Here is a 70,166-nt window from a genome sequence, read left to right on the forward strand (position 1 = left end):
CTATGGAAACTAAGAAAATGGCATCAAGCGATAATAACACTGTAATTTATATAACTGTATAGCTATGCGCCTACTTGAGAGTCTGATACAAAGTTTATATAGAGCACACAACACTCTATGCTCAAACAATACACGAGCAGTACTAGATGTTCCTGACGCACATGGTCATGTCATTCAGCTCTTTTTGACCTGCTTACATTCAATCTGAGGCTTAGGCTTCTGGCATGCTAAACTAAATGTGCCACAGAGCTTTTTTTTTTCCCCCCCGTCTTCTTTTGCAGTGTGATAAAAACTATGAACTAATACGTCATAGCAGCTGATTAACTGAAAAAGCACCACAAGCATATCAAACTCTTGGAATGTAAGTTGGCTCTAAACAAAATGTCTGTACTGGAAAGAAACACCATCGTAACTAAAAACCCTTTCCAATATAGTAACATTGTATTCAATCCAACCCCAGATTCACATTTATAAGCAGTATATAAAACAAGTAATGAATGGTTTATAAGACATTATAATAGTTGTGGCAGATAAGGACTTTTTCAGTGTTTATTTATGTCTTTGTTAAAAATTGTTCCTGTTACGCATTAATAATTGGTTTAAAAAAAAAGTTAATGAATGTCTTGATAGCACAGTGTAACCTAGTTGTAATCATACATAATAATATAAAGAATTATATACAATAAATGCTTTAAATACTATTTTAAACTTGTTATACTGCAAGTCTAATTTGACTAATTATAATTAACTATTGAAGATATTTGGTTATATATTATTACAACTTTGCTATACTGTTATCAATCATTCATTAATACAAGTTTAGAGTGCATAATGGAGATGTCATTGTAACAATAGTAAACACTTACATGTGCGACAACCCATAATGTTATACCATCTGTATACTGCTTAGAAATGCTAATGGTGCGCTAATGATGACGGATGAGGCAATGACTGTTTTGTCAAAATGGTGGATGTCAAAGCTTTGCATTCATGAACATTTTCCTGTCATCTCTCAACATAAACAACACACCTGCACCACCATACAGTACCTACACACACCTACAGACAGACAAATAGGCAAGGGCATCTTCAAGAATTGCCAAACATCACATACTTGAACAGCTTCCATATCTCAATGAGATATATTTACTTACACTGTTTTAACAGGCTAAGAAAAAGTGTGTTAGTCTGAGGAGAGAGGCGAGTCGAACGATATGAACCAGCATGAATATTGACTTTACACGCTGAGACGGATACTGTAAATAGTGACAGCATCACCTTTGAAACAATCAGTGTAATAAGTGATTTATTGATCAACAGAAGATTAACCTGCAGAATTGTTGACAGATGCCTAATCGTTTAAGCCACTTTTTTAAGCAATAATACCAAAATGATCTGGTTTCAGCTTCTGAAATAAAACCCTACGTGATTGTTTTCTTCCATAAAAGCGAAATTATTTTTTTTAATTGTATTTCCCAAGGAAATTCACACAAAAAAATGTATTTAAAATGTTCACTTTTGGTTTCCTGTTATTGGGATTTTCAACTACTTCTTGTTATTCAAGATCATGGAAAATTAGCTGCGCATTAATACATTTTATAAAAAAGAATAATAGTTATTTGCAGCCTATAGGCTTTTAGGTCTCATTATGAGAGACATGATAAAAGTAACAGAACGTCCTTCCACCATATCTGCTTCTTCGTTTCAAGCTCTTTTTTTTTAAATGACTGAAAGTCAGACCTTGATGAGCAGCAGGATGACGTACTGATGTATAGACCTTCTTTTAACAAAAAAAACATTGTGTTTGTTCCCTCTGGAGATAAACTATTCCTTCTATTGAAGTGACCTTGAGCGAAACACAGGCTGAATCTCAGTGTAAAGGCTCTCAGCCCACTCACTCCTCCCTGTGTCACTCTACGTGCGTCAAGTGGAGGGACAGACATAATCGAAGCTAACACAGTATTGAAACGTCATCTCCAGTTACCATGGAGACCAGACACACTAACACACACACACACACGATTTGATTGACGAATTCAGCCGCAAGTTGACTAAAACATACGATATAATATAATATTATATTAAATGATATTGAGTAAAGACTAATTGAAATCTTTCCATACATATTCACATACATACTGTATTCACAATGAGGCACATTAATCCTTCACTTCAAAGGCCAGTGTATACTTTTAAAAAGCAATGAATGGGGAATACAAATCAAGATGTTGCCTGGAGACTGCACTGCTAAATGATATTCCCTCACTGAATCTTTACCAGATGAGCACTGCTATGTATTGGACCCTGACCTCCCTGTGAATCTATACATACATTGCCCCTATTCGGCAAACCTAACAGGCATCACAAACATGGTTGCGGGGTGGGGGTGGGGGGGGGGGAGTCTCCAGGGTTCTGAAAAGTAAATAAGAAATTCACCATAAACCTTTTCTTCCGACGGTCATGTCTGCAGCTAAATTCATCAAAAGGTTGAGACTAGTCATCCTTGACAAAGACGTACATGCATAGCAAACACACACACACACACACACACACACACACACACACATCTCAGCTGTAGTTGTAGGTGAAGTTATATGAGCTGGGCTCTTTGGGCACGGGAGGCGGGGCTTCTGGGATTGTGATGTTTTCAAGGTCCAGAAGGCGGAGCTTCATCTCCATGCTGATGAGAGTGTCCAGGTCACTGCGGGTCAGGTCGCTGCCCATCTCTCTGCCCAGCAGAGCACACAGCCCGTCAGTCCAGATGCAGTACTGTTTCCAAAACACACACACACATAAAGACACACACACACACACACACACACACACACACACACACACACACACACGTATATTAGAACTTTGAAAAAAATACGATATCATAAATATCTAACACATCCCTCACAGACTCCTCTTCTGTAGCTCTCCTTGAGGTTTCTTACATTTTTTTAGATCTGTTTGGGTTAAATCTGCTGACTGCTGCAGATTGAGGCATAGTTATGAACCGTCCAGAGCCCTTAGGTCGTCTGGGACAGGTCTACTTACAGTCCCTAGAGTTAGGACTAAACGAGGAGAAGCAGCTTTTAGTTTTTATGCACTAACAATCTGGAACAAACTCCCAGAGAACTTGAGGTCTGCTGCAACTCTCAGTTCTTTTAAATCGAGTCTGAAGACTTTTTTGTTTCCATTTTAACCTGCAATTTTCATTTTATTTGCTTCTTTTATTATGTTTTTAAATCGAGTTTTCATTTTCTTTTTTATTTGCTTCTTTTATTCGCTTTTAAATGTTTTATAATGTGTTTATGTATTCTAATCTTGCCCCTGTAAAGCACTTTGAGTGGCCTTGTGTCTGAATTGTGCTATATAAATAAACTTGCCTTGCCTTGCCTTGCCTTGCCTTGCCTTGCCTTGCCTTGCCTTGCCTTGCCTTGCCTTGCCTTGCCTTGCCTTGCCTTGCCTTGCCTTGCCTTGCCTTGCCTTAAGATAACCAAAACAATGAGCTGGCAGACGCTAAGATCGTCCTAGGAGGGCAATGAGAGAACATTTTGCCCACTGTCCATATTGCAATACTGAATAATGCTGCTTTATGCAGCACTTGTTGCGCTTGAGCTTACCTCATACTTGTTGGGTGCAACAAAATTGAGAGTCTCGTCTGGATCATAGAGGACTGAGAAGGCTAACTCCAGCACCTCCTGAGGAAAAGCAAATGGGACAAACAACGCACTGAAACACTGAAAGGACAGCCACGTGAACATACTGACAATAAGAAACTAAAGAACATCACATCACCTTGTTTTGTTTCAGAGCACTTTTTTCTTTCATATGAGGACAGTCCTTCCCGGTCACCACAGACTTGATATCAGAGACGGGGACTAGGAGGAATAAAAATAAATAAAAAAACTCATTATTAAGAGAAATGTATTAAGGTCAGCCTAGTGACAGATACAGTGTGTTCTGCTAAAGAATATGTCATCCTTTGTGACAAATTAATGGAATAAAAAATGCAACAGGAGAAGGAGCCATTTGGAGGAATAAAGGTCTGAGAATATCTTACTCTTGTCACTGAGTAGCTCGAAAGGCACTTCACCCTGAGGTGACTCATCCAGGTCCCCATAGTGCAGCACTTTGTGATTCAGTGAGAGTCTGCAGAACCAAAACTTCTCTACAAAAGAGGGGGAAGAACACAATGCTTAGCTGACAATCAACAGCAGCAGAAGCAGCGCTCCTTCAGTTAAAAAAAAAAAGGGGAAAGTGATTTTGTTGACAGGGCATGTACCTTGCCTTCGGCGGTTCCCCAGTTTACGGAAACAGCTTCCCTCACACAGCCGGTTGAGTCGCTGTTGCTTGATGAGCTCTAGGATCTCAGGCTGAATTCTCTCCCGCAGCTCACTGTAGCACACAACACACGTGCACACAAATCGTTCAATACTGTGCTGCTTACTATTATAGGGACACAGCAGGGTTTGGATATAAGAGGGATTAAACAGTGACATACATAATCCAACATTGCCAAGACAAGGGTAAATAGATCCTTAATAGCAACCTGAGGTTATACAATGCTCAAGACTGTTGGGAGAGTCTAGATATATGACCCTAAACGACCCTCTTAACTATAATAGCAGCGATCACTTACATGATGGGTGGAGACTGGAAGTCGTCCTGGCTCATTCTCTCCGATTGCCGCAGACGTAGAATCTCAGAATAGTTGAGGCCTCGCAGTTTATTCTTCAGCTGGTCTAAAGACGACGGCTTCATTGCCAGAGCCCTGGTGATCTGCTCACGGACCACCTGCATCACCTGGTGAGAGTTCACACACACACACACACACACACACACACACACACACACACACACACACACACACACACACACACACACACACACACACACACACACACACACACACACACACACACACACACACACACACACACACACACACACACACACACACACACACACACACACACACACACACACACACACACACACACACACACACACAGGGGTGAATGAGGAAAATGTAATAAAAACATACAAGACTTATTCAATATAAAGAGGAGATGTATATATATGTTGACAGAAATATTGCCGTCACTTTTCTCTCCTGCATTGGTATTTAGTCAACCGTGAATAGTGTTAAAGAACCATTCAAAAATTCTGCTGACAGACATATCTCCCCATCGAAAAACTCATGAATATTTGAAATATATATTTGATGGTCCTGGGTGTTCTGTAGCGTCCTTGTTCATTCGACTAAATCAGTCTATATGTGTAGTAATGGATTCCAATGTGATTATCTGGACAAAGTGCTCTGTACTGAGAACATAACCCTTGTGACTTCTTTAATAAACCATAAAACCTCTGGGCTGTCTGCTTCAGTGGGCTGCTCAGGCGCACACAGCGGAAGAAAGCACCAGATTCAACTGCCTGTGAATGGGTTCCAGCATGACGCCAGACATTACTCACATTCATACTGAGCTAACTTGGTCTGAAAGGTTATGATGCTACTCAGGGTCACTCTCAACATTTAAACAGTTATTATTATTTCAACTATTTAGAAAAGCTTAAGGTTTCTTCATCTTCAGTCACCTCTTAAGCGTGTTAGCATGCTAACTTTGGCTAATTAGCACTAAACACAGAGTATAGCTGAGAGTGTCATTCAGTTTGCCTAGTATTATTAAAATATTTAAATGATGATGGTGCTGGATTAAAAAGTGAGGGGATCACAAAAGCTATTACAATTCATCTCAACAGGAACATGAGTGAGTGACAAATCCATGACGGTTGTCAAGACATTTTACTAAAAAAACACTAATGTCAACTTCATAGTGGAGCTACAGGAGAAGTGAGGGGATCCCCTCCACAATGAAAGAGTAGAGGAGAAATTGTGCATCATGTAACAGATCATTTAATAACTAAATAATAATTCATCTCAGCCTGTTTTTTTTTTATCATAGCACACAAATGGCCAATTGTCTTCCCTCATCGTTACTGTTTTGAATCTGGTAATGTGTGGTTACATTTAAATGAAGGATTTCAAATCATTGTAAGGCAGCATAGTTAAGATATTTCGCTGTTTTAATGCATTTCAATAGGATTCTTGGTTAAGCAGTTCATTCACAGAATAGAGTAAAGGTTTTCTGCAGTGTCAAATGTAGCAAATCCATTTCCAAGAAGATTTTATTTTGAAATAACAAGATAACTTTTATACTGTAAAAGTTGTCAATTTAATTATTGCCAAATATGTATCTCTGAATACTGAATCGGGAGGAAAGTACATGATGAGTGTGTTAAAGTCGAACATAAGAGAGCGCCTTAATGTCTGACCTTATTGAAGTCCTCGGCTGTGGCCCGCATCTCTTTCCAGGTTTTATTAAGAAGCTGGATGCAGACACAGAAGAACTCCTCCCATGCCCGGTCATGAGTGAAGAACATGGGGTGATAGTCGTTGCAGCCCTCATTAGCTACAAAAAAAAAATATATATTTCAAAAACATAAGAGTAGAAAATAAGTATTTTTCCTCTTTTAGATTGTGGGTTAATAAAAGTAGCTGCACTTCTAGTTAAAGACGGTTCTACTTACGCAGTTCTCCAACCTGGAGTATCTCGCACAACATTCGGGTGAGTTCGATGGCACAGCGGCCAAAGGGACATTCATGCTTGTCCTCGCGGCTGCTGTTCTCCAGGACAATCTGTCATTAAAGTGGGAGGACATGTAAGAACTGGCTGACTCATTACGGTGATAAACCCAAGTCATGCCTGATGCCAAAAAACACAACAGACCCTGATGTAGGTGTCCTGGTGAACCTTGGCCAGGTACAGCATGTTGTCCAAAGCCAGCATCCCAGGAGGAGTCTGGGTAAAATCCATGGCTGGGTTCACATGGTTCTGGATTTTTGAAAATGGGAAGCCAGGAGACAAGGAAGCGGTTTTTAAAAAACTGTAACTGTTTCTAGTTGAATATATCTGTACAGCAGGTTTAAGAAGCATTGCAGAGTGAATGGTGATCTGTAGTGGAGAGACTCACTGTGAACCCCAGCATCTTGTAGTCCTTGGTGTACATGGCCTTTCTCTTTTCTGTACCAGACGGGTCATTTTCTCCATCGAAAGCAATCCTACGCAGCTCAAAAATGATGTCTCTCTGAGCCTGAAACAAAAGCAAGCCAACAGGTTAGCAGCATATACAGTATGCATTACTAGAAACACACTGATAGCAGCAAAGTGATAAAGTCAGCTCAGGAAAAACTGAACAGAAACGATTTCCCTGAGAGTGGAACTTTGACACTTTTATATCGTGAGATACAGTTAGTGCATGTACTGATGAAAACAACAAAGGACCCTTTAAACTTCCTAGTCCACTTAAACCTAACTGAAGAAGGTTGTCTCTGATATTTGAACTTGTAAAGGCTAGAGAGTCTCCTATTGTTCATATGAACATCCTGTAGATGATTTATTATATTAAAAACACATGTGTAGTATTATTTTAACAAATTACAAGGCATCATGGAAATTGACCAGCCCATGACCTGCCAAAGACAACATTCATTATCTTAAGGTGCTTACCTGGTCGTTGGGATCCATTTTGGTCATCATTCGTTCTTCCAAAAGGTTGAAGGTCAAAACCTGCAGCACATACAGCTGATGTGCCATCTCTGCTTTGATTGGTCGGTTTCCTCTGATAACATGCTGGGGAAAAAAGAAGAGCGCTTAGTTGAAAGCTTCATATGAATCATACAGTTAAAAAAAAATTAAAAAATCTACTTGTGAATCAAACAAAAAAAGAAAAGAATAAAAAAAGTTTTCCTTCTCCACTGAAAGGAAAGATTGTCTGTAGTGTTTGGAAAATCAACTTAAGACAGAAAAGCCGGAGATGCAAATGGAATGGCAGATTGTGTTCCACTTCATTGGGCTTTATGCCATATCAAGTTTGCTGCTCCTTTGTCACAGCTCTCCCACTGAGCAAATCTTTACAACTTCCTGAACTGCCCTCTACAGGTTTGAAAAGAAACATTTTGCATGGAGAAAGTTCTCAGTGGTTTTAATAGCAACTAGATTCAAACAGAATCTCTAGGAACGGCTAAGAGAGCTGCTCAGTGTGTTCACATCAGGATATTTCACGGAAGTCTGAAAGCCGAGGTTGAGCAAGTAAATATTGTCAGAATTTTTTTTCTCTCTTTTCTATTTTTTTTTCTTTTCCCACGGTGCTATCTTTTTTTTCGTTCCTATTGCACCGTGGGTCAGAGATAAACGCCATTTTGATTCTTATGTACTGTATATGTCTTGCATATTTTTTCAAATTGACAATAAAAAAAAAACTTTGACTGCATTTCACGAAACTGATACTCACATTGAGGATGATGGAACGCAGGTGCTTCTGAGCCAGAGTGCTAGCCATTTCCTGAGGGGGAAATAAAGATATACAAGACGTACTGTGTGTCAGATGAGGGGAGAGGCTTTTACCACACAGAAAAAAAGAGGTGCACAGAGGTTACTTTACTCGGCTCAACCTACAGTAAACAGAAACATTCTGAAATGCAACAACACTCTCAAGCTACATTTCCCCAGCACTGTTTTGTACTATTTGCCCTTCACACGTGCTGAAAAAAAAACACGATAAAGTAATCTCAATTCATTATATATGTCAACACAACAGGTCTGTCTGCTGGTGCAAACAGGCTACGGTTTTACATCTGAATTTGAATGGGTTATATGCAGTGGCTTTCCACGACACAGAAAGAGCGAGAGGGCAAAGGAGGAGGGGGAGGAAGGGGTGGAGAGGATGGCATGAGGTGCGGAGGGATGTGTGTACTCACAGTGAGGTGCTGCTCCAGCGGGTTAGTACACTCCTCCTACAGGTTGAAGGGAGGTAGGAGGGAACGTGGGTGCAACAGTGATGGAAAACAAAGAGCGCAACACACAGACAATGAGATACAGGGATACATCACCGGCACAGCATGCAACGGAATAAGAACATGAAACAGCATAGCGACAAATAAATAAATAAAACAGTAAAAAAGTCACGACGTGTAGCTGTTTGGAAATACTTGTCATGCCGTTACATTCAGTATCATCACACGACCACGCATTGACTGGCTCATCCAACTGGTTTGGAAAAGGATTTTGCCAAAACGGAAGAGCTGTGAAATTTGATCAACCCACGGAGGGGAAAAATAAGGTGACCTTTAAAGCACCTTTGCAGCAGTAGAACCACTGTGGTGTGGTAGCTCCCTTAGCGAAAGAGGATGATTTTCATACAACCTTGATCTGTAGAGGATTTTCTTTACTGTAAAAATCTAAAATAACCCTGTGTCCAATCTTGAAAAAGACCCTAAAACTAGGTTGAAAAAAACCTGCAGTGATTTCATGATGCAATGGCACTGTTGCCAGGAAGAATGCATTTTAAGGAGTATAAGGTCACCTCTTTGAAAACTGTAAAAAGTGAAATATCCATCAATCTAAACATTTTTAAAGGAATTCCACTCAAATGCACTTAATGAGTTTTTTTAATGGTATTAGGTACAGTTAGGGATTCTTTCCAACAGCACAGTATGTAGTGAATGTGCCTCACATTTTAAAAGAACTGACTCAGTTCGCCCTCCAGTGGTGGACAATAGCAGCAGTAGTGAATGCACGTTCAAGGACAAATGGTTGAACATGCTGGATACAACCCACAATAAAGTGGAGGCAAACACTCCCACCTCATCTTCTCACAGTGCCATCTAACCCTTCGCCTTCATACTCACTCTCTTGCATTCTTTATTTGCACATTCAGTACTGAGGGACGACTCTTTGGTAATAGAAATATTGAACAATATAAATCATTTGAGTCTTAATTTGCCCTAAATGGTGATTTGAACTGATGCTATTGCACTAAACACAACTTTATCTGTCCATCAAAGGTGTTTCCGTCCAGCACAAACCAGGTACATGTTACAACCGGTTCCTGCCTTGCTGTTGACACTTTGTGCGTAGGGGCAGATTTAAGTGATTTGATCAAAAACATCTAATAAAAAAAAAGGAAATTGTCCATTAACTTGACTATTTGTTAAACATTTAACTTGGAAGCATTTCTCATCTCTGTATTTCAGATCTCTGTCTTTCTTTTCCTTCAGCCCTTATTTAACGAGCTGTTGTTTCTTATTGATACACAAACTAAAATCTACTGTCAAGATTTATTTTATAATACTGACATTACTGGTACACAAAAGGCAGTTTCTTTAGGATGGATAAATGCAGATGCAGATTCAAAAGATCGAAGCATATAGTTAGTTGTACATTTTTTACAACATAAATTCTATGCAAGACTCCCACTATGTTTTAATTGTATTGCCAGTTCTATGTAAATGAGACTGATGTGATGAGCGAGTTTCTACTTTTCAATTTCCATTCTCTGTATTTTCTTTCGAATTTAAGTTCCTAAGATATTGTTTTCTAGTCTTTAAAAATGTGCTGTTGCATACAAACAATTTAACTTGTGGCATAAGCTGACAAATCAAAATTCAACATGGAGAGCTGTAATCATAAAGGAGAGACACACACACAGGACAGAAGACGGTGTTATGAAACAGGATGAAATGCTGCAGTATGCCGGTGCACTATGTGAGCCGATAGAAGTTATCATTTACGGGCGAGCAGAGCACAGACAAATGAGACATCATGACAGTGGTGAGTAACATAGCGGACAGACATCCAAAGTAGCACTTCACTCCTTTAGGTTTGGTTCATTTGGCCACGCTGCAGAGATATTTCAGAATCAGAAAGCATCCGTTTGAGATGTTTCTGTGTCACTGAGTCGCCAAAGTGGTTTGATTCCTTTCACACTCTACTCTCCATCCTAAGGAGGACATTGTATAATATGTGCTATACTGTGAGACTGTCAGGCACCGAGTCCCATCCTTTCCTTACAAATTAAATCCTTAATTATCAAGTCATCCTCAGATACAGCTGCTCCAACTAGCGAGGCGATTCTGAAATACCTGCAGCAGAACAAATGTGCAACCTTCAAAAGAAAGCGAGCACTAGATTTACCGAGCCGGTCATCACAGAGATGACCGTCACACAGAATCAAACAACACGACAGCTGGCAGACAGACATCGTCTATTCATGAGATTAGCTTTAGTAACTAGACTACAGCTGCAAACTACAGCAGCCAAGGGGAGGCAAATATCTGCATATCTGACACCAATAGATTAGTATGAAAAGATCAGTCTGTTATGTACGTATAAGTGTGTGTAATGTTAGGATGGAACGTTATTAGTATTATGGTCATCTATTGTATGTATTAGGTCCTGGACTAATTCAACATTGTGCACTGGGTGCTGGTGGCTGACCTGCCGTCTGTCCTCTGGTGCCTTCAGGAAGAGCGCGTTGATGAGGGCGATGGCGTAGGTTTGGATTTCCTGGTTTGACCTGAAGCAATATCAAGCAACGCAACAACCAGTTAGAAGCCTGTGCTCCACACACTCTCCATACAGAAGGTTAATCTATTGGCTTACAGCAATGCTACATACAGTAGCACCTGATCTTACTTTTAGCGCTATCACTGTTAATACTTGGGGTGAGTGCAGGATCTTTAGAAGCTTCTCTTTTACTGACTTAAACTGAATATGGCTTGTTCCATTGCTGTACAAAAAATACAAATACAAAATAAGACACAAATAAGAGCTACACTGTTGCACTGGGTAACATATACCATCATTATGATTAATATGGGTATTTTTTTTATTATCGTAATTTTTTTCCGCAATGTAAATACTCAATAGACCACTAAATGTGTATACGTCCGCTGGTAAAATGAGTCCCTATAAAGCCCACTGTTTGCTACAATGGGATTCATGTTTGATAAATTAAATATTCAAATGTATGTTAAATGTAAGTATGTCCTGGAGTAGGGGCTGACAATCAGGACAAGCATTGTGAGAGTTATTTCATGGGATTTATTGACAATAAAAAAACAAATATATAGAATGCAAAACAGCCTGGGTGTTTGAATGGGGCCATCAAAGTATCCTGCACTCACCCTTTTAATAGTGCCACAAGCCAAATATTGTGGCAAACTTTCTTATTACTTAAGTTACCCCACACTGCTACTTTAACTCTTAAGCCCCCCCATATCAGAGTGCGTTGAGCCCCTGTGCATGTGTGTGTGCTCACACTTGCAGGTGCCCGATGAGCTGTCCCACGGTGATCTCCTGGGCCACTCGGTGGTACAGGCTGTGGCTGTTGAGGACCATGCTCTCCAGAATGGCCAGGGAGCGCTGCAGGATAGACACATCCACCATGGGCTGGTTCACGTAGCCCGCTATCTGAGGACAGAGCACAAGAGATGTGGAGATGACGCTGTGCCTTTAACCTGTCAGCTGTGTGTTTCTGAGTCAATTCAAGTAAGGTGTGAATGTTTCTGTGACAGCCCAATAAGAGCTTGTAATCCATAAAAGATTAAAGTCACCAAATGCAGCGTTCGCTTTCCTCATGTAAATCTAAATCTAAATCAAGAGTTCAGAAAGGTTTTTACCCTGAGTGAGGGGCAAGGCCGAGCTAAAGTTTCCAGGACACAACTAGTCTCATACACAATGGGAGCTCTGAATAATGTGAGGGGTTGCTAGGCAACCTCCCCCACACATGTCACAGCATATAAGGAAGTAATTAAATAAAAGCGTCTAAATAAACAGAACGACCTTGATGTGTAAAGTGGAACTAAAATGTGTCGGATGAATGACTGTTTAGTTAGAGGAGGTACCTGTTTGATGAAAGAGAGGGAGATAAGGTCCCAGGACACAATGCCATGATCCATCAGCTCCAGGAAGGCAGTGAGAGTGAAGGCCAGCATTTCACCAAAGCTGAGGGAAGTAAAGAACAGTTTGTGCAGGCCTTTTCACATCATCTGACCTCATCTGAGTAAAAGTACATGTATAATGAAGCAGAATCTGGTTCAACCTAGCCTAAGCATTTAGCAGTAGCATTTCCAGCTTTAAATGTAGTAAGGGCCTGGCTTATAAATTGTACGCAGACAAGCATCACATGTCATAAATGTGCAAAACATGATCAACATCAGAAAAAAAAGTAAATTTCTGCTCACTGGGTGCCACTCTCGACCAGGCGTGCCAGTGTCCCGATGCCCTCCATATTGATGAACTCTGTGGCGAAGGTGGGGTCAGCAGACAGCTTGGCCAGCTCTTTGAGAGCCTCCAGCCGAGCGTCGATGCCTTGGGATTGGATCCTCTCCAGGAGCTGACGGGCAGCACGAGCCTGTCAGCCACAGGAGATATCACTTTAGCCATGAGGTTACCTCACCGATCTGTTCCCTGAATTATGACTTTAAGGCTGGGCCCTAGATCGTTCTTTATAAGACCTTTGTTCGATATACTATTCTTTGTGTTTGGATAACAATAAAAGGCTTGCAGAAGATAAAACTAAAACAGAAGAGGGAATCTGCTGGGAATCTTATTACAGAGTATAAAGAAAATCTATATTGTGTGATATATGTTTACAGAAGAGAGTTTGGGTCATCATTTAACTACTCATCCATTTGGTGCACATTGTATCTGCTGGTGATTTGGTGGTGGAGGCGTGAGGTGCAACCCACAGTGCACTTGGCGGTAGCGTGGGATTAGGAAGAATATATTATCATACATTATTATTGGGCGTATGAGAGGCCAATATCAACCGTGGCCAATCACATCAACTCCTTTCATCCTTTTAAAAAGCAGCGTTCTCCCTCCACCATGTACTGACAGTCAGGTTATGGAGTACAGACAAGCGTGTCTTATAGAGAGAACTTGCAAAGCGTGTGACATGGGCATCCACAAAAGTAGAATCTGGAGATGTTTACGTGTTAAAACCTTTACCACAATAGAAGTAGTACCCATTGTACAGATTGCTCATTTAACTTGTTTTAAGGAAATCACCATTTCAAAACATCTTAATAACGACACAACTGGGTTTAAAAACAAAGCCGACTCACTGGAGAAATGGCTAATCGAAGGATGGTCCCGTTCTTGATATCGGCGCGGCTCTGAAATATTACAAAGAAGGAATGTTTGGACAGATTCAACACTTAATAGTTACCAAAACACAAGCTCAGGAAGGAAACTGCGACACTCACCGGCTCAGTGATGTAATGCTGAGGGCCATCAGCATAACGCAGGGCAAACTGCTCCGAGCCAGACAAAGACCAGCTGAGGATGAGGACAGAGAGGAAAAAGATTATTAAGAAGTAACAAATAATTTTCAGTGTTAAATACCCATCTAGTATACTCTAGTGTGCTGAAACAAAATGCTGCTGAAAGTCTGATCGCTCCCTCCAGCAATGACTACGAGTGGCAAAACTGTGGGATAGGGGAGGATGAGTATCATTGAGTAGGTGGTAACAGTAAAGAGCAAAGAGGTTTTTTTTTCAAATGGAAAAGGGATGCAGTGGCTAGATACAGCCAAAAGGTGGATGCATGAGATAAAAAAAAAATGAAGTTGCAATATTCCGAATCCTTCCTAAAGTACAAGACAAAAGAGCAGGTAGAAGAAAAAACCCACAAGATAACAATGAAGCCCAAATTCAACAGGTTTAAACAAAAGAAGTAAATAGTGACAGGAAAACTTTAAAAAATCAATACAATGACCAAACTTAACCTAAATCAAACCTCACATCCTTAAGGGAAAAAAACAAAGAACAAAAAGTCAATAGACATTTAAAGAAATTCATAAGGAAAAAAGTGCTTACCCATCACATACTTCCCGTATTATTGAAGACAAAGGTCTTTTCTGCAACCAGAAAAATTAAGACATTTATTTAATGTATTATATTTTCAGTTATATAGTTATATGTTATATACTATCTATGTGTATTTTTTTTTTTTTTTTTTACTTTAACCTTTATTTATACAGGTAAATCCCATTGAGACCGAAGACTCTTTTACAAGGGAGACCTGTTTTCCTTTCCCACGTTACCTTTCACACACACATTCATACACCGATAGCAGGCTAACTATCGACATTCACACGAGGCAAGGTGGGTGAAGTGTCTTGCCCAAGGACACAACAACCATGACACAGGTGGCAGTGCGGGGATCGAACCTCCAACCCTTTGATCATCAGCCGACCCTCTCTACCAACTGAGCCACAGTCGTGTATTACCTTTTATATACTATGTGTATGACTCATAAAGGTTATTCATTATGGAAACCACAAAGACACTCTACCTGTATTCCGCGTAACTAAAAACATTGTCAGATATACCAGTGCCCCTCACATATAAAACAATTCAAAGCTAGGCATTATGTCCACCTCAACATTATTAAAGAGTAACTGGAGATGTATTTGGCATGAGATTTTTACATTCACACAGACCTGATCCATCTCTATCAGTTGAGCGTTGGCACCGGGCCATTCAATAGCCACCTTCACAATGTCAGCTGGCGGAGGCATGGCTCTCTTATCCTAGCACCCTGCCAAGGAAAAATAAAATGAGCCTCAAATCTAGGACAGCCCCACCAATCATTCTTCAACACTTCTCTGATTTTTCATTTAAATTGAACTCTGAAAACACATAACATTAAAATGAGAAAATATGGGTGATAGAGCATGTTGGATAACTCACATATTCGGGGTGTAATTTAAGTTTTATTTCATTATCCAGGCACTCCTAGAGTACGTCCAAATGTTTGGACCCATTTGATAAGTGCAAAACCCTTTTGAGTTTGTGGTTTTTCAGTCAGGTGATTGATTAACTTTTGATTTTTATGAAGCAAAAGGTTGTACATCACCTAGTGTTGAGAGGGTCAGTCACTGTCTCGGCTCTGCTTTGGAAACCACTGCCTCTGTGAACACAGAAACGCACAGAGAGAAGTCATGTCACTGCAAAACCTTGTTTGTCTCGATGCCCAACAGTTGAGTTAGCTCCATCTTTTCTTTCCTCTGAACTGAACCTGTCAGTGAATGGAACAGATCAATACAAATAACTGCTTCACAAAACCATACCCGCACACACAACAAATGAAGGTGCAGCTTGAATTGGTCGAACTTCGTTTCTGTAGTGGAGCAATAGAAAGACAGGACTCTTTGAATGGTTTCTAACGGACGAAGAATTTAACCTCAATATTGGCAATATGGAAATGTTTGAGGTCATTGAGAAACAAATGTGTCGTTACATACCTTACCAGAGGGGACTAAATAATTTTTTTACTTTAAATAATCAAACTATCTACATAAGCTACATATCATGCTCAATTATTTTAACCACCAAATGAATACGGCAACACACTACATCGACTGTCAAAATTTGTTTTTCTTTAAACTCTCATACTGTGTTATGATATGGTTTGCTGATTGTTTGAGTTCATGGATTTACGACAGGGTCACCTTACTTTCCACTCTAGGTCCCTTCTGTTTCTGACTAGATCAAAATTGAATATAACTCTCTGTCCACCTGCTCTCAAAGGGCACTGTATTGCCAACTGTCATGTTTTATTATAATTATCAGGTATTACATAATTGCAAAAGCACTCAACCTGTAAAACATTTCCTGCTCCATTAAGTAATCATTATCTTTTATGTGCCGCATGACGTCGCCTTTAATAATAAATTCTCGGAATATGCACGAGCACTCACCTATTGAACTATTTTATTATTTGCAAAGACAAACAGGAGCAGGAGGAACACAGCAGTAACAGAAGAAGATATTTCGCTCTCTCCTCTGAAATGAACTGAGCATGGCAAAGCTATCAGAGATGTACCAGCATTAGAGTCAATGTCTTGCACTGCGGAACAGTCTTTGTGAGGAGTTTGAATGTTCTATTTGAATATGTTCTCCTGTTATCAGCAGCGGCTCTGACGTCTGACACTTAGGTCCTTTGATCACTCGTAAAAATCAAGGACATTTCGTTGCCAGACATACCGTATCTCTATTGCTTTGAGATAAACTGAGTCAGTGGTGGTCGGTGCAAATAGCACGGCGGCTGCTGGAAGTGAATCTCTTCAATCTGATTTTGAAATGAAAAGCCATTGACTTTACTAAATATTTATGCATCGAAATGAAGTATCTGAATTTTTTTTCCATCTGATTTGAATTATCACAATTTTCAACCACTCATGTTTGCCTTTATTTTTCAAAGTTCCCAAATTTAAAAATAAATAAATAAATATATTCAAGGTGCTCAAATTCGTTAAACAAAATTCAGATGCCCAAATACGAGTTATAAAATTCATCTCATATATTTTGAAGTTGCTCACATTTTAAAGGCAATTTCAAAAATATATAGATTAATAATCTGGGAAACCAAGATCAATTCTAGATAAAATCAAAACAACTATGAAACGGACGGCTAGATGCTTCAATGGAACTGCTGCTGGATTCTCACAATGAAAAAGTTGGACAAACTATGTTCAGTATGCTGTGGTAGGCCTACAGTCAATATTGCATATACTCTTGATTCCTCTGATCTCAACAACTTTAAATTCTCCACATAATTTCTCGATAAAGAGAGAGAGATTAACAGACTGCGATAGGATATGGTGTGTGTGTGTGTGTGTGTGTGTGTGTGTGTGTGTGTGTGTGTGTGTGTGTGTGTGTGTGTGTGTGTGTGTGTGTCAAAATCAAATCCAGATTTCAACCAGCCATCTGATGGAGAGACTGCACCGCCTCCGCATCCTCCAGCCAACTGTTATTCACATCACATAATGTGCGAGCTCTGAGCCTGCACTGCTGAAAGTTTGTTCTTGAAAAAAAATAAAAAACAGAACTATCGCCTGGCTGTTATATGCCTCCGCGAGGACAATAGGCTAGATTTGTACAGCCTAAGGCAGTGTTATATTGTTCTCTATGCAACACAGTTGTTTTCCTTTGAGACAGAGCAGTGTGTCCATATAATTGTGCAGCATATAGCTATTGATATGATTTATCAGTAGAATCATATATCATTCCTTTAGAATAAGATAAATAAGTGTCTTAACCCATTGATGACGGCTGCTGCGCGATGCCACATTGGCTCTCCTGCCTGATGCTGCGTCGCGCAGCATTATTACTTTATCTAATTTTCATGGCATTCCCAGCATAGAATGCACTGTCATTGGTTCAAATACACATGAGGTGGGTTTTGTTTATTTTTTTAAGACCACGTGACCACCCAAAAGTTGTGTGGTTTGCCGAAAATCCTGTCAATCAAAAAAATTAAAAATTAAAAATTAAAAAATAAAACAAAATAATAAAAAAAATACGCCAGCTATGTCGGCGACAGAACAGTTAGTGGCGTTTGGTGCGCAGAATCAAGGTTTACTATAGACTACTGACGAAAATCACACAACACATTGCATCTATTTATTAACAATATTTAATAATTTTCTAATTCATCTAATTTTGACGATTTTTAGAAATATTTGTTGGTTTGTAAGCGCTAAGGGAGCATGTTTAAATAAAACCTGTGAACCTTAACTTTTAAATGTATTTTATTTCATGTTTCTATGTGCTACACAGGCTTAGATATTAAGGTTTTGGTAGACTTGACAATTGGTACTATTTTTTCAGAAAACCCTCAGGCATTAAGGACATGCATCCTAGATTGTCATAGTCATCAATGGGTTAAACACTTACAAAAGTAATGCACAACTGTATATATATATATAGGCTACAGGGGGGGATATGAGGTAAATTAAAAATGTATACCCAGTAATTTTACTTTTTTTTTTCAATCTCTATCTCAATAACCAATAAGAAACAATGATAGGCCTACTGGTAGTTCACTGGTAGCCTTCATCTTACAGATCTGATTCTTAACACAGTCTGGATATGTTCAGTTAATGTGAAACATGGCTGAAAACCTAATGTTGTTGTCTTACCATGAAATGAAGCTCGCTTTACCTGAGTCCTGAATCCTTTCACTTTAAAGCCAGGTGATCATGTCCACATTTTTTTGATGACTCAATTAATAAGGAAATCCCACCAAATTCCACTTGTTTTAGCTCTTCTTTCCCTTTATTACTTTACTTTGTCCTGTCTTTTCACTCGGGCTTCTCTGTGCTGGACCATTGGCCTTCCAATCCTTGGTCCTCTCTCCCTCTCTTTCTCTCTCCCTCAGCTGTCTGTAGCCTACCTCATTCCAGATGTTTTGGATCCTGCAGGATATTCAGCCTCTCTCTCTCTCTCTCTCTCTCCATTGTGTCCATGTGGTCCTTGCTTCTCTTTCTTTCTCTCTCTCCCTCTGTGTGTGTTTGTTTCTTTTCTCCTACCCGTGTGAATGGAGAGCCTGAGCTTTGCCTCGTGTGTTTGTGTAGTCGGCCCTCTGTCCGGGGCTCCATGATGTATGACTGGAGGTCGTGTTCAGGTCTTCTCTGTTTGGCAGCACCATGGGCAGCACCTGGAAGTTGCTTGACAACCTCCCTTTTATAGCCTATGTCTAAATATAATTTTGGAATTAGGCCTATTGTCCATATTGTTATTTCCCTATGTTGGCCTAATAGGATCACTCACTCACTCTTGATGGACAGACTAGAATATGTTTGTCCATCCTGGACATCCTGTTGCTATTCCTGAAGTTTCTTCAGTTTTCTTTCTTTTTTTTTGGGGGGGGGGGGGCGTTTTCTTTATCCAGATCAAAGGTCGAAGCATAGAGGAGGGTGGTAGGCTAGGCCTATATGCTAGTTGCAAATCCCCTGGTAAAGAATGTTGGTGACATTGGTCTAGCCTACATGAATAAAATAAAGTTGACCCGGTGCAAGACTGACAAGACCTTGCAATTATCCTTAAGAGTAGGCCTACCTATGCATCTCCTAGGCTATATGTCAGATATCCCCTGGCCTAGCTAGCCTACTGAATTAAAAAGTTTTGTTTTTATTTATTTTTGCAGAATGGGGGAGATGCATAGCCCACTCTCATCACAGCTGCAAAGGGAAGTGATTCTTACAGTTTTCTATCATTGATGTTGTTAGCTTAGTTCTTTATTTTGTATGCAGCTGTTTCATCTGCCTGGTAGGCCTACATGAGTGGGCACTAGGCTGCTTGGGAGCTTGTAACCGAGACAACTTAGCAACAGTCGTTTGGCTGCACACGCTTGTAGCATAGCAACAACAGCTAAGGAGCTCGAGCCTGAAAAGAAATCCCAGTGTGAGTCTGCGCTTCTTTTCAAAGGGACTCCCGACTTCTTCTGTCCCTCCACCAGCTACTTTTAACGCGACCCGGATGTTTCTGACGCCATTTTAATGCTGTTCAACTGTGGGAAGAGGCTCCTGTCTGGCATGGTTTCAAACAAATGATTCACACGCAAAGGCTTTAACTTTTGTAATAGCTAGTTAGCTTGTTGAATGTGCGGAGTGGCGCCCCCTCTGGTAATACGACGCTTATTAAGATATGACTGCTCCACCAGCCGAGAAAAACAACGTTGCCAATTGTCCTTTTTCCCTTTCTCTTAAAAACTTATTATATTAAGGCACATTTATATCATCTTGAATTAAACGCGATAACAGTCGTCCTCTTGCATGTTAGGAGATGGACGGTCATGATCTATCCATCATCTCACAGGCGTTTGCTGTAATAGGCTACACGTTTTCTTCTGTCAGCAGCAGCTTCAACCTAACTTATACAAAGGTTTAAGGCTTATTGATTGATTATAGGTGATCGATCAGGCTGTGCTGGACTCCCTGTGAGCTCATAGACTCAAGCAGCAGCGGCTGCATTTGCAACCGATTAGTCAATCACATCCCGTTACAATCCCAGTATAGGCTATATAAAACAGCAGGCATGTTACATACAGTAGACTACCTGCCTATGCTTTTTCTCTGTCAGAAAGTAACACTAAATATCAAACTCACTCGCTCTTGCAGTCCGCACCGACGTTAATCCTCCTTCAGAAGGTGGCTGATATTATTCAGTCATCCAGCCAGTCGCTGTCTGCTCCTCCATTGCAGTATGATGCAGCCCGTATCTCGGTACGCGGCTGTTCAGCAGATGATGTCCCTATGCTGCTTTCTGGCTCCACTTATTAAACAGCTGTCCGATTTATTTATTTATTTGACTGAATGCTACTTCCCCAGCTGCTTAAGTCAATGATCAGCCGTTACTCAGCCTGTGACTCTGGGCCATCGGTGATGCTGTTGGTATCCCCCTCTTCCTCGCTCTCCCCAGTCAAATACTTTGGTAAAGGAAACACGATTCCACGCCTTGTAGGCGGGACGTCACAGTCTGCAAACGAGGCAGGTCTTTCCATCCCCATCATTTGGGAATAGTCTAGTTAAACAAACTGACATCTTCAAATACAGTCAGATAGGCCTTCTGTACTGTCTGATCTGACATCACCTCTGTATTCATTTGGCTTGTGTTGGTGCAGGACTTGACAACCAAGATCTTTATATTAGCGAGTTCCTCAATTACATGCCTTTATTAGACATCATACAGTAGGCCTACACAGAATTTTTTCTAGAATTCTACTTTTAGACCTGAGTGGTTTATAGCCTACCATTATCCCTGAACAAGATGACAAACTGAACTGCAGCTGTTATAATTATCTATTAACTATTTTTTGGAGAATTAAATATTGCCCGCCAAATATTTATCATCTCTAGACTTTTAAGAAGCTTCTTTTTAAAATTGACAAAACAATGCATTTCTTTGACCCAAATCAACCATTTTTTACTAACATTTTTTGTATTACCAATTCCCTTGCAAATGGGGTCAACAAATGACTCTAAAGTCTGCAGGCAATACATTCACGGCGCATTACATTTTTATTGAACACTGAAACCATTTGTACAGGACAAATATCCACAGCCTCAACTGAGTGGGTAACACTGGCTCACCTCATGAGGCGAATGCTGGTGGAACTTGAAGGGGGCAAGCAGACAACTGCACTGTACTTCACTTTAAGGAAACAACTCTTGAAAATGAAACAGCTGAATGTATTGAGCTTCATGTTACATCTCATGCGTGACATCAAAAATAGTATTTCTGACATGAACAGTTATGTCAACCAACACAAACATACCCAATCACACATGTTTGACAGGCACAGACACTGAGCTCGACTGATGCTCTGCAAAGTTTAGACTAAGATTCATATTACATTGAGTTTATTTTATTTTTTAAATCACCTTATATCAGTCAATAAAAACATTCGTAACTTGATCCATAAATCAAGTGTACCAGTAACCCCAACAGGACAACCCCCATTATAATAAAACATTATGTTTCTGAGCTAGAAGCTCTTTTTCCAGATTTCAGAAAAGTGACTGTTCAAATGTTTCCCTTTTGTTGAGAACACAATGTCTTCCATTCATACAGGAAAAACAAAGCCGCTGACGTAAAGCATCAGTTATATGGGAAAGTCTGAGGGGTAACAATTTATCATTTGACATGATGCAGCGTTTACTTGACATACACCTCACTGCATCAGAGACACACAAACAAACGGTCACCGGCGTCAACAAAAAGCAAACAGAGCTGTTTAAGGTTTGTGACTGGTGGTCGTACATGAGCACACCATTGCAGAGGCACAACGATCAAATGTTTCAGGTGAGTGATCGTTTTTCAAATTTGTTTTTACATCGAGATCCAAATGTAGAACCACCTTGGTAGCTTTGCTTTTACGCAGACAAACTGAGCCACAGCCAAAACAAGCCTCCTGCAATCGAGTCTACATCAAAACAGTGATGAAAAGCAAAGAGAAAAAAAAAACGGTTCACAACTGAAAAACTTGGCAGTAAACTGAACACTTCTTAGAGGTAGGAGAAGGGCATGGAATGAAGTTCTCAATGAGTGCTGCCTAGAGAGTGTACAGCAACATGTTATAACATCTTCATAACAAACAACAATCCAGCAGCTATATTGCACTGGAACACTGCTCTGTAGGCAGTTCACAATTGACTACTGGTGACGCATCAATGAATCAAATGCAAACATGTCGTGACTTTAAGTTTGCGTGGTTTTTATCATTAACAGACTGAGCATCCGTCGATACTAACATGTACAAACAAATTGAATGTTAAATTTACAGTACGACAAACTTGCAACATCATAAGTTACAGGGAATGAAAGGCCACATAAGAAAGTTGGGTGCTGCAACATTGTCCGAGTCCTTCACCTCGACAGCTTGTTTGAACAGAGTATCAGGCTTGTGAAATTTCACGCCGACTACATTCCTGCTTGCTAAAACAATGAGCTTTTCGTGATACATTTGCATTTACAATGAACAATGCAAGCGCATCTGCCGTTTAATGTGACTGAGAGGACGCACTAGGTTGATTCAATTCATTCATAACAAGTGTTTGAGAGCTGTGACCGTCTACGCGTCCAGCCTATAATGAGCCTCATTGCTATTTCTCCACCATTCAGATGTTAATACAAGTGTGAAATAGACATGGGGGACAGTTTACACAGAGAACCAGATGAAATTTACAAAGAGCCGTCAGTTCAGTTGAGGTCAGGAGTTCCAGGCTCACAGGCAACACCATGCAGTTGACAATGTAGTTGACAGTCCACACCTGTGTCCAGCTATTCAAACACAACGACACTGGCAGACAGTACGAACAGTATATTACAATGCAATGAGTGACTTCTGTCTCAAATGAACTACAATGAACGGTGTGTATAACCTTTAAACAGCAGTTAATTAAAATGCCCAAATGTTGCATTTCCGAATGCTGTTCTGATGAATGATGTTCAACAAAAGTGGCTTTCATAATATGTTATTAGTTTGGTGTCATAATGCCCGGCCTCAACCATTACCTGGGTTCAACTGGGGAAAATGCACACTGTACATTGGCCTGCACTAGTCGGCTAGTTTTAGGGTCAGAAAAATAAAAAGATAGTACACAACACAATATTTCAATAAAAAAGGGGACGTTATTGGCAGGTTTTGTAAAACTTAATTATAAAGTAAAGCTCCTGAAGTACATTTTTGCAATATTGATTCCTGGCATATTTGAGCTTGACAATTTTCAACCCAAACACATTCATTTCCACTTTGATTAGTCTTACCATACAATGTTTGGGTAGTTGTGTTACAAAACCGCTCATCAATCCTGAATTAAAAACATCCATTTTGAGATAAAACTGAGTTTTAAGTCAGCGTGTCTGAAGAACACCAATGGGTTACATGTATATATACACCATATATACACCCTAAACTTCACCAATACACTAGAGGGGAAATTATTGACAATCGTAATTTGTTTAGGACACATCAAATTCCAATTCTAAGCATTGTGTTGTATCGTTTTTCTGCTCTTGATAACATGAACATGTTTCTGCTTTCAAACCCCTTGACTATTTGCACATTTTAGACACAAATAAAAACAAATACTCATCACACGTTAGATTATTTCATTCACTTTTTAAACATATACACACAGATTTTGATTAATGTTGCCGATGTTAGTGATTATGTGTTCCATGAATTTAACATAATGATTTGCAACTACAGTGTGGAAATAACTCTATTAAAAAAATGTGTTTTCCACGAGTCAAAGTGTGCAAAAGGTCCAGGGGCAGAAACAAATCAATTTGATAGAACACACAGAAAATAATGGAATTAAGTGTTTAGTCAATCATACTGTATCTACAGGGGTTTTTATTTACAATATCAGGTTTTCTTTCATGCATGATTTTTTTTATGTGTCGAATTCGTAAGCCATTGTTATTAAACACATGATACGGTACAAACACAGGCTTATTCACCATTAAGAGTATTTCTGTTTGGAGCCCAGGCAGAATGCTATGACAATATCTACACTGATTTATCCTGATTTGTTATGAGGAAGGAAAATTTACAATAAAATATATGCCTGCAAGTCAATATAGTTGTACATTTTAAATTTTTTTTTAGAATATTCATTTAATATTGAGCTAAGCTTTTTTTCCTGGGCTTCGTTCGATGGTTCTCTGGTTTATAATAAATATATTTTTGAATGGATCGACGGGAACTAAGCTGACGCAGCCCTTTCCCTGAAAAGTGCCGGTGGCGTTGAGATGAACATAAGAGAAAAAGAGGGGACAAGGCCAGAGTGGGGGGGGGGGGAAAGGTCAGGAGATGTATATGGTTGGGAGGTCACTACCAGTCTGCATTATCCCAGGTTTCCTCGGCAGGTTTCGTGGGACTCTTCTTGGTCTTTCCCTCGGCGTTGTCCCAGTTGTTGTCCCAGGCCTCCCAGCTCTCCTCTGTGCTGTGTTTGTTGTTGGACGCGGCTTCGGAGCCCCAATTGTCCCAACTGTCAGAGCTCTTCTTTGCCGAAGCGTCTGCATTGGTCCAGCTGTCACTGCTGGGGGATTGCTTGGTCTTCAAGGAGTTGTTGCTGCCAAAGGTCTCCCAGAAGTCCTTAGTCTGGCCAGAAGAACTGCCCTGGTAGCCCTCGCCGGCATCCATGTTCTGGTAGCTCTCTCCAACAGACCTGAGACCAGTGTGGACAGGAAGAAAATGCTTGAGCAGTTTGTCTTGCAAAGCTTTGATAAAACACAGAACATGTGTATGTGTGTGTGGGGGGTTAAAAAATGATAGGAAGTTGTTATTATTACCCATCTTCCGGTTTCCCCGAGAAGAGATTGGTCAATTTTGCACCTGCTCCCTGTACCTAAAGAACAGAGAACCTTTCAGCTGACAACACTTCTATACACTTGATACTTCAAGTGACAGAACATACTGAAACATGCAAGATCAAATGATTACTTAAGTCTTTAAATGCATCTGATTTCTAAGTATGTAACTAAATCTGGATGAGGTGATATTTGAAATAACTTACAACTAAAAATGCTACACATCCAATGAAAATGCTGCAATGTTAATATTAGCAACGGCCACACAGGAAGTACTAAATAAACCTGCCCACAAACTTGAATAAAGACTACCGAGTATACTCACCGCCAGATTAAAAATGGCAGCAAGAGAAATGAGAGATTACATCAAGTTAGTTCAGTTCAAACATTCATCATGACAGCAAACCGAGTCTCCTTTGAGGGTTAAGACATTGGGGAGGGGGTGGGGTGGTGGTGCTTCTTTACAGATGTTGCACCTCTGCACTAAGGCCCTGGCTGGTACAACCAGAAGAGTGTTGGTATAGAGCTGCTGTTCAGAGCTTGTATTCCTCATTCAGGAGACTGGGTTTGCGTCAGTACATTGTGGCAGAGGTCTGCCCATCCTACCTTGTTTGCCAGCTCACTCATGCTGACTGCCATTTCATCTAGCAATTTGCCATCTCTCACCTGGATGAGCCAAATCATTATTAAACACTTATAAGAAAAAAACAGTATCCATCCACATGTATTTATGAAACAACATGTAGTGTGAGCATTCACTTTGTTTTTGATTGTGAGAAAGGTGATTTGTTAAGGGCACTTATAATCAAAGAAAAAACACAATAACTTTTAGTTGTAGTCTAATGTTAATACAAGTGGTTATTTTTAAGTCATTCATCTGCAATTTCCTTGCAAGAGAGTAAGAAGATGTCTACAAAAGCACATACTATAGATATCGTAAATCACCAATGCCAACTGCACATTAGAAGACAAAAACATTTTGTTTGACACCAGTCTCTCTCAGTCAAAGGCCTTTTCACTTTGCATCAAATAGAGGAGCACTGTATCTGGCTGCTTTTTTAATTATAACAACATTATTATATTTTCCTATAGGCCTGGTTTGATCTGATTAAAGGACACATCCAGGAACTGCTCACTTGACAGTCAGAGTTAGAAGAGACATGTGGAAGCTTTTATGTGCAAACACTCACCAGGACCACAAGGATGGTGACATTTTGTTCAGTTCATACAGTACATGTTGCCAGCAACAAACACACTGAAATGTGCAAAGCCAGTGAGCAATTCATTGTCAACTGAAGAGCTCCTGGTTGTGTCAATTTGTGATTCACAGAAGTAAACAAGAAAGTATTAATGTGGCAGTATATACTTGCCATAGACAAGTAAAGCTTGGTCTGAATTTCAAGGTTTGATGTCAATGTAAGTTGTTGTATATGTTAAGGCAGATCATGCCACAACTGACATCAAAACCTAAGAAGACATTTTAAAACAGATTCAATAAATGATTAAAGTGATACTCAGAAACTCTGAACAGAGACTTTGGCTGGTACAAATGGACTTGTACATCTTGTCCAGTGACTATGCTGTGAGTTCAGACCAACTCACACCCATTCAAAAATAGTCACAGCTTTAAACCTATGCTCCTGCTGAATTCCTGACTGAGAATCAAGTTAGACTTTTAACTCATTTTGCATCCTTCAAACCACAGTTTGTCGTTTAATGTAAGTTGGCATAAAGCAGATGCACTGGCACGGACAGAAAATAGCACATTCACATCTGAAGCTGTTTTTGATTTATTTCTAAAAAAGCACTCGCTAGCCCACCACCAAGTCAACAACTTCAAACATCAATGTTACCTTTTCTTGTGTAGGTTTGATAACATTCTCATTTAATGTCTGTCCTAACTCTGTGGCCTATTCGAGAAGTCAGAGGGGAGAATTGACTTGAATGAAACACAGTTTAACATTCACAGTAGAGCAAGACACTGAGCTGGTTGTTCTGCAGTTTGCATGAAGTGACTGATCATTCACATTCACCATGACACCGAACGAGCACTAGAGGGTGGAACGGTTCAAGACACAGTAAAAAAGGGCAGCTTTACTTTTACCCCCAACCCCTTTTTTTTCATCCTTCAGATTGTTTTCTTTCTGTTGCTTTATTTATATAAAAATATTAACTGAGCAGTTTTATGCCAAAAAGTCCAACCACTTGTTGCTATGCATTGATTTCAATTAAGTGCCAAATGTCAAGGATATTTACTAAAATATATATATTTCTTTTATTTGTATAGCAAGCCATTCCACCTCTACAGCACTGTTAATAGTCAAAACAAAAACGATCATGCATGAATGGATAACCCATTATCAATGGATTTGAGTGAACAGTACATAGGATGATATTTCTATATTAGGTGTGGGAATTAAGGGCAATCCCCATGCCCATCCCATAATACAGTTATACCGACTGTCTTTCACAGGTTATCCATAAACTTAAAATACAGCTGTCGAAACAGACACAGGCAGAAGTGTTTGATAGTGACATTCACCATTTATCAAAAACATAATAATAAAACTTTTTGAAAGAAGAAAAAAAAAAGATAGATCCAGCAAATCAAATGGTAAGATGCAGCTGTTAAAAAATAAATAAAGACATGATGTGTGCAAAGCGCCATGCAGCTATTATCTGCTTTACCGGTTCTGGGGGTGCTTTATAGCCCCTTAACTAAATCCAGAGAAGGCAAAGAGATATTAAAGTAGTTATTACAGATTGAAAGGTTACATTATTTGTTGAGAGAGTTATGCATAACGTAAATACACTTTGTGAACACTCTCCTAACAATCTACTCATTTCTTTAAGTAGTCAATACAATAGACAGAAAAGGAGGAAAAAAGTAGGTTACATTTTGTTTGTCAGTAAATCTGGTCCGACAAAACCTTTTATTAGCACATACTGGTAACGGGTTAAACAGGGTTAGGGTATCTTACCTTCAAAGTTGCCTGGTTTGCCAGTTTAGATGTCTACATGGGATAAAAAAAAAAGAGAAAGTATTAAATTAATTACAACAACAAAAAATTATATAAAGAAAATTCTTACTCATACTCAACTTTGTTGCGTAAATGCACTTACATTATCTTTAGCAATAGAAGCAATCTTGCTAGCTCCAACAGTGAAATTGCTCCAACCCTGCCAAAGAAAGAAAATGTCACAGTGTAAGAAAAAAAATACACCAAAAGCAAAAGCTCAGCCAAAAGATATACAGTATTTGTAACCTACTGAATAAATGGAAGACATGGCATTGTTGAATACGTCCTCCTCTTTCTTCTCCGGGGTCACTGTGTTGCCAAAGCCAACGTACCGATTCTCTTGATTGCCACTGTAACCCCCTCCACTGAAGAAACATCAAACAGCAAGGAGTAAAAAAACTATTTAAAAACACGTCAAAAAACACTTGCGTGATTGAAAGAAATATATAAAGATTGTGAGCTCTTACCTTTGATATGAGTTAACGTCATCACTCAACCAGTCCTCAAAAGCTTTGTCGCCAGATTTTGCTGAGTTTTGTCCAGGTCCTCCCGAGCTATAGAAACAGAAACGTGAAGCTACTGCTTTAACACCTCTTCCGTATCTGGCATTACATACATACATAACATTTTTTTATTTTGTTTTACCGGTGGGAGGATGAAAGGCTGGTCTTGGGTTGAGGGGATGTCCAGTTTTTGGCAGAGGATGTCTCAATAGACCACTCGTTACCTTCTGCTAAAGTTGCCACCTATCGTATATGTTAAAAAAAAAGGGTACATTAATCCGGTGAACAGAATACACATCACCTCCACAAGATGGAAGCTTCCTCCAAAACTGGATCATTCTTTCACCAGCTTTCATTTTCAAGATATTTATTTACTTTTGCTAGAAATTAGGGATGTTAAAATTAAGTTCCCTCTTTAGTCTATTTCAAAGTCAGTTCTTATGTTAGTTTATCTATCTAACTGTTCTTTACAAATGGATTTCTACTTACAAACCACTCAAATGAGTTAACAAATCTGCCCTAACTGTAGAATGCGTATGAATTCGATATAGTTCGATCGCAGACCAGTATGCCTGCACACGGTCTGAGCTTGGTAAAACCGCTTTTAGCCATAGTGCCCCTGACTCCTGGAACAGCCTACAACATACAATTAAAATAAATACACTCATATCTGTTAACCAATTTAAAAGTATTATTTTGAATCAACCCCCCTACACTTGTAACTGTTTTAATTAGGCTATTATCTCTTTCATTCAATTGATCTGAATGTTTTAAATTGTTGTTGTCTGTGTGTGCGTGTGTGTGTGTGTGTGTGTAAACTTGTTATGTATTCTCATTGTATATTGTGTATCTGTACAAACTCGACGTCATTGTAAAAGAGGGTCACCCCTCAATTGATCTTTCGAGGTTAAATAAAGGTTACAAACAAACTTCACCTTGTCTCTGAAGAGTGCAGCAGGTTTGCTGTTGTATTTCTCCTGTAAATTCCAGGTGGGATCATAATCATCTTGCTCTTCAAGAAAAAGGCGGAATTTTCCATTTCCTCCCATTTTCATCTTCTCAAGCTCAATATCTTTCCACTTGTCCATGGTGACAGAGCGCACAAAACTGCAGAGAGGGCAGGAGAGACACATGTTTCAATATCGGGCTGTACAATTTCAGTGTGTGCTAATACATGCAAAGGTATGAACTAAAGCTGACCATGTATCTTATGTGCAGAATTGTTAATCTAAAAACCTCAGTGTACTCATCAATCAATACTATATGCAATCTTAAAGTCTTACTGGTTATGTACATACTGTATACGCTATGTGAACATCTCCAGTCTAGAGTCATGAACACAGCATCATTCATCAAACTCCTCCTACCTGAGGTGTACTCCCAGGCCCCTGTGCTTGCCAGAGCACTCAAGACAAATCCAGATCCCATAGGTCACACTGACCCACTGAGGGTTAAAGCCCCCACACTCGAAACATAGCTGAAAAAAGGAACAGAACATGTTAGACGAATGTACACATCTGTTAAACAGTAAAACTGCAGAGATGGACTTTTTAGGAAGGAAGACATTTTACAAGATTTTCATTAAAACCTTTGTATTTCAAGATTGTACAGGATCATATCACACAGAATGAACACCTGAGATTATATTTTCTATTTTTTGTGCAACTAAAACACCTCTTAGTTAATACAATGACTTTTAGGTTAGGAGACATCATGTCTGTCCTACTGTTATTGCCAAAGATACAGGCCAACAAGATGTTCACTAGCAGGGTAATTCCCACCTAAAATTCCTCCCACTATGTATTTGAACAAAGATAAAAGCAGGGACATTTTGTTCAGTGGAAAGGTGCTACATTTCAAGCCTCCCAAACACCTGCTACCTGCTATGTGAGTTATAAGGTATCAGTCAGGTGACACTCTTTTGAAGACGTGACAGTTGAGTCATATGAATAATTTGCAATGAAGACTCACATTGTTCTCTTCCTGGGTTCTCACTTCTTTCAGAACTCTTCTGGTCCTTGGACTCGCCATGTTGAACCACACTGAAAGAAATGTATTGAGGATATTCTTAAGTATAACATTTATGGATCAAAGCGGAGTATCAAAATGTGTCTAAAAGACATATCGAAACAGAACAATAACCCCACTCCTGTGGATGAAAGAGTGGAGGAAGAGCTGTAGGACGCACCAATGGAAAGTGATAAAAAGCTGCAGTGGACAAATCAAGTTAATGCTGACACAATTAAAAAGACTGTTTTAGACTTTTATAAATACATTTATATCTATTTTGCTTGATAAATATCTTAAATTAGTTAAATTATGATTTATTTATAAACCCCATTTTCTGTTGATAGACTACTCAATTAACCAACTAATTGTTTCTGCAAGTCTGAGTTTTTCTTTCTTGGACCTGTCTGACCCGAAATTATTACAATCTTAGGACAAAGAAATGTCAGCAGACGCCTCAACCTTCTGAGGTCATCGTCGTTGCCAGGGGCGTTGCGACACCACAGCAAGTGACCAGCAAATCGTACAGACTTCTAACCAGCATGCATTGTGCAGTGCCCAACAAAGATTGCCAGTGCAAAGGCTTGGCTGATGCTGACCTCAAGCAAAGTAGGTAATAATTGAAGCAGTATTATGAAAGCAGTGATGGTGACATGGGTACGAAATGTATAACACAACCTCTTTTAATTGAGACAGAGACCCTTTGTCACAGCAGAGCAGGCATATTGAGAACAACACAGGTGCTACTATCAAAAAAACTAGTGAAACACATCAGTGAGCCACACTGTTCCTTCAATACATTACACATGGGAACTGCAATTTATTCAAAATTACAGTCTGACATACAGCGCCCTTCTACAGCAGTAAATAAATACTCACATCAAATGCATATAAATGCACAGCTGAAAACAGTCACTAATTAATGTGCCATTCCCACAGCTGGCCATTGTAGTTTATAGCTTCTATCATTATTAAAAGAAGAGTCTTGTTTTAATAATGATAGTTAGCTGTTTTAGTCAGGGAATATATATCTTTAAATGTCCAGCAGGAATGAATGGGCCTGGGTGTGAGCCACTGACAGGAGGTAGGAAGGTCAGAAGCTAGAACAACATCTTGGTTTTGGTATTGTCATGTTATTTGATGACAACACAAAGAATGTAGATAATGCCCATCTTATCCTTGAAAGTGTGAGTTTCAACTGAAACATATGTTGGTATAAAAATGTGTGAGAAAATTACCAATAATAATTTCATGGAAGCCCAGGGTGACATGTTCAATTTACCAAGAGACCAAAACTCAGGTATGAATGATACATTAACAATGATGCAATGATCGCCTAATCTATATACAATCTAATCATCTCAGAAGTAGTGTAACAACATTACTGACAGTACAATCCAACAAATCTCTCAGTGGAACAGACAATCAAGCTTCTGTATTAGGGTGGACTTGTGACATTTAACCAGTGTGTTTCTATGACTTCTATAGACATTCAGGTTAAAGGTGGGGTCAGCGATTATGGAGAACGCTTGTTTTCAAAATCACTTTTTGAAAACCAAAACCAGTTAATATATCCTCACGATCATCACCCTACCTGTCTGTACTGTGTGAGCTGAATTAAAATCTGGTGCTCAAGCACAGCCTAGACTCTGTAAACAGGTATGTAAATAAATGATATGTCAACAAAGCGGGCCCAGCCACGGCCTAGGCCCTAGGCTGTGAGTATTAACACTGCATTTCTTTTCAGCGCACACTACTGACAAGAAGGGGATCGTGAGCAGATATTCACTGATTTAGACAAAAAGTGATTTGGACATAAAGTGTTCTCCAGAATCGCTGACTACACCTTTAATCCGAGATAAACCATCAGCAAAGTAAACTTTCAGTCCACTGGTAGGTTTGCATTCCCCTAAACCAGACTCTTTGAAGCAGAATATGGGAAGGAAGGGAGGGGGAAATGATTCTCGGTTTAACTAAGCTTTGACTTTTCAATTGATATATTTTGATTGAAATTATTCACTACGAAAACAAAGACATTTTACTTTGTCCTTGAGGAGGTTGCTGGTTATGATAATCAGATTTTATTTTTCTATTAGGTTAATTAATAAGGCATAGGCTATATCAAGATTATCTGGAAGCAAATAGCTAATATTAAATGTGTTTTAGGAAAAACAGCATGTCTGTCGTTTTGTCAATCTTTTATTCTAAGGACCTTAACTCCCTAATGTCAAAAGAATTCAAAGCTTCCCAGTCATAAATGAAGTCGTGTCAATGCTGCTCGATACACCAGCTACAGATTCCCCACATCGGGTTCAATGTATTGTTAACCATATACGTGTACAACCTGATGATGTGTTAGCGATGTCTATCTCTAATTTGTCTTTAATCCTCATTCGCAAATGTTAATCTCACCAAATGTATAATGATAGAGGATTTAGTGAATGTATTTGGGTTGACAACAGACAATGCTAGCTGTTAGCTGTTAGCCGACTTCTCCGTTACCTGTGTGTGTGATCGATGGACAACGAAGACGCTGTTTTCAGAGTCTCTGCTGGCTCCGCCGAAACACTCTACGAAGGCCTTTCTCCTGTGGCGGAGACACAGCAGGTAATATACTGTCACGGGCTGTGTGAGGCTTACAGAAGTATGTTATAAAGATGGTTCGCTGATGTCAAACACCGGTAGCCATGTTCCTGTTTGCATACGTTGGCAGTGCAATGCATTATGGGAGTTCGCCTCTCTCCTCAGCTTCATTTCCACTCTCTCTCTCTCTCTCTCTCTCTCTCTCTCTCTCTCTCTCTCTCTCTATCTCTCTCTATCTCTATCTCTCCCTCTCTCTCTCTCTCTCACGTGTCTGCTGCCTCCATTGCTTCGGAGTGTGAACATGAATGGGAATATTCACAAAGATAAATTATGTTTCCTCATTGATTTAGATCTAGATTAAGTTTGGATCATGTGACAATGACACAGGCTCTGCCTTTCTCAGAACAGAACGAACACATAGCCTATATTTCTCTTCTAAGCTGAAATGTCTTTAGCCTAATTCAACTAGCCCAAAATGATTTAGACTACTGCCCACAATTATGGCCGTAGCCTGAAAAGCATAATGGCTCAATTATTTGTTGGCCTAAGTGTCCGGTCAGTCTGACAGTGAGTGAGCCAGCAAGAACAGGCAGCAAAGTGGAATTCAGACATCTTTATTTTGATTTATTACACCTGGCTTTTTCAGACTGTGACAGCATATAGGCCTATCATACAACAATACAAAGAACTAATGTGAACAAAGAAATAGCATGTTGATGACCAGTGCTTTACAGCCAGTAGCCTACAGTGTGTTCCAAATTATTATGCAAATTATATTTTTCTCAGATTTTCTTAAATAGTCGATGCAAATGAGTTATGACAGTCAGTATAATTTTCAAGTCATCAACCGTTAGAGTAGGATTCAAATTTTATTAAACAAACCTCCCAATGATACCAGTATTTCTTTCGAAAATAAAAAAAACTCAAACTGATCTTAACAGGCCAAGTTACATGTTAACATAGGACCCCTTCTTTGATATCACCTTCACAATGCTTGCATCCATTGAACTTGTGAGTTTTTGGAGAGTTTCTGCTTGAATATCTTTGCAGGATGCCAGAATAGCCTCCCACAGCTGCTGTTTTGATGTGAACTGCCTCCCAACCACATAGATCTTTTGCTTGAGGATGCTACAAAGGTTCTCAATAGGGTTGAGGTCAGGGGAAGATGGGGGCCACACCATGAGGTTCTCTCCTTGTATGCCCATAGCAGCCAATGACACAGAGGTATTCTTTGCCACATGAGATGGTGCATTGTCATGCATGAAGATGATTTTACTACGGAAGGCACGGTTCTTCTTTTTGTACCACGGAAGAAAGTGGTCAGTCAGAAACTCAACATACTTTGCAGAGGTAATTTTCACACTGTCAGGGACCCTAAAGGGGCCTACCAGCTCTCTCCCCATGATTCCGGCCCAAAACATTACTCCACCACCTCCATGCTGACATCGCAGCCTTGTTGGTACATGGTGGCCATTCACCAACCATCCACTACTCTATCCATCTGGACCATCCAGGGTTGCACGGCACTCATCAGTAAACAAGACTGTTTGAAAATAACTCTTCATGTATTTCTGAGCCCAGTGCAACCGTTTCTGCTTGTGATCATTGTTTAGGGGTGGCCGAATAATAGGTTTATGCACAACTGCAAACCTCTGGAGGATCCTACACCTTGAGGTTTGCGGGTCTCCAGAGGCACCAGCGGCTTCAAATACCTGTCTGCTGCTCTGTAACGGCATTTTAGCAGCTGCTCTCCTAATCCGATGAATTTGTCTGGCAGAAATCTTCCTCATTATGCCTTTATCTGCACCAACCCGTCTGTGCTCTGAATCAGCCACAAATCTCTTCACAGTACGATGATCACGCTTAGGTTTCCGTGAAATATCTAATGTTTTCATACCTTGTCCAAGGTATTGCACTATTTGACGCTTTTCGGCAGCAGAGAGATCCCTTTTCTTTCCCAAATTGCTTGAAACACGTGACTTGCTTAATAATGTGGAACATCCTTCTTAGGTAGTTTTCCTTTGATTGGGCTCACATGTAACTAATTATCACAGGTGTATGAGATTGATTTCAATGATCCAATGCGTCCTGAGACACAATATCATACTTGAGTGTAATTGAAAAACAAAAAATTAAATGTTTATGACACTTCAATCTAATTTGCATAATAATTTGGAACACGGTGTATATCATGTAGCCTAACCATAATGTCCCAATCTCCTTCTTAGCTCCCACATGTGCAAATGTTTTCTTTCACTTTTGAGTTAAAAAGGCAAAAGGCCATACATTACACCTTGAAATTATTTTTCTCAGAATATAAAAAAAAACACACTGCTGAAAATAGCAGGCTCATTTCTTTTCGATGATCACCATCTTTCACAGCTTAATGTTTGACAACTTATTGTCAAGAATGACACATTTATGGCAGTTATGAATACAGCCAGTAATTTACGACGTCAACATTCTTGACCTAAGGTCAAACTGATTATGTGAGTGTAATAATTGCCGTTATCTTATTTAGCATTTTCCTAGAACTCAGTCTATCAGTTTACCCATTTTCACCATCCCTTTCACTTGAAACATTTTAGGAACTTGAAAGCTTTACCATTTTTTTTCTGCCATTGTTTGCCTAAACGACCTGCTTTCCAATGGGAACAGACTGAAGGTTAAGGTTTGATGTCAAGTTTGACAAAATGTTCATACATCCACTCCCTTCATACATCAAGTCCCTAATCATTATTATATTTGTCTGGTGGTCAGAGTAACAGCAAATGTTTGTTGTTTGCTAGTTTTAATTTTGGATCAGCTCTCACTCCTAAAACAGTAAAGACATCCATGGTACGCACTATCATAGTTTATTATTATCAATATAACACACAGCACTAATAATCATATTAGCGGTCACATAATAAAAGCATAAAAACTCAAGGTAAGTGAGTCTCAAGCTGCTGCGGTGTTAAATGACCTGTGACCTGCTGCTTTTAACTGATAAAATACAGGTATAAGAGAGGTGTTGCTGCAGCAGGGGGAGAAACTGTGAGTTGAGCATCATCATGAATGCGTCTACAAGTTTGCGGGTGCGCCTGCCAGTGTTCTTGCTGGTGTCACAGGTTGTCATTATGACTCTTTATGCCGTATTTGTCACTTACGACGACAATGCCGACTCCAAACGGCAAAACAACGAGACCAACCCGATGGAGAACTCCATGTACCGCGACTATCCCTACTTTGCTGACGTGCAGGTGATGATCTTCGTCGGCTTCGGCTGCCTGCTGGCCTTCTTCAGATTCTACGGCTTCAGTGGAATGGTGTTCAACTTTCTCACTGCTACATTCTCCATCCAGTGGGCCATCCTGATGCAAGGCTTCTTCCAGTTTTACTACGATGGTAAAATTCACCTGGGGGTGGTCAACCTGCTGAATGCAGAGTTTGCATGTGCTGTGGTGCTCATATCTTACGGAGCCGTGATTGGGAAGACCAGTCCTATTCAGCTGCTGGTCATGGCTTTGCTGGAGGTCCCTGCCTTTGCCGTGACAGAGTGGGCTGTGTTGAAATACATTAGGATCCATGATGCAGGTGGCTCTATTCTCATTCACCTGTTTGCCTGCTACTTTGGCCTGGGCGTGACATTTGTGTTGTACCGTCCGAGCCTGAATAAGGGGCACGCCAAAGAGATCACCAGTTATAATTCTGACATCATCTGTTTGATTGGAACCCTGTTCCTGTGGGTGTTCTGGCCTTCATTCAACTCTGCTCTGACCTTGAAGGGTGACGATCAACACAGAGCAGTGCTCCACACTTTTATAGGTCTTTGCTCATCCACCATGACCGCCTTTGCCCTCTCTGCAATATTCAACAAGAATGGCAAGCTCACAATGGCTGATATTCAGAATGTGACTCTAGCAGGTGGTGTGACTGTTGGGGCTTCTGTTGACATGATGATTTCCCCTGTAGCTGCATATGCCCTGGGCATCATGGGCTGTACTGCCTGTTTCTTTGGATACAGGTACGTGACCCCATTCATGGCCCGGCGCATGAGGATCCAAGACCAGTGTGGGATTCACAACCTCCACGGGTTCACTGGCCTCATCTCATCCACAGCAGGGATCTGTGCCATCCTGCTGGCCACTGAAGAAACCTACGGGCCCAGCATGTACACCATCTTTACAGACTGTGCTCCACCTGAGGGAAGTGAAAAACTCCTGGAACTGCAGAAACTGATTCCCGGACTGAAGGCGGGCTTGGGTCGGACTGCGCGGGAACAGGCTCTCTACCAGGTGGCAGCTATCTTCATCACCATTGCAGCATCTACAGTAGGTGGGCTGCTCACTGGTTGGGTCATGAAGCTGCCCTTCATGGCATCCCCATCTGACAATGGCTGCTTTGATGACGAGGTTTTCTTTGACACGCCCTCTGACTTTGAAAGATTAGATGTGCCCCCATCACCTTCCATGAAAAACGGACAAATGAGCTCATTCCACACCGATAACTGAGCTCTCCCAAAAAAGGCAGCTGTTATGATTAATGTCATTTTAACTTTTTTTTTTTGAAAAAAGTATATTTTTCTGACTTGTTTGCTAGTGTTACAGACGTGTGATTGATTATTGTTTGAAAATGTAAAATATATTTGGTTGCTTAAGGGTTCAAACTGCTTTGTTTGTAAAACAGTTATTAAAAGAGAAGATATGTAATATATATATAATGTATGGCATTGTGACATTTTCATTCCATTTGAAATAAATGATTCAAAAATATATTGCTTCATTTTTGATTACTTTTTCCTTTTGAACATTTCCATCCTCTCACAGATTGAATAAATGAATTGTATGAAAAGCTGCTTATCAGTAAACACCATTTGACATGCACCATGCCCTGTGTTTGGCACATTATGTTACAGGGCTGTGCTCCACCCGTCACTATAATAATGAGAATAAGCATAAAGAAGAGCACAAAATAACTGTAAAAATACTTTTTGAAATTATCTGAATTAATCTCAATGATATCACAACACTCTTTAATGTCAAATCTAAAAGTGCGGAAAGACACAGGTGTACTCTGAAGCTCGAAAGCTTGGGTTCGTCCTATTTAATTACTTTTGAAAAGCAATATTAAATAATTTCCTTATATATCCTTACAAATATACTAAATAATTAGCACTAGACTATATGGAATGAAGAGTAAATTAAAAGTGAATCTTGTCTCCTTTAACTCAACATACCAATCAGCCACATGCCACAAAAGGGTTTAGTTAACTATAGCCAACAAGACTAAGAATCTGACCGAACACTTGACTGTACATGACTGTGTCAATAATTGGCGCTATTGATACCCTGATGTAGTAATACAGTATAAACTGCTGATAGCCATAGAGTTCAACATTAAGCATCTGAGTTATCACTGTCTCGTTACAATAAACAACTGCCTAACTTTTTTTCAGGCAAACTCTCTGGATGTCAAGGCAGAGCGAACTCTATTGTGTCTTATTCTTCAATTAGAAAGTTTGTTGATTTGTTTGTAAATTGGGCCAATTTAAATCTTCTTTTAATTCAAATTCAGCAAAGCCCCAAAGCCTTAACCAAGAGTTGTACCTTACTGAAATGAATATGTCTGTGTCCGTGTTTGCTGTGTCCTTATCATAGTATATAAAAGGTCCTTACACAAATACCAGATAACAGGTGTGATTTTGCCCTGTCAGGGTTGAAATACAGGTATATACCCATGTTATGAGCTGCAAAGGTTGGACAATTGTTCAAGACAACTGACCTTATCTAATCATGGACAGATGAAAAGCACAGTTCCTGCAGTATCCTTATTAATTGCTTTGTGTTAATAAATGATATTATGTAATGGAAAATGGATGTTTGACCTATGAGACCAATTGTACGGATCTGTACTTTGCAATGCACAGTGTTACAGCTTAGACATTTTAGAAGAAGTCCCCAAGCTACCACAGTTTTATAGTTTATTTCATAAATTATTTTGAATCCTAAATTTTAGTTTTATTGTTTTACATACTGTGTCAGATTACATTTTTTATTTTGATTACGTGATTTTATATCATTAAGAGCACAGCTGGAAGGGAGCCTGAGATTTATTATATTGCCACCAGCTACTTTATTGTAACTGGTGGCTAATTACAATACAATTACTTGAACTTTTCCTTCACTTTGATTGTATCTATATCTAATCAGATGGATAATAATTGATTACTATCAAGTGTGCCAAGTGTGATGAGAAAACCTGAAGCTTGAAATTACATTTTTTGGGGGGAAAACCACATTAGACACAGATTATCATTCAAAGAGCACATTTATATTATAAAACATTTACAGAAGAGATCTTTGATCATGCATGGGGATCAATACATCTTTTAATGTGTGATTTATATATAAATTTAATATATAGGGGAAGGTGGGGTGATTTGTGCATTTTGGAAGTTGCAAAACCCATTGTTTCTAGAAAACCGTGGAAGAAATTGGAAATGTGACCACATATTTAAGAAGAGCCATCCATTTGACTCATCCTGTAAAGAAGGGAGACACAAGGAATAAGATATAAGCACATTTAAGCTCAAAAAACTGTGTTTTGCCTTTCAAAGTAAAATTTCCATGATCAAGGTTTTTTGATTATTGTGTCTGAACAATTATAGACACGTTTGAAAACATTTGACACATGTTTTAGTGCTTTGGTATGCTACACTTTGAGTCTATATAATTAGCACAATGTCAACCCTAAATTGCTGCATCATGCCTATTATCCAAAATTCTGGGGATGGGGTGATTTGTGCGCAAGGGCCTGGGTGAGTTATAAGTAAGTAAGTAAGTAAAATGTATTTATAAAAGCACATTTATGACAGTTTGCACTGTCCAAAGTGCTGTACATAGTCTATTCAGTAGGTAAACAATGAAGGTAAAATAACAATAACCAAAATAAAAGACGTAAAGCCCATACATCCACATAAACACAGATAGTAGTGCAGAGGTAAGTAAGTAGTGCAGAGGTTAATGGGGAGGAAACACCAGGGTGTACATATGGGTTTTGAGCCTTGATTTAAAGGCAGAAATGTAGGGGGAATCACATTTGTCAGGTGGCAGTTGGTTCCACAAGCACGGAGCAACTAGTGCAAAGTACATTTCTGAGAGTTGTGCCAGTGGCATGGCTGTATACGCTGGTCACCAAAAGAAAGTGATTGTCTACAGTAGCTCAGAAGAGAGTGACATCTCAATTCCACTTAACGACACCACTGATGAGAGTTCAGATGGCCAGAAAGATGATGATGGTGACTTTGTCATTGTGACACAATGACGCACAAATCACCCCACGTAGTGGGGTGATTTGTGCGACAAGACAACTTTTTTTCCGAAAGCTATATTTCTTAAACAGTTTATTCCAGATCCAAAGTTTTTATTGCCAGGGATGCACAACATCCTGAAATATATGTACATATTTGAGTTGGAGACATAACTGTCAAGGCCTCACTTTAAAATCACTTTGAGTAAAAAGTTGCACAAATCACCCCACCTTCCCCTATATCAATATTTTTATATGGCCAACAGTTTAAAGATGTAGGAAATGAACAATCAAACATTTTGTTACAAACCATCAGTTACATTTCTTTAGATGAGGCAAAATAAGGCAAGTGTAAAATCTGAGTCTCACCTTAAGTGAGTAGAATTTGGTGATTGTGCATGAGAGGTTTGACCTGCTCTGCAGCACCTACACACAGAGTGGGCTGTGATATTTGATATTATGAACAAACAGCAAACAGTGCCATCGTGCGGCGGCAGGTCAAATTACACAAAGATAATTTATTGCATCTCAGCTTCGGCGCTAATGCTTCTCTCAGAGATGGTTGGCGTATTCCTCCCCGCTGCCTGCGGTGTGGACGGTCTTGGTGCGCTGAGTTTGCACAGAAGAGTACAGGTCAGACATGGTGGAGTGGGCGTCTGTGTTGCCTTCATCCTCCTTCTCGGACTCTAACAGAACCACATCAGAATACTGGATCTGTGGAGAGACGCAGCCAGACTGCTGCCTGGGAGCCTTCAGCGTCAGGTTGGCATAGCAGTCCTGCGTTTTGCAAAAAAAAAAAAATGAACATTGATGTTACATTTTCACACAACATTTCCCAGGGCAGGTTTATAGGGTGGTTTATTAGCAAATGTATTCAATATGATTCCATATGATCCTGTCCTGGTACTTCTGAACCATTTAAAAAATAGATTTTTTAACACTATTCATTTTCATTTTCATTTTCCTTTATTTATTCTCGAAAGATCAATTGAGGGTTACCCTCTTTTACAATGACGTCGAGACAATTACAGATACACAATATACAATGAGAATACACAACAAGCTTACAAAGAGACAACAACAATTAAAACATTCAGATCAATTGAATAAAACAGAACATAGCCTAAATAAAACAGTTACAATTGGAGTGGGGCTGATTAAAAATAATAACTTTAAATTGGTTAACAGTTATGAGTGTATTTATTTTAATTTGATGTTGTAGGCTGTTCCAGGAGTCAGGGGCACTGTGGCTAAAAGCAGTTTTACCAAGGTCAGACCGGGCGTATGGAACATATAACATGAGCATTTCAGTTGAGCGGGTATGATAAAGCCCATCTGAAATATGCAGCATTGTTGTCAAATAGAGTGGTCAGGGCTTTATATATAAAAATATGCCAATGTGCATCACGTCTCTCTTTAAGAGAAGACCACCCAACCTTTTCATATAAAAGACAATGGTGAGTGTCATAAGCATCTCCTGTAATGAACCTTAAGGCAGAGTGAAACCGTTGCATGTCCTTAATCCTCTAGTTTTTCTGTGAATGTGAGTGATGTGTGTGAACTCATAGCACATGAAGGGAATGATGTGGACCTGCAGGTAAGACCTCAATCTCTGTGAAAGGGTGTAAGAGAGACTACCTGTGAGTCAGAAAGAACTCTCTGTCGATCCCTCAGAGATGAAGAGCTGAGTGGCAAGGGTTGAGGATCAGGGAACAAAGTCATGCCTGTGGAAAACAATATCAGACAGTAAAGGGGACATAGATCTAGAAGTAGAAAGACAGGCACAATTGTACAAAGCACTTACTTGTCTGCATGTAGCTTATGTTTCCATATATAGGATTCTCTTCCATCTGCCTTTGGCCCCGTCTTAAAATGGACAAACAGAGAGGAAATGTGTTTTTTTTGTGTGTGTGTTTTTTGACAGTGTGTTATTAACTATTGAATGGGACTGTTACTCTGAGCAAATAATATATAAGCTGCAAACCTTCGTCTTATCCTGGTCTGACATTTCCCTTTTCCTGTGGCAGTATAATGAATAATACATTAACCATCAGATACAGGAAATGAATTGGGGTTTTTCACTATACTTCCTATAAAACAAAATAATGTACTTACCTGAGCAACATTTTGATACACAGCAGAAAATATTGCATAATAGTGAGAGGACCAGCAATGCGCTGATTACCCACAATAGCACCTGTAGACGGTATGGCATACATGAACTTTCCAGGTCTAAAAAAACAGAGACAGATAATTATATTTATTATGGATACTTTAAAATAATTAAAGGTCCCCTCAAGACATTTTTAACGCAGATGAAAACACCTCAAGACTTGTCAAACCGCTGACTTGAAAACACCTTAGAGGTGAAAGCTATTTTTCACACAGGAAAAATCAATTAGGAAATATATGACACCCACACAGTGTGGTGACAGGGCTAACCACCGCCAACATGGAGTTGAAATAAGAATTTCTTATTATGATTAATTGTGAAGGCGGGTTTATTTAAAGAGCACATTTTATTCACAAAGGCACTAGAAAGCATTACACACAAAGATCCTGCATAAGATAAAATAAAGACAAAACAACAATACTGTTACATTTGGAACAATGAGCCTGGTGTGGGTGAACAGTCAGTCAATATGCACTCATCAGTATTTTATACAAAAACAAATGTTGGTTAGTATTTGTTCCACGTGATGTTATTTAATCTACCCAAACTAAACTGGAAGTATTATCAACCTCAAAAGGCAAGAGTAGGCATTAAAAATAATAACTGAAATAAGCACAGCAGCGGTGCACTTAGCAAAGAAATGTACACCTTCACTTTCTTCAGTGGATCTGCTCAGTCATCAGCAGAAGATGTGGTTATACTGAGAGGCTTGCAGCCAGGAATGTACAATGTGATTGCACAGTGCAGCAGGTTTTTGTTGCAAGAATACATGCCCGACAAAGCACATTGGGTGCATTTCCTACATACGTCAAAACATTTTTGCAAAGCCCTAGTTTCAATCCAACGTTCTGTACATTCATGATATCATGAAAAACAATCAGCTGAAGGACTCTTAAAGCACCAAAGAGTGACGTGACCTCTTGTGTTTGTTACACACAGTCACTGGACAAATTGTTAATTGAAAAACATTGATTATAAAAGCTTTCGAGTAGTCTGATAGATCAATGAGAGCTGGTCATGTAACTTATCTTGAGTTAGCCCATTCTGTTAGCCACAGAGACCGTGGCGGCCTGTTGTGGCAAAAACAGCAACACCATGTTATAAAAAAATCCCCATTTTAGTCATTATGTACTCAATTTATTCACTTTCAAAACTATTATTAAATACATTTACAAATTATAATTTGTGCCTGTTATTTATCTGACAGTGCTAGCAAAAAAAGAGTATGGACAGAGAACTCTCCAATCTCCATATACGTTTGAAATTTACCATGGTACCTTACTTACTATACTCGTAATAAACAGCAATGTTTGTATCTGACAAGCACTAAGCTCCTTTTGGCAGTCAAAAGGGTAACTGCTGATTGCCCTGTACTATTTCATTAAACATCATGGCTATTGCAGTTGTTACACTTCATATCAAATTTGATTGCTGCCAAAAGTGTTGATTTGATGGTGTTTTCCTTCATCATGAATACTGAGCATGATGTCGTGCATTCCATTAAAACCTCACATCAACCCGTACATCAAGAACAACCATGTAACAACTCACAAGAGGACATTTCTTTGTCTTCATGACTTACCATATTGTCCAGTCCTATTGCTACTGTCTGCCATTGCAATGAAACTTGAACTGAACTCTGTCTCTCTTACTATGCTGTCAATGTGATAGACAGGACTACAGCACCTGTTGCATGTGTACGCCCGCACAGTGTGATGCTCTTCAAGAGACACTGTTAACACGCTACAGGATGTGTGCTTCTGCCGAAAACCACAAACCTTTTCAGACTAACAACAATATGAAGGAAACCAGTGGTGGAAACCTACTTTGACAAGATTAATTAATATTGGCACGGACTACAATCTTTCTTTAGATAATAAATGTTCACTTAAATAAACTTGAAAATCTGTGAAGTAGGCCTATCATTATATAACATTTGACATATATCATATAATATTAATTATTTGTCATGTTTCATGTCATATTTTGTCAATATCAGAATAGGATTAGCTGTATATTGTTATATAGGATAAGGTTAAGGAGCAAATTCCTTTTCAACCCTCAACATTCAGGTGAACAGGGTATTCATATATCAATAGAAAAGCATATTAACAGTCGGTCATCAGTCAACTGAATTGATTGACACATTTGCTTTTATCTTTGTGGCACCTTTACACCTGTAAAGTCAGCCGTGATCTGCTAGTGTTGATCTGTTTCACTTTTATCGGGATAACAATGCCATAAGAAAATAAATCAAACCTCTGTGTTACCTGCTATAACTGCAGCCTTTTGTATATTATATGGCTGCAGGCTGGAAAACACACAGTAAAGAATCTACAATAAAACTAATTATCTTGGATTTAAGTCTTGCCCTGGTTTTAATCATATTTGGATATAAGTATAATGTTCACATGGGCCACCGTTAAACCTTATTCAACTTGTTTTGTTGTTGCAATTTGACGGTCATTTGCTACTGTTTATCTATCTAAAGTTTTTACATATAAACTGTTCCTTTTTCTCATATTTGAGATATGTCAATTCCGTGAAATGGCGACTCATCCTCCAGTGGGTTCTTAGGTCTGTTTTAACACATCCCACCCACCAACATTTGAAGAGATGGATCTGGACAAGTCAGACGTCAGGATGTGTGAGCTTTCGAGGGAATTATCAAAGAAAACAGAGCGCAGACAAAAGTGTTATTAATATATTTGATGAGCTTGAAAAGCGGTCTGTAAATGATACAGCTCTGACAACTCTACTCTGAATAGTCAAAGATATGAATGGTTCTCAAAGGGGCAACACACAATCTCAAAGTGGAGGTCATTGATCACCACAGCAGACAAATCATACTCTCAGCTGATGTAACTATTGGTTGATGGATTGACCCAAATAACAAGCTTTAACTACCGTCTGTGCACCATTCGATTTTAACTTCTATATTGAGTTGTCTGCGGCTCCTTGCACAGTTAATCCTGCTGTTGTGTTCAGACAAGGCATATTTCCTCTTGAGATTTCAATATAGAGAAGGCTAAACCACAGCGCCACCTTGAGCTCTTCTGGTCTATCTACATACTTATTGGTCATATTTACATTAATTTAGAAGTACAATATCAACCGTGAATGCAGTATTCAGACTCCTATTACCCAGGGGGCAAAGTGATTTTATGGACATGGAGCGTTGTAAAAGGTTGTTCACCAAAAATTACATCTAGGACCTTCCACGATCACAACCTGGGTGGACAACCTGGTCAACTAGCTGCTGGAAAGATACAGCGGGCCGATAGAGCAAATCAGAACCACTGTGAATGGGGATGGGCTAATGGGGAATTTTTTGAATTTATAGATATCATTATGAAACTTTGCCAGTTGATTACTGACATTAAAACAACAACTTTTTGTATTACAGTATTTTCCAAAAATTTTAAATAAATATGAAAAATCATCAATATCTTACTAGTGATGCGTACATTTGCATATCTGCAAAGCCCCAAAATCTAGATGTTGGAAGAAAACAAAGTCAATTTGTTTTTAAATTTTGAAAACAAAACAAGTGTCCAACTGCCTGAAGCCTTTCCTAATCACAGTTCAAATTTCATCAATAACCCATAGAAAATGATTTTTTTACACAGTTACATTTCATGTGCCATGGACCAAAAGTGTCCTTTTGGAGTCTCCAGCTGGTATTTTAGGAAACGGCTAGACATTCCCTTGGAAAAAACTGTGTAAAAAATTCATTTTCTATGGGTTATTGATCAAATTTGAACTGTGATTATGAAAAGCTTCAAGCAGTTGGACACTTGTTTTGTTTTCAAAATTTAAAAACAAATTGACTCTGCTTTTGTCCCACATCTAGATTTTGTGGCTTTGCAGATATGCAAATGTACGCATCATTAGTAAGATATTGATGATTTTTCATATTTATTGAAACTTTTTGGAAAATACTGTAATACAAAAAAGTTTATGTTTTTTTGTAAGATATTTTTTGGGCATTTTTATGCTTTATTGATAGTGCAGAGAGACAGAGGTGAAATGGGGCAGAGAGGGGAGTGACATGCAGAGAACGACCGCGGGCGGGAATCGAACCCGGGTCTGCTGCTGGGCCCGGCCCGGGAGGGGGACACCTTACCAACTGAGCTAAAGGCACCCCCAAAAGATGATGTTTTAATGTCAGTAATCAACTTGCAAAGTTTCATAATGATATCTATAAGTTTGGAAAATATTAGCCCATCCCCATTCACCCGCATTCACTTAAACAGTGGTTCTGATTTGCTCGGCCCGCTGTAGCTTTCCAGCAGCTAGTTGAGCAGGTTGTCCACCCAGGTTGGGATCCTGGAAGGTCCTGGATATCATTTCTGGTGAACAACCTTTTACAACGCTCCATGTCTGTTTGTTTTTGCCCCCTAGGTATATAGTATTTTATTACATTACTGATGTACAATTATTTAAAACACATATTAATTCAAATTCTGTAGCTATTCAAGAGAGAGTTACATTTTAAATAATGTGCAGCTGGGAAGTTAATTCTGCAGCAACACGTCATTGTTCAAATATTTGTACAGTCTTAATCTGCAAGTAAATACATTATTGGAGCCTACAATATGAATTGTGAAGGTTGTAGCCTGCACTAAAATGGTTGTACACAAGGATTCACCATATGAACACCGTGTGATATAAGGAGACAAGCTTCAAGATTAAAAAAGACAACATAATAAAAAGAGCAAAATGAAGACAACAAAAACATGATTGTCAATATAAACAGGCAGCTTGTTTTCATTATTGAAAGAGATTCTCCTCCTGTGTCATGTAAATAAACTATTAAAAAAATTTTGGATTTGTCAATCTGAGTTTATGAAAATGAACTTTGCAGAGGTATAGGCCTAGTTCTCAATGGACAGAAATGTTACAAACAAATGATGATCTTATAGAGGATGCCACATTGCTGTGTAGAGTAAACTAGTGCTTACATACATAAAGGGGTTCAAATAAGTGTAACCTAAAACAAGTAGGCCACAGCAGGAGCCTAAATAGCAACAGGCAGGCCTACACATAAACAGTTGTTATATTATAGCACATTTTTACAGAACACTAAAGGGGACAATTTTACAGTAAAGTATTTTTACTTTTGATACTTAAGGCCTGGTTAATTTTACTGATTATAAATAGATAGCCTATTTTTACTAGGCCTTTACGTAGCCTAGGCCTACTCTATTTTAGTTTAAGTAAATTATCTGTATGCTTTTGTTTGCAAAAGTTAAGTCTCTTAACTCATTTTCTCCCCATTGTATAAGGACTAATAAACCTGTGAACGTGTTACCTCGACGCACGGGTGCATTGTGTTGTCCACAGTTGTCTGACGCTTCTTCTTACGCCCAGGAGGGCGGGTCTATCGCTCTCTGACCCCGCCCCGTGCTCCGCCGCTGCTCTCTCCTCTCCTGAACGCTGATGTGTTACTAACTTCAGCTTCCAGCTCTTGACGAAAATGTTCAATTTCGGGTCCAAATTGCTGCTGGTTTTCCTCCTGGCCTTTCCATGTGGGTTAATATCCATCGGTAAGACATAATTCGCATGTCGTTTGTATTCTTTGTTTCACTTCGGCTGCAGTTTAAAAAGTTACCAGACAAACCGACGTATTGACGTGGCACAGTCACTCACACAGCTGCACACAGAGCAGCTTTACGGCTTGAAGGCGCCGCTAGGCTAACGTCAACATATGGACCTTTTTATCCTTCATTTTTATATTTCATAGAGTTGTAGCCTAGCTTATCTCTTCTTCTGTGATATGATTGAAAATGAGCGTCGCCCGCCAGCTGCCGCCTTTGAAGTGTAAACTAATAACCCCCAAACTTTAAATGTGAAGCTAAACGTCACTAAAGTTTGCTCCAGATGTGGTTTTAGACAGAAATAGGTCGCTGTGCATGCAGCAACAGCTAAAGGCTGCTGGGACACGTCACCACAGATAAGACGGTAACTCGTGTTTGTGTTTGTGGGCTACTTTTCTCCCCCTCCAGGTAACATGCATTGGAATGCCTGTATTTGTTCGTTCTGCCTTTTTTCATTTTAAACTGGCAACCCAAGTGGCCAGTTTGTCTGCATACAGTATGAACCTATCATAAGGCATAGGCCTACAGGGACATACCTGGCAACAATGAAAACGTACATTGTAACCAATTAGGCTACAATGTGTACAAATGAATGTAAACGCCTCTACAGGGTAAATCCAGCTAAAACATCGCATTAAAATAGTTTATTGATTGGTTATTCATCGTCTTGTTGCATTAAGTATTGGCTGAATTAATTATGGTGTTTAGCCTATAAGCCTACTATTCAAATTCTAACACCAATAGCCTACATATTTTTTACAGCTACAATGCCTTTTCTTTTTTCTTAAAAAAACGTTAGGGCCAGCTGATCATGAGGATACCCATCAATATTTTTTAACAAATACATAGATATATTGACATATATTGATGAACTGAGATGCACAGGGATGACTGTTGGCATTTACAGAAGATATATATATATAGCCTATACAGAGGTTCAGTGGCATTGATTTGATGACCAAATTCAGGAGACCATTATCGATTTTACTCAACAGTCGAATATTGATGTTGTCCGAAAACACATATTATATCATTTTTATAACCTAAGATATAAACTTTGAATGAAACTTTAACTATACTATATACTATACTATATATCACCTAACCTCTCATGGTGATATAGGCCTATTACAACACATCACTCACACATGTCTTCTTCTTGTGCCCCCCCCCCTCCCCCAGGCCTGGTCTCTGCAGACTCCGACTCTGCCGAGGACATTGTTGAAGACGCGGATGCTGCTGTAGACGAGGAGGAGGAAGATGATGAGGAAGAGGTGCTCGTTGAGGAAGATCAGATGCAACAAACGGTTTGTATATTTTAGGGGTGGGCCAGGATGATATTCTGACGGTATGATAACCTTAAGCAAAAAGACCACAGTTTCAAGATATCACACATGGTTATTGTTTTACAACTCCACAATGTGTTATTTGAAATGTCTGGGTAAAAAAAAATAACAATTTTTGGCTCAATAGAAACTTTTTATTTGTAAACCAAATATAAAATAGTCAGAACATTAAAAGATGTGTATGATCACATAGCACAATACAATTTATAATGGAATTCGGTATACCTTGTAATCGGTAATTACCTAGTAGCCTATGTTTTAACTACAAGGACAAAACTGGGGGGGGGGGGGACAGATTCACAAGCCATCAGATGATCATATTATAATGTCATGTTGTGTTTTATCCTTAGGAAGGAGAAGCAGATGACGAAGACTCTGACGAAGCAGCGGATAAGTCGTTAACGTCTCACCCTGATGCCGACACAACCATCGTCTTCGTGACAGGAGAAGGTCAGTGTCATTCAGTGAGGTTTCCTCAGTGTTTTGATCTGTTCAAGGAAGAACTGAATGTATTGAAGATTGAGGCAATAAGTGAAGACATCGTATTAAAATGCTTTTGTTTCATGGGGAACCAAATCAGACTATTCTGTGTTTTTTTTTTTAACTACTCCGGCTTACAACTCATACTTCATATGCGCTGTCTATCTTTTTTTTTAATGTTCCTGTTAATTAATTATTTCGTCTTTCTAATACATTTTACAGAGTTTCCTGCCAATGAAATTGTGAGGTTCCTGGTGGGTTTCACCAACAAGGGAAGCCAGGACTTCACGGTTCAGTCGCTGGAGGCCTCCTTCCGTTATCCCCAAGACTTCCAGTTCTTCATCCAGAACGTAGGTTCCATCTAAAATAGTTCATTTTTACATACGGATTCATCAACTGTATGTGTACGTTTTTTATTTGCAAAGAAACAAGATGGGACCAGTTTTTAGCTGTCCGTCCACTTAACACAATAAATACTAAAGTAATAGCCATGTCATGGTTTAATAGCTCTGTGTTTTTATTGTAGTTCACAGCCCTGCCTCTGAACACTGTGGTGCAGCCCCAGGCCCAGGCCTCCTTCGAGTACTCCTTCATCCCAGCTCAGCCTATGGCAGGTCGTCCATTCGGTCTTGTCATCCTCCTCAGCTATCTTGACTCTGAGGTAAATTAAATAAAGTTATTTACACATAGAAAATAAAGTGTAGTTGATGCTTTCATGTTGAGCTTTGAGGAAAAAAGAGAGGTAGTGGTATGATGTTAGAAGTTGACAGTCCAGATGCTCCACATCATGTCATGGTAACATTATGATTGTGTTGAAGAGTAAAACATACTGGTTCATTTGTTTCTTCTTCTCCAGGGCAGTGTGTTCCAGACAGCCATTTACAACCAGACTGTCACCATCATTGAGAAGGAAGAGGGAATAGACGGAGAAACGTAAGGCCTTCCTCCTCTGGGTATATGTTATATCCTATCATGTACATTATGGTAAATAGAGATAAAGCTGTTGATATTTTATATTATTCAACTGATCAAAAAAATGGAAAGAAGACCTCCCTATTTATTTGCCATGTCCCTTAAGGCTACACCCAGCTATGTGATGCTTCACAATAGCAGCTTTTCCTAGATGAAGAACCTGTTAAACGAGGTGTGAAATTGACGCAAGGAGATGAGTTGTCAGAATTGTGCTTCTGATGCAAGATACAGAAACAGTCACCAGTTATGCAAAAAGAGTTTGTCCCCATTCTAAAATCTCTAAACGGATAGGAAAATGTTGCAGTTACAATTCACTTGAGGGTCACCTTAGTTTAGGGCACAAAGGTTGCAGTTAACGTTAAACTGGTCCTAATGCAAACAATATGCACACAGTTTCTGTTGAAAAGAGCTATTTGCTTGAATTGGGCTCCTTTTGATGGCTTATACATTTAAATAGAGGGGAGGTCATAAGTGTTTCCACACCACCATCAACTTCAACTAGCTTGATTTCTACAGATAATTAAATAAATTGAATTACAAAAAAGCTCTTGGAACGTAGATGGCTACTAATTGTGACAAATAGGAACCGTGAAAGTCTTTTATTGATTTCTGTTCACAGATTAAAGAAAGAATTGTGTGTTTTATTTCTGCAGGATGTTCCTGTACATCTTCCTGGTTGGACTGGTGGCCCTGATGGTCTTTGGTGTCTACCAAGTCCTCGAGACGAGGACGGTATGTGGTTTCTATTAGCTGTTGTATTTTTCACGTTAGGATAACTGTTTGCTCTACGTTTCTTCTATGGGATAAGTAAAAATATTCAGTTTTACTGATACAAACGTGACAAAAAAAGTGTGTACTACCTTTTTAAATAACTTCTCCTTAAGCAAGCATGGACTGATATTGAAGCAGGCTTGTAGATACAATGGTTTGAAAATTGAACAATTGGACTTTCAACATTTTGTTTTCCAGAAAAAGAGACTGGCAGTGAAAATCGAGCGAGGCACCGGTGGAATAAAGGATGTGGACATCAGCTGGATTCCTCAGGAGACTCTCAATGTCATGAGTATGTTTATCTCCATAACAATAATAATCCACTTAAAAGCTGTTTGAGAGAATGAACCACAAACACAAATATCTGATCTTTGCATCGTGTGTCTTACAGACAAGGCTTCCCCTAAAGCATCTCCACGGAAACGAACCATCAGGGCAGCTGGAGCAGATCAATAAAACTCTCCATTTCCATCCATCATCTTATAATGTCCATCAGGCTTTCAAAGCTCATTTCCTCGCCATGATATCCCGTTTGCCTTTTACTATGGACCAACATGTCTGGAATAAGCAGTGTGTTTTAAGGTGTTTGTATGGATCTGAGCCTGCTGGCCTGCTGCTGTCCTGACCGGAAAGCATGTTGACAGGACTGAACTACAGTTCATTTTGAAAGGGACCTTTTTTATCAGTATGTATGTGTGAGTGTGTGTGTCAAGCCAATAAGTCATTAATATTTGTATGGGAAAGCAAAGTTAATGTGGTTAAAACGGCATCCCTAAAGTAAGCAGATACATCAACTCTCATGTCATGATAAGTTTCATTGTTGTTTGACCCTTCATATTTCCCTCGTTGAATTAGAAGAATCCCCCGTCTCTCCATCATTTGCCTTATCTGCAAAGTATGTATGGTGCCCTGCAAAGACATCATGTTAAGACAGGATAGATACAGTTGGTTAAAAACATGCTTTAAACATCCAGTCAAACATGGCCAAAGGCTTCTAGGCAATGACAGCTGCAATAACAACACACATTTAAAACGTGATCTGTGAAAGTTCCTCCAGGTTCATTTCCATGTTTTGTTATGGGGGTTTTACCTCCCTGTTGTTAAAGGCTCCTTGGACCAACACTTTACCATGTGCCAACAATCTTTCAGATTGCATGACTATTACTTGGTGGTAAGAAAATAATTAAATAAAAGGATGACCAAGATGTATTTTGTATTCAGTTGCTCTGTACTTACTACTTATCATAATAGTGTTATCTGGATTGTTTTCCGCAGTCATGTATTGGCAAACCGACAGTAAAATGAAAATAATTTGCTCAACAAAATGATAATTGGAAAACCCGAGGTCATCTTGTTTTGTCCAATGGTCAGGTCAGGTGTTAATGTACATTAAGGCAGTGAAAAGGAGATGATTATCACATTTGATCCACTTGAATCATCAAATTTCCTGCATGTTTGCTTTTAAAATTTCTTCAAAAATGAATGACTTATCAAAAACGTTGGTACAATAAAATGATAAATACTAATCGTAGGTTTATCAATTAATTGACACATTTTTTCTGCTCTTCTGTTTTGAGCAGGAGAGGTTCCAAATCATTTCCCTTAAAACAGTCTGGAAATAACTATGGACTTTATCAAAAACTAACAAAGAACGAAATTGAAAAGGATCATGTTTGATACATTTCAATGATTTTATTTTAAATAAGTGCTAATGTAACAGAGTCTTCCAGTCTGAACACAGTAGCTGCTCATACTTAAATGTGCAGTTTATCCATAAACAAACAAACATGGATGATGATTAAATATTTACTTATATGCACTTATTATTTCAAGACAATTCATCTGAAAACCAATCTGCTTTTAATATAGAGCCAGAAATATAACTGAATGCATAATAAGTAAGATGATGAATGGTTTGCAAAAGAAAAATATATATATATAGCTTTTAAGATGATATAAATAGGACTAACTGATTTGTAAACTTTATTGCACTCTTCTATTTATCATTTTCCTGCATGGGTTTCTTTGCGCACATATAAAGATTTATCAAATGTATTTTTCCCTATGCAACATTTCCTTTTTCCTTAGACTAGTATGACATAGGCAAGCAACGTTTAAACACAACACAAGGAAACAATAACAGTAGGCTACAACAGTCTCTGAACGAATTGTCTCTATTTACCAATAGCACCAAAGTACAAAGTTATTCCCAGGAAATAATTTGTGATATAACTGTAAACTGAACAACATTTCTAACTTTCTAACTCTCAAGCATCCATATCTTTGCTCTGCGTCGTGAACAGGATTGTATCACATTTAATCATTGAAGCGCTTCTGCACAGACATAACAGTAAAGATTAAAATCTATAAAGAAAGATAAAAGTCATGAACACGAGATCCCGGGAGAGTCCTGTCTGCGTTGTGGGAGGGATGGGTAGGGGAAGAGAGGAGAGGAGAGGGGAGCTGTCCGGTGCTGAGGGGGGAAGATGAGCTCAGCGCGCGCCGGGGGGCAGGTAACGTCACCAGTCGACCGGAGCAGGGAAAGACTGAACACACACTCCCACCAAGTGTTTTTTTTATTTTTTTATATCGCCTCTTAATCTCTGATACGCACCGGCAAACATTAATAATGGCCAGCTAATCAGATAATCAGCTCCGTGGGACTCAACACCGCTTTTCGTTCTGATTCACTAGTGCCTCGGCAGCATCCCGCGCCCTCCGCTTGGCTTGAAATGGGATGATATGGGATTTTTCATGTCGACGAAGATCGGAGGGATTCTTGCATTTGCCTTGGGTAAGACATCTCAAGCTCGTCCGCCCTACGTTTCTTTCTTTTTTTCTTATCTTTTTTTAATCTTCCTGCATCCTAAATAGGCTATTACTGCTGGGATTGTGATCTTTATATAGCTTCATCAGTGTTGCATGATGGTTATCAGGAGACCTGTGCCGTGGCTACGGGCTTGTAGTACACCCATCGACGGTAGAGATAGTGTGCAAGCTTCTGGTCATGAAACAGTCAAAAATAATCCCCCACAAATTGATTTATTTTGCCTTAAATTAAATGTTTACTCTTATTTATTGCCTCACCTGTGCTTATATGGGGTTGTCCCCTCACAGAATGATTTATTATTGAAATGTATTAACAGATAAATTGCCAGTAGCTCTGAACAGAGCACATCACCCCCCATGTGGAAGGAAGGATTGTATGGGCTGCAGTAGTCCAGACTATTCTCTGTGTTACAATCTGCTTCACAGCCTACTGAGATCTGTTTAAAGTGAGGTTGAGATGACAGGAGGAGTGCAACATCTGTATATACAGTATATGTAAAAGAGTACTAATCAATTAAATGTATTCATGAAACTAGAAAATCAAACAGAAGCTAAATGAAATGGGTTTTATTTTGTGAAGAAGTTGCCGGTTCATAAGCAGCGTTTGAAAATGTTACTGGAAGCAAGGAGATGGTAGAGAGCAAGGAAGCAGAATGAAAATGTTTACTATGTAGCTAATACTAATGAATGAATACAATTACAATCCTTTTGCTTTTGCACTTGTCAGGAGCATGGTAGTGTTGCAGATTCAAACTTGTTCAATAATAAAGACAATAGTTCAGGGAAGGCTCAAACATCCCAGGTTTATAAAGTCTGGTCAAATAAGCAGTGGACTGTGTGTCTGTTTTGGCAGTATCCCTCTCCCTGGCCGTGTCAGAGGATGTGAAGTGTGAGAACATTTACAAAGACTTTTCTGACTGTGTCCTGGAGCTGGGAGACAGCATGGACAACTACCAGGAGAACGTGACAAGTGAGACGGGAGTGGCAGCCGTTTGCAGGTAAGAGCAGCATTGCCCTGTGTGTGTGTGTGTGTGTGTGTGTGTGTGTGTGTGTGTGTGTGTGTGTGTGTGTGTGTGTGTGTGTGTGTGTGTGTGTGTGTGTGTGTGTGTGTGTGTGTGTGTGTGTGTGTGTGTGTGTGTGTGTGTGTGTGTGTGTGTGTGTGTGGAGCATCCACCTCCACTGATTTTAACTAGAGAAGGATAGAGAAAAGACAACCACCTGTATTGGACTAAAACATATCAGTAAAAAACACTAATCCGCAGCACTGTGCCCAAAGGCATATTTCAATTGAGCTTGTATGAAATAGTGAATGATGTTATGGTATGGATGTTATCTCGTGACAAGATGCTGAAGAGAAAAAGGGGCAGATGCCATAATCTCAGAAGAGAATAGAGAAATGAATGGTGCCGAGACACTGAGCCAGTATACTAAATAATTTATGACTTTGCTGCAGCAGTAATGAAATTCCAGGGATGCCTTTTTGTCATTGTTACTGCACGCACTCTACAACCCGGGAAAATCTAGTGAAGACACAAGATTTACACATAGGCCTTCTGTCAGAAAAGAAATTGCCCACTTGCAATATCATCTGTGATATTGTTTCACTCTTGGATGCAGTTGCCATGGTAATTAAAGCTCAGTTTGACATAGCCAGCCGAGCCATCTGAGTGATACATCGCTGACGAGTAAATTAATCCACGACAGCGAGCCTGCCAGTCTGCGTGCAGTTAGCAAATGGCTGATGATCAATCTGATGATCCTTTGTTTGCCACAGCCACTGGGAAGCGTTCCACACGTGTGCCCTCACCGCACTGTCCGACTGTCAGGAAGAAGTCAGCTCCATCTGGGAGACTCTCAGGCAGGACTCCAGGAAGATACGCTTCCAGGGAAGTCTGTTTGACCTGTGCAGCCCCAGCTCCTCGCCCGGCATGAGTTCACCGCTCCTCGCCCTCGCCCTCACCCTGCCACTGACAGGCCTGCTGATCATAACCGGGCCAAACTGGTCCTCTGTATAAATTGATGTGGATGGTGAGAAGGGGATGGGAGGGCTGAGGATGGCTTCACATTCCCTCTGAGTTCAAACTTAAAGCCAAGGATTTAATGGGGTGGGTGGTGGGCGGGTGTGGGGTTTACATACAGTAGATCCACGGGGGGTTTGTGGCGAGCCAATCAATATCCGCTGTGATGAATAATGTTTGAACATCTTCTAAAACACTTTAGCTTGATCCTCCCTTATGCCTAGAAACTGAACGATTGGTTGAGAAAAATGACATTTCTGCCAACTTATCATCACAGGCAGGCTAAAGCAAACACCGCAAGTAGAGTCTGGTCAGAGCCGTCTACAGTCAGGCACCTGTGGCTCTGGGTTACCGACATACAGGGAGTGGACTCAAAGCCATGAACACCCGTGCAATTTAAGGCAAAGCTATGAAAATGTACGGACAATATCAATTCTTAGGTCGTTTTAAAAGCAGTAAGGTTGCTTGTGGAGGTGTACTGGTTCCCATTATATTCTAAGACGGCAAGGTGTTCATGATTTTTTCGTCCACTCCCTGTAACAGACTACTGCAGGAAAACGTATACTGTAGACTTTGGGAGTTAGCTGAGAAGATATATACCATTGTCATGTCTGTATGCCAAATATGAAGATACTGCCAGCAGCCAGTTAGCTTAGCTCTGCACAATGCTCCTATTGCTGCTCCCTGCCAAGAAATTGTTCCGCCGGCATAACGCCCCATAAAAAACACAACTTGTAGTTTTCACACTGTTGTTCACAAATAAAATATGAAATGTTTAATAATTAGCTGTTGAGGTGCTGTTGGATGGATACCGTTTTCTTTGGACAGAGTTAGGGTAGCCTACCACTGTTTACTTGACTGTTTAGCGAATATACATTAGAGAGGTATCGATTGTCACATCTATATTATACCGAATTTATATATCGTGAAAAAGTCAAACCACTTCTTTAAATTAAGAGCTATAGTGTAGGTTGGATGCCAAAACACAAGTTCCCAGTGATTTAAAAAAAATACTGTACAGCCAAGCCATGGTGATGCCAGCTATCGCTTTGCAAAGAAAACAATTAGTCTGTTTAAAAGCGCAGTAAATGTTTGTGTAAGTGACAATCAAGCCACTCCACCCCTCCACCACCAACACTTCGACCTGCTGAGGTTGAGGTTGATGTTGCACAGCTGCTATAAAGACACCAAAAACAGACATCTGACATGGCATCACACGTTCAGTTTCCCCCCTCCCCCCTTTGTGTACAAATTGTACAAAAATGATTGTTCAGTGTTTTTTTTTTTTTACTCATTTCTGTTCCATCATGTGTGAAAGCGGTCACTCGCAATTAACACGATACAACAATTCCAGTACTTTACTGTAAAGAACTCTTTAGTACGCCTACCACATAAACACAGGGGTGGACCCTACTCATAGATCAGATTTTCAAAACTGGGAGATAAATCAGTAGCATCTTTTGGTATAATATTATTTCAATTAAAGATCAACCCAATAATGCAATCACATTAATATGATGTCAAACACAGAATGCAAACTGTGATGCTCCATGCACCTGTTTCATGATTTTGATTCAAGATCATTTTGTGAAACTCTGACTTGATTTGACAGAAAGGTACGACTGCAGTTATCCTCAATCCACATAAATAAACCAATGGGTGCTACTGTTGGCATAATCCCAGCTCATGTGACCCATTTCGCCCAATAAACCATGTGAGATATCACTCATTGTAGTGGTGGTTTCAATCACTTCAGAATTAGTATCTAGGTTCATCACCTTCACAAATTCAGAGCTGCTGCAATACAGAGCAAATTAAAAATCAATGAGCAATAGCATCGATTTGTTTTGTCTGTTTTTGTTTTTCTAAGCCTGTCACCATTCCTCTAATACTGAAGGTCCCAACAGGCAAGTCATAACATGGAAGATTTCTGTGGTCCTGAATACTTTCCCTCATCTCCTTTATCACTAATGCATGACAGTTTTAGTGACAAGTGCTCCAGAATAAGTCTGTTGATTTATACCTTGGACAAAGTGTACAGTGGTATCTGTGCATGAAGTTAGGCTAGCTCCTCAGTGTAATCTTACAGCATCTTACCTCCATTGGCATGTTGGTTCTATAGTGGTTCCTTATTTATTTCAGGTTTTTACGTCATCCATTGTGTGTCTGGTGATGATATTACAAATATGTCCTCAAAGCATGAGCAATATGTACGGTCACTTCTCTTATCCCTTCATATGCGGTGGAAGAAAGCATGAAAATCATTGTGACATCACAAGCATTACACCACAATAAATCCACCCTGATGACAGTTTAAACATGGAGAGAACTTCTGAATGTAGAAACAAGTTCAGTATCCATGCTTTTTTTTCAGTTACCTTATTGAAAAGCACACTATTTACAAGACTGTATAAAGCAATATATGGCAAAGTAATGTGTTTGTAATAATAAAGCACCCTGTTTAAAACAAACTGTGTGTGTGTGTGTGTGTGTGTGTGTGTGTGTGTGTGTGTGTGTGTGTGTGTGTGTGTGTGTGTGTGTGTGTGTGTGTGTGCGCGCACATCACATTCTGCAGAACAATGGACATCAAAGATCTAAAAACACTGGGTGGGAAAATAGTGGAGCATTTTATCAATGTGGGACGTCGTCATGTTGTACTATTCACTTACTACAGAGTTTGTTTTTAGCTCCCTCCCCCCTGAAGCAAAAGTGTTGGTTAATGAGGATCACAACCAGCATTGTCCAACTCGTTAGTGCTCTCCCATCTGCTTCACTCCACCTGGACAGCAGAGGAAGTGATGGGAGAAAATGAGGGCTTTGGGCCCGGGGAGGAAAACATCGGGAGATCCAAACACATGCTTGTGGTGTTCCCCCTCATTAAAAGCCTATCTTTGACATGAGAAGCATAATAATGGCCAATTATTTTTTCACCCCACAGTTTCCTGACCGAGTTTTACAATCCATATGAACTGGTACGTTTTTATTAAAACAGCATTTGCATAAAATGACTTGTACCATAATACCTTGATTCCGGTGCCAAAATCCTATATTTAAATCTTCAGAGAGGAGGCAAACATAAGTACTCCTTGTCTGATGTTTCTTCACAAGAAACTAGTCAGATCATTTATTTACATGAATAGGTCCATCTCGCGGGTTCCCTGTATACATCATAAAAATAAATGAAGGGGTACAACAACATGCGTGTGCTAACCGCCAGAGCAGCCATTGCAAGAAATAATCAAATAGGTTCATTCAGCTTTAAGAGTTATCATGACATTCAACATTTTGGTTTGCACTTATTTATTTTCTTCTTGAAAAGTTTGAAGAGAGGATGGATAGCCACTCTCTTGTCTGTACAATAAATATGAGGCTACCACCAGCAGCGAGTTAGTTTAGCGTAAATTAGCACAAAGACTGGAAAACAAGGAAACTGCTCACCTGGATCTCTACATAGGCAATAAATACACCTTTGTATCTGGTTTAATTCATACTCGCTTAAGCTCCATATTATTTACTGTACTTACATGAGAGAAGTATCAGCCTTCTCATCTCGCTCTCAACAACAAAGCCAATAAATACATTTCCCAAAAGGTCCAACAATTTTACAACTTTTAAACAGCAACCCTTGCAGCATAATGATGAACTTGTACTACACTTAAGAAACCTGATTTCAAAACAAGACACTGCATAGTCCAACCTATCAAAGCTGCAAAGGTTTGATCTGATGGTCACCACACAGAATAAAAAAATTTAAAAGTACGTGTTAAAGGACCTGTAATTCTTGTATTATAATAATAATATTAATAATAATAAGCTGTTCATTTAGACATCGTTTTAAAAGCCATCTCTCAATGAAAGTTGAAATTGTTCCAGAAACCATCAGCCCTGCAACATTTCAGGAGTTTTCACATCACATCCCCACAAACAGGAATATTGTTTTAAGAAGCACAGACATGGCCAGCTGTCTGTCACAACACAGCTGGTGGCGGACACACTGTCCCCAAAGAGGCCACCTTTCTGCATAATACATGGTGACATGAAGAGATGGAGACAAACACTGGCTGTGCAAATAGCTGTACAAGCCTGAGTGGCAAGGAAGGCCTTAAATGGGCTTTATGAGAACGAATGTACAAACTTTATCCAGAAAGGTCAAAATAAGGCGGATTTCATACTTGATCACTTGTGTTGGGATCATAAAGCTAAAACTCTCTCCTAAAGTGGGTCTTAAATGACTGTCATACTTTATATCAGAAATATATAGTCTACCTGTTTTAACACTTAAGTCATTAGCCAACATTTAACTTTTAGATGCAGCAATAAGAACAAGTGATAAAAGCTGCAATAGCTCACTTTGCCCATTGGCAAAATCTTTAAATTGTAGTGGGGATGTAACTACATTTTTAATACTAAAATCATAATGTCCTTAGACAAATAAATGCTCTTGTTTACATATGTTGCTCTCCTGCTTCCTTTTTTCAGACAGTTGTATTTGCTCTTAATTTTTTACTTGTGTGTGAAAACATGCTGCACATACCCCCCCCCCCTCCCCCCAAATGAAAAGAAAATATTGAGGGAATGAAACGCTCACGCTAATGAACTTCAAAGAAAAACACAGAAATGTCATTGATAAGAGAAAAATGAAAATCCATAGCCATCAGGTTTTAGAGAAATGTGTAAACTGGCGTCTTCTTTCACAAGCATTAAAACATTATATCTCAATATGCTACAGATGTAACACTATCCAACAATAATTGGACAACTGTGAATAAATAGATCAGTTCATCTGGTGTTATGGATGACAGTCCAACGTCCACGCAGACAGAGGTTCATGCTCCATTTCCTTTTGCAAGTTTTAGAGAAACCTTCTCTGGGCGAGTTCATCTGGGGTTAACGGTCCACACACAGACTGTCCGCTTGGTGTCAATAAAAAAAAAATCACAGATTGGATTTGGGTCCACTATTGACTGGAATGGCCCGGAGCTCAGTCCGCATGCACAAGTACTCTCCGATGACAGCCATCAGCGCCATGCAGGCCACATTGATGAGCCACCAGGACAGGGCCGCTGGAAAATGAGCATTGTAGATCCAGCAGCCGATGAAATGGAAGAAGTGCACAGTGACGGTGAAGTCAAGGCACTGTTTCCCTCGACGGATGAAGAACCACAGACCGAGGGCGCTGCGGGAAGGATGGGAAAGAAAGGTTTGTTTATCAACCGAGCATCTGTTGTGTTTCAGATAAGGTTCATGAGGATCCAAAGATGCCTAAGCTTCCCAAGTACCACATCTATAGACATTAATCTGTTTTAGTCCTGTGTAAATTGCTGTCTTTTTCAATATTGTCTACAGGTTGAAATCCTTCAGTTGTGCAGGTGTGATTTAATCATTTTATTCTCCTTAAAATGTATGTACCATGAAATGCTTGGGGAGCATTTTAGTAGGACACAGGTCTTATCTCTTTGGATGAAGGGGGAATTTTTTTTTTAAAGAAGTATGACTGACCTGGTAAGAGAGTTCAAGATGAACGCCATCATTGAGAGCCTCCCCTGAATTGTCGCAAAGCCAAGGATCTGCCGAAGCAAAGCAGAGGCATATTTAAAAGCTGTTTCAGGTGTTTACAAAGCTGCCACACAAACACACACACGTCTCATAACTTACTTCATAGCTGAAGATCTGGTCCAGTGATCGACTACTGTGCACCAGACTGTCCACCCCAGCCAACCACAGGCCCAAGAAGCTGTAGTAGATGCTCTGCATCAACACAATCTGACTCACAATCAGGACCGGGTCCCAGATGTAGCTACGGAAGTTACTGGTCATGGTGGACTGATGGTTCACGTACAGGCCCTCTGGAGGTTAACAGCTGGCCCGACTGTAACCAGCTGGCCCATCCAGTGTGACCTGCGTCTGACCTCAAAACCTGAAACAAAAAACACATATAATCAAATTCATTCTGAGTTTTGAATCTTAGCCCAACAGCTTTATTACACATAAATAGGACATAAGCTGTAGGATCATAGCTATTTCGGTAACAATACAACCAAATGCAGTGCTGTGAGGAGGTACCGCATCAACAACAGTTGTCTCCTTAGCTTAACAGATGTAATAGTAACTCAAGAAATAGATGGCAAAATCAAGAGGAGCACCAGATATAGGTGTTGTGTAGGGTAGGAGTGTTGACTCAGGATCAGCTTTACTGATGACAAAAGGCAGTAAAATGTAATAACCTTTATAGGTTTATATTTACTGTGTGACACTTAAGGTTTTTTGTTCTTCGACTTTTTGATGTGTGAAGAACATGTGATTAGTTTAAGCACAAACAGTCTATATTTGCCTTCCCCACATAAGTACTACTAATCATTGTCAATAGGCCGGGAATGTAATCAACACAATCTCGTAACCTTTTATCTTACCTTTATATATCTAGATTGAAATTTGAATACAGACAACAATTATAATACTAGTATGTATGTACTAGGAGGAAGCAAGGATTGAGCTTCACTGTTATAGCCAGCATAGGCCACTGATGTTGGTATTTGATTCCAAAATCTAACAATGTATCAGGCAATAATAGTAAATCATCTTCATAAAAATGAACTTGTCAGTGCTGCTTTCTGTTTGAAACATGTAATGGAGACACTGCTGTTTGGTTCTGGAACCATTGACTGAACTGGTGTAAGAAAAGGATGTGTAACCAAATGAATACAAAGTTAGACACAACTTAAGACAAAACGAGTATGCTCATTTCTCAAGAACCTCTGAATAAAAACATCTTGCCTTGGGTCTCAGTAAAATAACCATGTCACCCATAGCTACGACGGCGTGCTATACATTGAGCCAGTTCAATATTGTACATGTATCCTATTCAGCCTACACTGTGTTTAAAGTCCAGAGCAGGCTAACGAGCCAACAGCTAACAAAAGCTAACATCAACGTTAACTAGTTTGGACGTGTTAGCAAAGTTGGCTATATAATTCAGAGCCTGCTATGACATTTAGTTCAGGTAAACGTAAAAGCCAAGTTAACAGAGGCATTAAACTGCGGGAGGAACAACACTAAAGTCTCTATATCTCGTCTAACGGTACAACAACACGGAATATGACCAACAAGTCACCGCACGTTAGCTGTTTTCTTTAGCAGCAGCGCGTGAAAAGTTTCAACAAAACATATAGAGACAGCTGATACAGACCTGAACACTGGGTAAGAAAGGTGTCAGGGTGCACTATTAACAATAATCCTTTCGGTTGCTTACAGTTATCCAAACTCTACTGTCAATAAACCGGGCCTTGTCACCATCGCCTGGCAAAACCTTGTTCACAACACGGAAGACACGGTAGAGGACCCGGAAACAAAAGTACAGCTAACTATTTATTTTCAATGTAAGATAAATTAGATAAATTACTGAGACGATTATTTATCTCTTAACAACCTCGGGAGGAAATGTCTGCACAAATGTATATACACCATTGTTACATTCGTATTTTCCGCGATACATATGTCGTGTTTATTATTTGTATTATTCCTGAACAATAGTAAAAGTAGGAGAAGCTAGGCCGTTCTTTGGTTAATATCAGATTAATAGACCTATGCAAAAATAAACCTATATTGTGAAATAGTTTGCTTACTCACATTCCCTTTCCAGAAGTTGTAATATAAGTTTAAAACCACCTTATAAAATATGAGTTTGTAAAAAAAAATGGCAATTTTCCTTTTTCCCCGAGAAATTAAGTATCTCCATTTATATGTATCTTTTTTTATTATTATTATTTACGTTATATATATATGTGTTTATAAATATGGTTATAACCATAGGTTATAACGAGATACTGATCAAAAATATATATATATACTACTACTGTATAGCCTATATAAAATATATATTTTCCAAGTGGCATATGCTGTAACATAGATTAAAAACTTTGCAGAAACTAAACGTTCAAAATAAAATAGTTTACTATGGACAGCAAAGGAGTATACCAAACCAACGCTTACTCCTTGGCAAAGCCAACGGGGTAATAGGTCCATGGGTCAAGCCAAGCCCTTCCCCCTTTTCCACACACGGAGGCTCGTTTTTCACCTATGGCATTAATTTTTCTAAAGTTGTTCTCTGCAGGCATGAACTTTCTTTGGTATATTGACTACTAGCGGTAAGAAGTTTATGAGTTTGATTTATTTACACAGCCGGGGTCCAAAGAAAATTTTACTCGATCTGTGTGTGAACAAATTAGGCTCGTTCGACCTGTCGCCGTCTTGCTAAGACCTGCGCAATTATGACGCTCGTCTTGCTGAGCGCACTGCATTATGGTTAGACTTTTTGTCCCACTTGCACCCGTGGCTGGCTGCGGCTCGGCTGCTTGAGACTTTGAAGTCCCGCGGTATCAAGACGGACACAGACACTGGAGCAAGTCGCTGCAGTTGCTCCCCACGGGCTGCGGGAGCGAAATGTCTGATGGGAAACGTCTTGCTGACAGGCGGAGCTGAGCGCTAATTGGGAGTTTAAACCTCGTGCCTTTGATGCGTTTCCCCAATTGGTTAGGCAAAAGTCTGACATCACCGCTCAAAATTAAATTACGATCCATTCTTTTTGATTTTCATTTATGTTTAATCATTAGGCCGCCACAATATGCATTTAAGCAGAAATGTACTTAATCAGAGTTAAACCTCTGAACCCTTGACATAGAAATAATTTGGATGTGTAACTCTCCTGTATAGATATATTTAAAAGTGAACACAAACTTGAGTCACATAAGATCTTGGTGAAGTGATTTTTATACCATTAAGATTAAATCATAGGCTTATTTCAAGTGATCTAAATGGTCTGGGAATTGTATTTTACATGTAGTGTCGCAAAGCCAGACCAAAACTACAACAAGTAGTTTGTTTGTTACACATCATAATACAGTTCATCATATCCATCTCTACAATAATAATAAGGGATCTTTTCTTAGACCTTCTTTATTTAGGCCGATCATATTCGTTATGTGAAGGGAGAAATACTAAACCTCCTTTATTTGGATTTGTAAATTATTCTTGTAAATTATTCTTTATCACTTAAAAGTAGGTTTTCTAGTAAAGTAACAAGAAAGATAAAGATGTGTGGGGAATGGGGATATTAGCTTATATCTCGTTTCTTGTTTTGAAAATGCCCCTCGCTTTTAAAGTGTTTACTCGTCTTTGTGTTGTGTTCTGCTTCTAATCGGTTGTAGCATGTGTGACTCTCCTGCGAATATGTTTCTAATAGGCCTTCAAAATAAAACTAGAAAACGAACTGCATCCGCAACAAGGACGCTACTTCCGACTCGGAGCTGTCCGGCTTCAGTCAGGCATTTTCGTCACTCCCCCGACTGCACTCGGCTACTCTCGTCTACTTTCCAGACGAGCTGAAAGTTAGGTCGAACGAGCCTATTATTTTAGGCTGCATGGCTCCGTCACGTGATCTGTCGTTCCCAAAAACGTGACCAGGTTCGGAATAAAAAATAAATACATAGAAATAAATTATGGGAAATTCCAATATTGAGACAATGGCAAAATAAACAATGATAATAGGTGTCATGACTCGTAAGTCCCAAAGGAATATCTGCTCAGAATATACTTGACTGTAATTATATAACATTTAAAAAGCTTTATAATGTAATGTAGGCCTACCTGTTGGAGAACATTTTGGGGGATATATTGAAGCACGCTGAATATTAATATCTGATCTCAGATAAAAAAATAAAATAAATGGTTTATTCCTATTCAGAGGGACTATGCCTACGACTTTATCAAATGTTAAGTTATTTATTTGCAAGGGTTTTGAGAAACAATTAAAGGGAAAGTCACCACCAAAGGTGAAAATGCTTTGTTATACATGACATTCCTTCATATTTGAACTGTCTTTACATTTACTTGGGAGGTAAAAGGTCCAATAGGATCCCTGTCAGAATGATAATGACTAACCATATAAAAGTCCAGGATTTTCCAGTCAGAAAGCAGCTTTTTACGTCCGTTTTGTAACACAGCACTGGGCTGGGAAGTTATCCTGGACAAAGTTCTAAAGTTAATTGCTAACAGGACCAAGGAGCAAGTCTCAACGAATCCAAGCAGCAACCAATCAGTTGTAAGGTTTAATATTTAACTCTTCACTTCCGTTCACCACAATAACCTTATTTCACAAGAAAGACACAGCCTGTTTGATCTGTACTCACTTCCTTTACAGGGTCGACAGAAACACCACAATGGTCAGAGCACATATGAGTGTGACAGCAGTACGGCAGCTCATACAAATGAGGATGGCCCTCTGCGTCAGTGTGCACCGGAACCTGGCGTCTTTGCATTGTGCTTCGGGTAAGAATATTGTTTGTTTTTTCTGTATTTTGTCTATCAAGTGGGTTGTTGGAGAGCTCGAGTGGAGCAGTAAAATTTACTATGACTCTGAGCAAATATGCCCAGCTGCCGCCGAGATAATACGTGTACTTATCCTATAGGGCCTATTTTTGTTTCAAGTGTAAAGCATTTTCTAGAACTCACGCAAAACACAGTTAATATTTAGACTGTGCTGTCTAAAAAAGGGAACTGCAATGATTTACTCCTGATTTGTTAGAGCAGTTGTATCATATAAATATTCACAAACTGCACCTCAGCAGTATACATACCTTACTAAGCACGAACAAATCATTAATTGTCATTTATTTACTAAGGAAATGTCTCACAGATGTTTTAATCTGCCCTCGAGAGTTGACAACTCACTATAATTCTTTGATATTGGAGCATTTACAGTATACTCTCTAATATCTCTGTCTTTTTTTTCTACCCGTAGGTGGTGTTCGGTGGAAAAGCGACTGTAGACCAGCACCTGTACTGACCGCCACCCCTATTCGTGCCCTCGTAGATGAGCAGATTAGCATTAAAGGAGGCTTCCTACCCCCACACTGTCCTGTCACAATGTGGGCACGGTTGCACAGTGAGGATGGCGACCTGTGGGAGGCTTTCGCACATTATAACTCAACTGAAGATGGCACTATTAACTGTGAGTCCCGCTGACTTTGTTTCTTTGGGATGAAATGTAATGGTTTTTCTGTAGCACAAACATTCTACAACACACAATAAACTGGTCACAATAAGTGTTGGAAAGCTAGTGTGAGATTAATTATCACCATTATTGTAATTTTGTGCATGCAGCTAATCGTATATATTTAACTCGCGGCCAGTGTCACATCTCATTTTTAAAAAATCTACAAAGAGGGTACAACGTAAAACATTTTCCCAACTGGCCTGCTTGGCAAGTAGATTAGCCTTTTACTGGCCCCTTGTATATTTTCACTGGCCTGGCAGCCAAAAAAAAAAATAATATTTTTTTAATTTTGGTGATTATTATATGTACAGCATTGACTTTCCCTTTAGATTTGGTTGTTTTCTTTTAGTTAATGAGATGAAATGTTGATACATTACAAATGATATACATTTAACCACTTGAATCTTACAAAAACGCACAAACTGTGACCAGCCGTCAGTGGTCCTGGCAGGCCAGTTGCCTTGCATATCATATTACTGCCCCGGGCCAGCATGCCAAGGGTTATGTTGAAACCTGTCAGCTTGTAGTGTATAGTTGCGATTTAATTAGATATTTTATCATTTGAACCATTTAATTTGAGACTACTATGCAGGCAGCTGGTAACCTTCTCCTCTTCTTCCTCTCCTTCCCCTCTTTAGTGACCAGGGACCATTCAGTCGGGGGTTCATATCTGGGCTGTGAGCCAATGGGACTTTTCTGGGGCCTGCAGCCAACTCTTGGTTCAAGAGAAGGTTTGAGGCAGGTGATGAGAGATAAAAAAAAAAGAAAAAAAGTTTAATAGTTATTGATAGTTTCCTGGCTGAAATGTGTCTTCTTTGTTTTCAGGTTGAGGAAAAAGAACGTAGAAACTCCCTATGTGGTGCTCATGTCCTTACTGGAGGGCCATGTTTCACCCAGTGAGGGAGGGAGCACGGAGCTGGCTGCCGTCAGTACTGAGCGCTGGTACATGGCACCGGGCGTACGGAGGGTAGAGATTCGCCAGGATGGTATCATAGGGACGTTGTTTTTACCCCCTGGTGAGCACAAGACTTGCAGCATTCACTCACACATTGTATGACTTGATGGAAAGACTGTTTCCACTAAGCAGCATCTACTGTACTGCTCTCCTGCAGGCCCAGGCCCATTTCCAGCCATGTTGGATCTGTGGGGAATGGGTGGAGGACTGGTGGAATACCGTTCTGCCCTCTTTGCATCCAAGGGCTATGCTAGCCTGTCCCTTGCCTACATAGGCCACAAAGACTTGCCTGGCCCAAAGAACCGCATCAATGTTGGTGATTCATATTTCAAGGTCAGATGAGTTGCAGGCTTTATTTTATCCTATGCTATTTAAAAAAAATCTGCTTCATGTGCATGTATCACTTAATTTGTTTAAGGGAAAAAAAGGGTGCTCACTTAAAACTAAAATGATATTGTCCCTTTTGGACAGTCAGCATTCCACCTACTCCGAGATCATCATCAGGTCTGTGGCGACAGAGTTGGGATCATCGGTCTCTCCTTCGGAGTCTACCTCAGTCTTCGAATCGCCACTCAGACTGGTGTCAAAGTATGTTGGAAAGGCCCATCTCTCATCCATTTCTAAATCTTAAGTTCGATCAACACATAGTTGAGTCACAGCTGCATGTTGGAATGAAAAGGTATGGAAATAAATATACACCATGCCTAGCAAGTTAATTATGACTTCTGATAGGTTTGGTGTGCTTGTAGGATAAAGTTTGTTGATGTTCGACAGTTTCTGTTCTCCTTTCCAGCCGTCCTGTGTGATTTGTATCAATGGCCCAATAGGAAGTACCATCAAGCTCACAGATGCAGAGGGCAGGACGGAAGAGTTTGAAAGGTACAAAGTAAATAAAGATGCTACTTGTATTAGGAAGGAGGTACAGACAATTAAGACTGTGAAATTGTCGCATGAATTCATCTGAACGGTTTATGTCCAGTTGCAGGTGTCATAGGTCTATAGAATACAGAACTACCGGTAGTTCAAGTCTTATAGATTAACAGTTAGTTGTTTATTTAATTGTCA

The 70,166-nt window shown here is 39.5% G+C and overlaps 8 protein-coding genes across 10 annotated transcripts in view; 4 read left to right on the forward strand and 4 right to left on the reverse strand.

Annotated features, from left to right (window-relative positions):
* Positions 1–2,010: 2,010 nt before the first annotated feature.
* elmo2 (engulfment and cell motility 2) lies at positions 2,011–20,908 on the reverse strand. The gene is made up of 23 exons (XM_080025413.1): positions 20,794–20,908; positions 15,759–15,812; positions 15,343–15,440; positions 14,717–14,757; positions 14,105–14,177; positions 13,964–14,014; positions 13,079–13,248; positions 12,740–12,839; positions 12,154–12,305; positions 11,331–11,409; positions 8,813–8,848; positions 8,347–8,397; positions 7,563–7,685; positions 7,027–7,146; positions 6,783–6,887; positions 6,583–6,691; positions 6,328–6,464; positions 4,631–4,794; positions 4,274–4,386; positions 4,052–4,159; positions 3,787–3,869; positions 3,612–3,689; positions 2,011–2,769 (listed from the first exon to the last, which is right to left on the reverse strand). The coding sequence occupies exons 3-23, from the start codon at positions 15,418–15,420 to the stop codon at positions 2,569–2,571; spliced, it is 2,172 nt and encodes a 723-aa protein (XP_079881539.1). The 5' UTR covers positions 15,421–15,440; positions 15,759–15,812; positions 20,794–20,908; the 3' UTR covers positions 2,011–2,568.
* A 789-nt stretch (positions 20,909–21,697) lies between these two features.
* On the reverse strand, positions 21,698–33,733 carry arfgap1 (ADP-ribosylation factor GTPase activating protein 1). Of its 2 annotated transcripts, XM_080026372.1 has the most exons (13): positions 33,537–33,733; positions 30,999–31,069; positions 30,395–30,504; positions 29,963–30,134; positions 29,170–29,270; positions 28,992–29,078; positions 28,775–28,889; positions 28,628–28,684; positions 28,486–28,518; positions 27,358–27,414; positions 26,111–26,170; positions 25,487–25,542; positions 21,698–25,362 (listed from the first exon to the last, which is right to left on the reverse strand). In XM_080026372.1, exons 2-13 carry the CDS (start codon positions 31,056–31,058, stop codon positions 25,026–25,028), a joined length of 1,245 nt encoding a protein of 414 aa, XP_079882498.1. In that variant the 5' UTR covers positions 31,059–31,069; positions 33,537–33,733; the 3' UTR covers positions 21,698–25,025. The 2 variants fall into 2 exon arrangements, with proteins under 2 accessions (XP_079882498.1, XP_079882499.1); XM_080026373.1 differs by lacking the exon at positions 27,358–27,414.
* A 2,937-nt stretch (positions 33,734–36,670) lies between these two features.
* LOC307249774 (ammonium transporter Rh type B-like) lies at positions 36,671–38,110 on the forward strand (the record flags this gene model as incomplete). The annotated part of the gene is made up of 1 exon (XM_080026626.1): positions 36,671–38,110. The coding sequence occupies one exon, from the start codon at positions 36,671–36,673 to the stop codon at positions 38,108–38,110; it is 1,440 nt and encodes a 479-aa protein (XP_079882752.1).
* Positions 38,111–41,076: 2,966 nt separating this feature from the next.
* Positions 41,077–44,743, reverse strand: LOC307249872 (uncharacterized protein). Its single transcript, XM_080026761.1, has 6 exons — positions 44,663–44,743; positions 43,023–43,139; positions 42,892–42,925; positions 42,712–42,773; positions 42,546–42,631; positions 41,077–41,684 (listed from the first exon to the last, which is right to left on the reverse strand). The coding sequence occupies exons 1-6, from the start codon at positions 44,694–44,696 to the stop codon at positions 41,460–41,462; spliced, it is 558 nt and encodes a 185-aa protein (XP_079882887.1). The 5' UTR covers positions 44,697–44,743; the 3' UTR covers positions 41,077–41,459.
* A 3,743-nt stretch (positions 44,744–48,486) lies between these two features.
* Positions 48,487–53,677, forward strand: LOC307249042 (translocon-associated protein subunit alpha-like). The gene is made up of 9 exons (XM_080025642.1): positions 48,487–48,629; positions 49,863–49,987; positions 50,377–50,476; positions 50,729–50,856; positions 51,033–51,167; positions 51,363–51,439; positions 52,132–52,210; positions 52,448–52,541; positions 52,641–53,677. Exons 1-9 carry the CDS (start codon positions 48,560–48,562, stop codon positions 52,703–52,705), a joined length of 873 nt encoding a protein of 290 aa, XP_079881768.1. The 5' UTR covers positions 48,487–48,559; the 3' UTR covers positions 52,706–53,677.
* A 1,314-nt stretch (positions 53,678–54,991) lies between these two features.
* On the forward strand, positions 54,992–57,093 carry LOC307249970 (neuritin-like; the record flags this gene model as incomplete). Its single annotated transcript, XM_080026880.1, has 3 exons — positions 54,992–55,043; positions 55,932–56,076; positions 56,853–57,093. The coding sequence occupies 3 exons, from the start codon at positions 54,992–54,994 to the stop codon at positions 57,091–57,093; spliced, it is 438 nt and encodes a 145-aa protein (XP_079883006.1).
* Positions 57,094–60,247: 3,154 nt separating this feature from the next.
* Positions 60,248–64,419, reverse strand: sys1 (SYS1 golgi trafficking protein). Of its 2 annotated transcripts, none has more exons than XM_080026360.1 (4): positions 64,346–64,419; positions 62,752–63,013; positions 62,596–62,663; positions 60,248–62,272 (listed from the first exon to the last, which is right to left on the reverse strand). In XM_080026360.1, exons 2-4 carry the CDS (start codon positions 62,911–62,913, stop codon positions 62,032–62,034), a joined length of 471 nt encoding a protein of 156 aa, XP_079882486.1. In that variant the 5' UTR covers positions 62,914–63,013; positions 64,346–64,419; the 3' UTR covers positions 60,248–62,031. The 2 variants fall into 2 exon arrangements, with proteins under 2 accessions (XP_079882486.1, XP_079882485.1); XM_080026359.1 differs by having other exon boundaries at positions 64,283–64,413.
* Positions 64,420–67,310: 2,891 nt separating this feature from the next.
* Positions 67,311–70,166, forward strand: part of LOC307249775 (acyl-coenzyme A thioesterase 1-like) — a gene marked incomplete at both ends in the record, with an annotated part of 3,863 nt that continues 1,007 nt past the window's right edge. The window contains 7 exons of the mRNA XM_080026627.1: positions 67,311–67,419; positions 67,892–68,101; positions 68,785–68,884; positions 68,972–69,162; positions 69,259–69,434; positions 69,573–69,689; positions 69,895–69,980. Of these exons, the coding sequence (XP_079882753.1) occupies positions 67,311–67,419; positions 67,892–68,101; positions 68,785–68,884; positions 68,972–69,162; positions 69,259–69,434; positions 69,573–69,689; positions 69,895–69,980 (989 nt within the window). The remainder of the gene's footprint in view (positions 67,420–67,891; positions 68,102–68,784; positions 68,885–68,971; positions 69,163–69,258; positions 69,435–69,572; positions 69,690–69,894; positions 69,981–70,166) is intronic.

Source organism: Ammodytes marinus, assembly GCF_949987685.1.
Source record: "Ammodytes marinus genome assembly, chromosome: 4".
Taxonomy (NCBI): domain Eukaryota; kingdom Metazoa; phylum Chordata; class Actinopteri; order Uranoscopiformes; family Ammodytidae; genus Ammodytes; species Ammodytes marinus.

What these genes read in the sequence shown, in the direction of transcription:
- elmo2 (XM_080025413.1), bottom strand. Translation starts at nt 15,420, where the DNA reads ATGCCTCCGCCAGCTGACATTGTGAAGGTGGCTATTGAATGGCCCGGT. An exon ending in ATACGGGAAGTATGTGATGG is followed by an intron (nt 14,178 to 14,716) that starts GTAAGCACTTTT and finishes CCTCATCCTCAG; the next exon opens with CTGGTCTTTGTCTGGCTCGG. An exon ending in CACCAGAGGACAGACGGCAG is followed by an intron (nt 8,849 to 11,330) that starts GTCAGCCACCAG and finishes TTCAACCTGTAG; the next exon opens with GAGGAGTGTACTAACCCGCT.
- arfgap1 (XM_080026372.1), bottom strand. Translation starts at nt 31,058, where the DNA reads ATGGCGAGTCCAAGGACCAGAAGAGTTCTGAAAGAAGTGAGAACCCAG. An exon ending in GAACCCAGGAAGAGAACAAT is followed by an intron (nt 30,505 to 30,998) that starts GTGAGTCTTCAT and finishes TCCTTTTTTCAG; the next exon opens with CTATGTTTCGAGTGTGGGGG. An exon ending in AGCCTTTCATCCTCCCACCG is followed by an intron (nt 29,079 to 29,169) that starts GTAAAACAAAAT and finishes CTGTTTCTATAG; the next exon opens with CTCGGGAGGACCTGGACAAA.
- LOC307249872 (XM_080026761.1), bottom strand. Translation starts at nt 44,696, where the DNA reads ATGGCAGACAGTAGCAATAGGACTGGACAATATG. An exon ending in CATAAGCTACATGCAGACAA is followed by an intron (nt 42,632 to 42,711) that starts GTAAGTGCTTTG and finishes TGTTTTCCACAG; the next exon opens with GCATGACTTTGTTCCCTGAT. An exon ending in GAGTTCTTTCTGACTCACAG is followed by an intron (nt 41,685 to 42,545) that starts GTAGTCTCTCTT and finishes TGCAAAACGCAG; the next exon opens with GACTGCTATGCCAACCTGAC.
- sys1 (XM_080026360.1), bottom strand. Translation starts at nt 62,913, where the DNA reads ATGACCAGTAACTTCCGTAGCTACATCTGGGACCCGGTCCTGATTGTG. An exon ending in ACCAGATCTTCAGCTATGAA is followed by an intron (nt 62,664 to 62,751) that starts GTAAGTTATGAG and finishes TTGCTTCGGCAG; the next exon opens with ATCCTTGGCTTTGCGACAAT. An exon ending in ATCTTGAACTCTCTTACCAG is followed by an intron (nt 62,273 to 62,595) that starts GTCAGTCATACT and finishes TCCTTCCCGCAG; the next exon opens with CGCCCTCGGTCTGTGGTTCT.
- LOC307249042 (XM_080025642.1), top strand. Translation starts at nt 48,560, where the DNA reads ATGTTCAATTTCGGGTCCAAATTGCTGCTGGTTTTCCTCCTGGCCTTT. An exon ending in TCCAGTTCTTCATCCAGAAC is followed by an intron (nt 50,857 to 51,032) that starts GTAGGTTCCATC and finishes TTTTTATTGTAG; the next exon opens with TTCACAGCCCTGCCTCTGAA. An exon ending in TCAGCTATCTTGACTCTGAG is followed by an intron (nt 51,168 to 51,362) that starts GTAAATTAAATA and finishes CTTCTTCTCCAG; the next exon opens with GGCAGTGTGTTCCAGACAGC.